Source organism: Pseudonaja textilis, chromosome Z (assembly GCF_049901715.1).
Source record: "Pseudonaja textilis isolate UNSWEBS1 chromosome Z, rPseTex1.2, whole genome shotgun sequence".
NCBI lineage: Eukaryota > Metazoa > Chordata > Lepidosauria > Squamata > Elapidae > Pseudonaja > Pseudonaja textilis.
In genome coordinates this window covers 62412865-62480214 of record NC_142008.1, presented here as the reverse complement: position 1 = coordinate 62480214, position 67350 = coordinate 62412865, and the positions used below count along the sequence as shown (strand labels likewise).

Below are 67350 nucleotides of genomic sequence, written 5' to 3'. Positions count from 1 at the left end.
ATTAGCAAATTTTCAATAAGAATTAGGAATTTTCATTGAAAATTTCTCTCACGAGAAAAGACAGATTTCATGGTCAAAGGATTAGCTGCTTTTCTTTTCCAAAGGCCATGATAAATACATAATAAACATAGGAACTAGTAAGGACACAAAATTGGTGAGACTGGAATTGGTAGGACTAGAATGTTTGCTTTTATTTTTAAACAATATTAATGAGTGTCTGCTCCTAAATTACATTCAGTCTTTTTAAAAGTTTACATGTACAATGTCCTGTATTCTAAGTCAAAATGGTGGGAAAGCTCCATGGCTTTTTGCATTAGTGGTCACAAGAAATTTTGGAGGAAACACAAATAAAATGTATTGTGCTATGGTATTTGTTCGTCTGTTCAAGAAACCCTAATTGTCTTTTCTACACTTCAAATGAGCTGTAAACATCCTGGACTAATTTTTCCTATTGTTTTGATTTCTAATATGGAAGACCAAGTATCTAATAGGTAATGCACGGTGGCACAATTATTAGAATGCAGTATTGCAGGCTAACTATTCACACTGCCAGGATTTTGATTCCTTTGGCCCTGACTGGCTCAAGGTTGACTCAGCCTTCCATCCTTCTGAGGTCAGTAAAATGAGGACCCAGTTTGTTGGGGACAATATGCTGACTCTGTAAACTGTTTAGACAGGGCTGTAAAGCACTATGAAGAAGTATATAAGTCTAAGTGCTATTGTTAAGTCCTATTGCTACTAGGAACATATGTCCTGTTACAAAGGACAATCCTTTATTTCAGAGAGCTGTCTTTAGATTAATTTTTTTTGGTTATTGTTATGTCCTGAGGACTCAAGGAGTTCTCACCTCAAGTCCTCTCCCCTCGGATGACAAGGTGGACACTTTTCCTAGCAGCCTACTCATACAAACTTATCCACCGCCCGGGCAAAACTCTTTCCCACGCTGACGCGCTCAGTCGCTGCCCCTTACCCGCTCCGGCTGAAGACCCAGCTCCTGTCAATGCCATTTTTGAAATCACCCAGTTGGACCTGCCCATCACCGCCCTTGACATCGCCGCCAAAACCAAGGCAGACCAAACGCTCGCCCAGGTGCTCAACTGGGTGAGGAGGGGGTGGCCGGGAGGCAATGTTGATAACAAATTCGCACCCTTTAAGACTCGCATGCAGGAGCTGTCCAGTTTGCAGGGTTGTCTTCTGTGGGGCACTCGAGTGGTCATTCCGACCTCGCTGCGTACCCGAGTCCTGGAAGCGTTGCACGAGGGACACCCCGGCATTGTGAGAATGAAGGCGTTGGCACGCAGCTACGTGTGGTGGCCGGGTCTAGACGAGGACATTGTCAATTGGGTAAGTTCCTGCAGCATTTGCCAGGAATCCCGTCCTGCTCCCCCCATCGCCACCCCTACCAGATGGGAGAGCACCAGCGCCCCTTGGTCTAGAATCCATATCGATCTGGCCGGCCCCGTGCATGGAAAGATGTTCCTAGTGGTCGTGGACGCTTATTCCAAATGGATAGACGTGGCGCAGCTATCCACGACCACCACACTAGCAATCACCAACGTGTTAAGGCGCCTGTTCGTCACACATGGACTACCCGACTCCTTGGTCTCCGATAATGGCCCACAGTTCGCATCAGTAGAATTCAGCCGTTTTGCAGCCAACCTAGGCATTCGCCACATTTTCACAGCCCCATTTCACCCTGCGAGTAATGGGTTGGCTGAAAGGGCCGTCAGGACCACCAAAGAGGCCCTCGCTAGGTTTGGCAGAGATGACTGGCACCACAAACTCTCACGGTTCCTGATGAGCCAGCACTCAACCCCCTGTACAGTCACCAATAAGTCCCCAGCGGAACTTCTGATGGGCCGACGCCTGAGGACTGTATTAGATAGGCTGCACCCACAATACTGCCCTGACTCTCCCCTCGCTTCCACTTCGGAGGTTAGACATTTTATGTTACAGGAGCCGATATTCGCAAGGAATTTCGCTGGGGACCCACTTTGGATTCCGGGCGAGGTCATCGCCGTCACCGGGCCGAGATCGTATAGAGTCAGGCTGGAGGATGGTCGCGTCTGGAGGAGACACATAGACCAACTCAGAAGGCGCCTCAGCAACTTCGCAAACAAGAATCCAGAGTCTCCAGTCGAAGGGGAACCGTCTCATCCGCCACCCAGCCACACCGCACCCAGTGACCAGTCTGCGCCAGCGGTCGTTCCGGTCAGCCCAAACTCGGACAACAGTGCCCAGAGAGTTGACCAACCGGATCCAACCCTCGAGAGTTTGACCCCAGAAACCAACCCGGTGGTTTCCGAGGATGCCCAGTCCAGAGAGAGTGTTGGCGACACTATGCCAGCTCAACCGTCACAGACTGATACCGAACAGTCAGACAATGTTCCCGAGTTGCGCCGCTCCGGGCGCCAACACAAACCCCCCATCTACCTCAAGGACTATGCGTGTTCGCATCTGGGGGGAAGGGGTGTTATGTCCTGAGGACTCAAGGAGTTCTCACTCAGGTCCACTCACGTTGTGTGGGCGTTATTCCCCCATTCCCATTGGTTGGTCCTCCCCAGCAGCCAGCTATAAAAGCAGGCTGCGGGGTCCAACTGGCTGCTGATTGCTGCGAGCCAGTTCCAGGCTTGGCAAGCACGGTCAGCCCTTTATTTGTAAATAAAGTACTGTTGCACTCATGCTCTGGTTCAGCCTCTCATTGCTCAAACTTAACAGTTATGTTCTTGAATTTTCCTTTGTAAAGCAAAGCTGTTAATTCTTTTAATCCTTATGAACATCTTTCTGATTTGCTCTTATGTCTTTTTTTTTTAAAGGTTGTTGTACATAGGTGAGAAAATAAAAGTATCAGGATCCATGGTGACACAGTGGCTAGAATGTGATACTGCAGGCTAACTCCCAGCTCACTCCAGAAGATAAATTCTGAGAGGTTCAAAGTTGATTCAGCCTTCCATCCTTCCAAGGTCAGTAACATGAGGTTGGGGGGCAATATATTGACTCTGTAAACCTCTTAGAGAGGGCTGTAAAGTACTGTGAAACAGTATATAAGTCTAAGTGCAATTGCTATTGCTATATTGCTGTAACATTACTTAGTCCATAGTTGGAACTTTGTGGCCACCATAATGGTTTTACTAGTTACTAGGTTTACTTTTAATACTTACATGCCAAACACCCCATAAAATGATTAAAAATACTACTGTATTTGATCCATTATTAGTCTAACAATGCAGTTTATTAATCAATTTTTGTTGCTTTCTATGTATTTGTGTTGCTTTCTATGTATTTAGAACAGAGCTATGATAAAATGGAATCCTGTAGTGTTGAAAGTTAAAAATTAGAAAATATTACTTTAGTTTGTTTATTTTTGTGAAAAATGTCAGACATGCTTATAGAATATCTAGCAATCAGTCCTGACAAACAATGTTCTTTTAAAAATTACCGTATTTATCGGCGTATAACACGCACTTTTCCCCCCTGAAAATAGGGGGCAAATGATGTATGCGTGTTATACGCCGATGTCAAGGAGCGGAATCCTCTTTAAGGGATCCCGTTCCCAATAGTGCCTTAGCGGCGGCAGCATCGTGACGTGATGTCAGCGCTGCGCCCGCCGCATATTTTTTTCCTGAAATTTCCCTCTTAAAGGGAATGCGTGTTATACGCCTGTGCGTGTTATACGCCGATAAATACGGTATGTAGTATAAGGAAAGGATATTAATAAATAATAATTTGATGTTGAAAAGTCATTTTTAAAACAGGACATTTACTTCAGATTTTATAGTAAATACTAACATTTTATAGTATTTTTATCAGCATTAATATTCATTTTGCAATGTATGGAGAAAATAATCCTACATTCATGAAATAAAATGGAGTAAAGATGTGAAGCATAATAAAAATAATAATTTTAAAGTGCCTTTAAATTCTAGATTATTAAAAAAGCACTAAGAATTTCAGAGATTTGTATGAGAATGATAGTGATAAGTTAAGAGGTGAAATTGGAGCAAATGCTGTAAATGTTAGTGTTCAAGAAAACAATTGATGAAAAGAAAGTCATTAGTATTTCAAGTACATTGAAAAATAATAAAGCTGTGGGTGCATACCAAATGTTAAAAAATGGATGCAATTTCCTAACAGAGTGGCTATGCAACTTATTTAAATGTGTAAAGATTGCATCTGTGCCTGACAGTTACAAGAATATTATAATCCCACTAGTGAAGTGAAAGGTAACAAAAGGAATTAGTTTGTTAAATGCATCTGGGAAGATAATTAACAAAAAAATTAAACTGAAAGGAGAAAAAATGGCCAATGAGCAAAATTTTGGAAATGGGTGTGACTTTCAGCTGTGATACAGTTTATGAGGGAATCAGAACATATGTGAGAATAAACACAGAGGTGGGATTCAGCCAGTTCAGATGAACTGGTTAAGATTTTGCACAGTTCAGAAGACCAGCTAATCATGCCACTGGCTGGCTTTGCCCTCCCCACCCACCTCACCCCTCCCAGTCACTCCTTATCTCATCTCGCCTACATTGGCCAGAGCGTAGAATCATGCCAGAGGCATAGCTGCTGCTGCTCTCTGGTTCCCTCATTTGTCTCAACCACGCAGCCCAGCTGATCTCTTCCTGGTGAATCTTCCTTCGCTTCTTGCCCAGCTGCCTATCACATGGTCCCTGTGGCCCATCCTATTTGCCTGCCTTCCCATGCAGTCTCCAAGGCCCACCTGCTTGCCTGCCTTCCCTGCTGCCTCTCACGCACTCCCTGTGGCCTAACATGTTTGCCTGCCTTTTTGCAGGGAAGGGAAGCAGCCAGGCTGCCATTGCCTTTCATTGAAGCATGTGGAGCATGATGAAGCTCCTCTTACTGTCTCTTCTCCTCCCTGTTGCCGGGCATGGCAGGGCTTCCTGCCCCACATTTAGCCACCTGCCCCTTCTTCAATACAATTTGGGAGCGTGGCAGGTTGGGAGGAGAGGGATAGGGCAGGAGAGAAAGGGTATTCCTAGCTGACTCCTGGGCCAACTGACTTCTTCCAGGCAGCTCTTGCTCTGTCTTTTGCTGTCAGCTGTCAAAGACAAGGCTTTCGTGGGCAGAAGAGTTTTTCCCACTCACCATCGCGAAGTTGGAATTGATTGAATGATTTTTATTTTTTTTAGTCCCACAAATTTTTGTTTCCCTGCACACAATCGTGAGAAATACAATGAAGCTGGAAATCTGGAAGGCAAAGAAATGCTTGGGGGAAGCAAGGGCATCTGGGCAGCTGTGGGTAAGGAAAGCTCCATGGCGTGGGTCTGCAATGGCAAAATGGGCAATGGAGTGGCTGGCACGAGGCAAGGAGGAGGCTACTTTCCCTTTCTTCTCCCTGCTCCTTTCCCTTGCCTCATGCTGGCTGCTCCATTTCCTGTTTCTACATTGCAGTTGGTGGCTCCATCAGCAACGGACAAAACAGCCCATTGCGCCATGCCTCCTCCTGCATGCCCAGGAGCATGCCCAGCCATGCATGACCTTTCATTCGCCCATGCCATTTCCTGCTGTTTCCCAGTTGCCTCTCTTCCCAGGAAGGCAGGCCACTTTCTCCCTCGCTCCACCTCCTCCTCACCTTCCACATTCTCAAATTGCATCAAAGAAGGGGGCGAATGGCTAAGTGAGGGGCAGGAAGCCCTGCTATGCCCGGCAATGTGGGAGGAGAAGAGACAGCAAGAGGAGCTCTGTCTTGCTCCATGCGCCCCAATGAAAGCAGCAGCCTGGCCACTTCCCTTCCCTGCAAAGAAGGCAGGTGTCCGATCCCTATTGTGATACTGCCATTTCTGTGGGGAGGGGAGAGGTGGGCCTGGATCATGTATTCACTTATTACCCTCTTTCTGTTTCCTACATAGCCTCTAATCCCTTAGTTTATAACCCTAACTCTGACACCTATCTGCCCTGTGCTTTGATTTGCCTTTGGAGAATGTGTAAGCGTGGAGGGCCATCTGTTTTGTCTCAGTTCTGAAGCCTCCAGAGAGCAGAGCCTGGGAACAGTCCCTTATCTCCTTCCCAGGAAAATCATTTTCACAACATCTTCACACCTGTGGATTGGCTCAATTCAACATTGGATTGGGGGGGTGTTAGAACTCCTTTATCCTAATGGAACTGCCTACGGGGAACTTAGAGCATAATTTGCTTTTGTCTTGCAATCACCTTCCTTTCAATAAAAGTTTCCTTTTGAAAAGCTGAAACTTCAAGAATTTGTGCTTTCTTGAATGGGGAGGAGAGACAGACTCTACAGCAGGCCAGCAGGCTGGGCTGCGGGGACCATGTGGAAAGGCAGCAGGAAAGGCAGGCAATCAGGCTGGGCTGCGGGGACCATGTGAGAAGTCAGGCAAACACGCTGGGCCATGGGGACTGCATGGGAGGCAGCTGGGTGAGAAGCAAAGAAAGACTCATCAGGCAGATCAGCTGGGCCACATGGTCAATGCAAGCAAGGGAACCAGAGATGAGCAGAAGCTATACCTCTGGTGTGACTCTAGGAACTGGCCAAGGTAGGTGAGGTGAGATAAGGAGTGACTGGGAGGGGCATGGTGGGTGGAGTGGGTGAGGTCAGCCGGTGGTTCAATTCTCTGAACTGCACAAAATCTTAATAACCAGTTCGTGTGAACCAGTTCGAACTGGCTGAATCCCGCCTCTGAATTTACACACTAATTAGAACCCAAGTGGTAGATCAGTGTCTCTCAGCTGAAAAATGTATAGACGTTAACTCCCAGAATTCCCCCGGCAGCCATCAAGGAGTTTCCACAGAAGATTGTGAAGAATAATAGAGCTAAGAATCTGTTAGAGTTCCAGATTCAGAAGGATAGGCAGGCATTAGATAATTAACCAGACACTGTAGTAGTAGACTAATTAATAGACAAAGACCAGAAGAGCTCAGGAAGCCAGGCAAGTGGGGTGAAGAGAGGTGCCCCTTGACATGAGTGATCTCTAGTTGGCCACGGCCACCCAGTCAGATGACCACTCAGCCATAGCCACCCAGCTGGTCATTAGGGCAGAGAACTTGTTGTTAAATTATTTGAATCCCACCACTGAATAAACACAATACTTAGAGAGTGACTCAAACTCAGTAGAGAGTAAGACAAGTATATGTGATGTTTCTTGGATGTTTAATGTATTTATAGATGAATATATAAGCAATGCTTATTGTTTACAAAAATACATATTTATTCAAATCATGGCTTTGGTATGCAGAATATGCCATAATAATGGCTGAGAAAACAAATGACATGCAACAAATGTTACTGCATTAAGCAGCGAGGAGTATGAATCTGAAAATTAATATATCAAATACGAAGATAGCTGTGTTTTACCAAGAAATTGAATAAAATTGCAAACCATACATAAATGACAAAAACTAAAGTAAATAATTGTATGTAGTTTAACAGAATGTTCATCCAAGATTGGAAAATAGAGAAATATTAAGACATTCAAAATTGTTTGACAACTAGTGTGTGGAATTAATGATTGCCAAAAGAACCAGAAAGGCTGTGTAGAAAAGCATGTGTCAATCTATGTTGTTTTATGGGAGTTGGGTATGCCAAGAGAAATTCTTTAAGGGAATTTTGTATGTGATAAAACAAGAAAGCAGTTAGAGCAGAAGATAATAAATCAAATGGAAATTGAGCAGCTAGTTTGAAAGAAAGGCACTCAAGTGCCTGTGTTTTCTCAACCGTAGCAATTTTTAGATGTATGGACCTCAACTCCTAGAATTCTTTAACATATCATGCAGAAAAATAACTCCATTTTGTGCAAATATTCACTATATGAACCATTACTTGTGAGTTTAAATTTGAAACCCCGATGTCCACGATTATCAAACTCGTGATGTCATGTTACCATCACATGATATTTTGTGACATTTTCCCCCTTCGTGGAGCTGGGGTAGGTGTGGCATGCATGTAATGCATCCAGTCCACAGCCTGCTAGTTTGACACCCCTGCTTTAGTTTATGGGATGAGCCTTTGATTGGGCAGCTAATTATTTTTATTATTTGGGAGAATTCTGGGAGTTGCAGTCCACACTTGATCACATAAAGAAAAAGAATGTAGGTCAACCTGCAACACATATATATATGGGGGTGGGGGAGAGTGAATGGCCAATATAAGGGGAAGAACAAAAAATGGCTGGCTAAAATAGATGAGATACTCCAAAAGAAAGATATATGAAATTTAAAGAATAAAAAGAATTGAACGAAGCAGTGTATCATCAATATTGTGGAAGCACAGATACTTAAAGATAGGAAGGTAAGGAAAAGTATAATGAATTGAAAAGCATGATATACATTCTTTTAAGCCTCTTCTTTTTTTATATATCAGGCACTGAATTTCTTTGGCTGAGTATTTCCTTTTTTTCCCTATCCTTGCCTGATGTTGCTTACCATTAAATGGAGTTATATGATAACCTTTTTTTTTTTTAAGCTATAAATATGCTTTTTCATTGCAGCAGCTGCTTTAAGAAATTTGAAGGTCATGGAAGGATCAAACAATGCCAGTTCTTATAGCATCTGAGGAGCCTTGGCATTTTGTTGATGCTTTTATGTTTTCAACATGATCTAAACATGCCAAGTTATTCGGAGAATCTGGCTCCAGTTTATCCAGAATGTAATGCATTTAGCCAAGAAATAAATCTATTTTGCTTTTTACCATCTCCTTAGTGTAATTGTGCTTGCCAGGGCTATTTTCCCATTTTACTCAAATAGCAGCATAAAATAACAATAGCAACAATAACAATAATAATATTTTGTAGGGTGAAAAATGCTGCCCTAAGAGACAGAAATATTAATTGTGTACTGATTTCCCCACAGAAATTAATTCCAAACAAATTTACATTCCACATTTAAAGAAAACATAAATTATTCATATTTCCTATGATCAGCATTCAGCCTGTCTTACACTGGGGTATCTAATTTTTTCAGTTTACCCATTTACATTTTTTTGTCTCATTAGCATGTGTTTTGTGCAACTATTCCACTGAGGTAATTTAATAGTCTCCAATAGAATTATGTTCAATTAAAATGTCTCAGCTTTTACAATTCCAGATTTTTCTAGCTTGTAATTTGTTTGCTCTAGGCCTCAGTTTTTCTTAAGTATTGTTAACATACGGTAAGGATCTGCCTCTCCACTCTGTTCAAAGAAAGTAAAGACTCTTAAAACTTCAGCATTTCAAAAGGAACTTTTTATTGAAAGAGAATGATTGCAGGACAAAGGAAAGCAGAATGTAAAGTCCCCCTTAGGCAATAGAGTTAGGATACCCTTCCCTCAGTCCGAGGTTGTATTAGCCAATCCACATGTGTGAAGATGCTGTTAGAATGGCCTGGCCTGAGAAAGAGATAAGAAGTAATTCCCAGGTTCATCTTACAGGAGGCTTCAGGACTGAGACAAAACACATGCCCCCCCCCTTATTACATTCCCCCCAAAGATAAATCAAGCTTAGGGCACATAGGCACCAGGCAGGATAAAGGCTATAAACTAGGGGGATACAGGATGTACGGGAAATTGGAAGAGGCAATAAGCTAAAAAAATGTGTCCAGGCCCTCTCCCCACAGGAATGCAGTATCACAATAGGGATCTGACACATATCTAGTTTACTAACTCCACTCACAACTCCATGGAAAAGTGAAAAGTATATCTTGAAGATCATTCATAATGTCATGGTACATATTTTTCCAGCCCAATTATACATTCTTACTCACCTAGGGCACTTTTGCCTAAAAAATAATGGAATAACTGTGGTTATCTTCAAAGCAATTATTGTTCTGTGTGCATTTAGTGTATCAGATACAGATACAGATTAACAGAGTTAGAAAGCACCTTGTAGGTCATCTAGTCCAGCCCCCTGCCCAAGCAGACTACACCATTTTTCAGAGATGGCAGTCCAGTCTCTTCTTGAAATCTTCTGGTGATTAAGCTCTCACAACTTCTGAAGGCAAACTGATTGATTGTTCTCACTGTCATTTCTTCCTATTTCCAGGTTGAATCTCTTCTATCTCTTCTCTTCTAAATTTGTTCAGTTTCCATTCATTATTCCTTATCTGTCCTTCAGGTGCTTTGGAAAATAGCTTGACTCACTCCTTTCTGTGGCAGGCCTCAAATATTGAAACACTGCTATCATATCTCCCCTAGTCCTTCTCTTCACTAGACTAGCCATGCCCAGTTCCTGTAACCATTCTTTATACGGTTTAGTCCCCTAATCATCTTGCTTGTTCTTCTCTGCACTCTTTCTAGAGTCTCAACATCTTTTCATCTAAATGCAGTATTTTAGGTGTGGTCTTACTAAGGCTCTATAGAAGTAGTTCCCAAAGTGGGCAGTACCTCCTCCTGAGGGGCGGTGGGATGCTTTGGGGGGGCGCTAAGAGGCAAGAGGGCTGGCAAAGGGGCAATAAGAGGCAGCGGGGGCGTTTGAGGCACCAGCCCTGCAGGCTCTCCCCATTGACTGTTGCACTGCTCTGTAGCCGGTGCCTCGAATGCGGCAGCAGTGGCACCTCGAACACCCCCCTGCCGCCTCTTAGCGCCCCTCTGCCAGCCCCCTTGGGGGCACTAAGAGGTGGCAGGGGAGTTTGAGGCGCTGGCGCTGCAGGCTCACTCCATTGACTGTTGCACGGGGCTCAATGGGGTGAGCCTGTGGAGCCAGCGTGTTGAACGCAGCAGCAGCAGCACATTGAGAAAGTAGCTCTACTTTCCCAAAGTACCACGGCTGTCGCATTCTGTCTGTCTGTCTGTCCGTCCATCCATCTATCCATCCATCCATCCATCCATCCATCCATCCATCCATCCATCCATCCATCCATCCAAAAGATCTGTCTGCCTTCCTGCCTGCCTGCCTGTCTGTCTGTCTTTCTGTCTACCTACCTACCCACCTACATACCTATCTATCCATCTACCAATATAGATCTATCTACCTATCGATACATCTATCCAAAAGGTCTGTCTGTTTGTCTGTCTGTCTTCCTGCTGCTTGCCTGCCTGCCTGCCTACTTACCTACCTATCTATCCATACATTCATCCAAAAGGTCTGCCTGCCTGCCTGCCTCCCTCCCTCCCTCCCTCTCTCTCTCTTTCCCTCTCTCTCTCTCCATCCATCCATCCATATTCGAAGCACCAGCCCTGCAGGCACATAGGGAAAGTAGAGCAAAGCCAGTCTGGGAGGGAGGGAGGGAGGGAGGGAGGGAGGGGGAGAGAGAGACAGAGAGATAGAGAGAGAGAGAGAGAGAGACCTGATGCATCAGATTGAAGACTGAGGCCCTTTTCCACATTGAAACATCTTTGCCAGCACATTGAAACATCTTTGGTTTCTATTAAAGGTTTTGTGGACACACATGGTCAAGACTATCAGGACGCTCTCACATTTTTTTGAGGCTTTAAACAGGATCCATTGGACCAGACCTCCACCCTAAAAATATTACTTTTCCCCAATGTATTACAGTGCCAATTCTGAAGAAGGAAAAACCAAAATGTACTGAAAACTTACAAGGAGAACACACAAACACACACACACACACTCCCTTCTAACCCTGCTGGAGCAGGTGATTGGACTAGAATAAATATCTCATCTTTCTTCTCCCTCCCTCCCTCTCTCCTTTATTTCTTTTTCTTTCTGTCCCTTCCTTCCATCCCCCCTTTCTTTGTCTGTCCCTTTTTGTTTCTTTCCCCTTTTTCTTTCTTTTCTTCCCTCTTTTTTTCTCTTTCTTTTCTTTCCCTCTCTTTTCCTCTCTCAGGTTCACCCCATTGATTTGGTGCACTGCTCTTCTCTGACTTGTTTGGGCAGATCCCTCTGGTGCAGCGGACTCATTGAGGTGGACCTGCGGGGCCGGCACCTAGAACATGGCAGTGGCAGCACATTTGAAAAGTAGAGAAAAGCCAGAGGTCAGTTACAGTGAGCTCTGGGGCTTAGATTGTTTGAGATGAGTACTTCTAGGTCCTTGACAATCTGAGGGTCATCTACGAGATCATTTCCACCCAACTTCTATTTGGTGTTCTGATTTTTTTTTGCCAATGTGCTGGACAGAACATTTATTAGTTGAGGTTTGGAGTTCCCAAATGTGTGAATATTCTGACACATAGTCAAGGTCACTTTGGAGCGCAGCAGCCTTGTCAGTGGTGTTAAATAATTTTACATCATTGGTGAAGAGAATGCAGCTGCTTTTAATATGATTCCATAGGTCATTGATGTAAAACAGAAAGAACGTGGGTCCTAAAATACTGTCTTGGGGGACACCACTGTTAACTGGTGCCAGATCTGAGGGCCTAATTATTTTGGTTAGGTTCTCAGCCACATACTTGGTTTTTGCTCCAGGGAGACAACATATCTCCCTACAACATTTTAAAACAGACTCAGCTAGAATGATGTTGGATGCCAGATCAGGGGAAAGTAGTTTTAAATTTTGTAATATTATAACAAGGTTGAGCCAATTATCTTTTGTTAAGAGAATATATAACATTCTGATCATTGTGATATGATCGTTCATATGAAATTATTGTGTCACTTCAATGGAAAATTTTTACATGCATAAAAGGACCCCATGTCTCTTTCATTGAAATCAATGTTTCTGATAATGAAAATTCTGTTCAGTCACAGGTTAGAAGTAATAACCTCTTCTCATCTTGTTAATTAACATTGAGAAATTCGAAGTATTGCTTGAGTTAAATAACTAGTACATGACTTTTTTCTTTGAAAAGCAATACTATCTAACCCAGTGCAATATCCCACAAAATGTTACATATCTAATATTCCTTCCTCCTTCTATTTTCCTAATGACAACCCAGTGAGATAAGTTTGGCTGAGGAGTGTGACTGGCTCAAGGTGATCTGTCGACTTTCATGCTAAGGTTTCTAACCTAGTGCTTTAGGTTCTCTGTAAGTACTTTTCCTGATAACTAGGTTTCGGCTTTGCAGCTTCTATCTTGGATAGCTGCCCTGGAGATCCAAAAGGGAGGCTGAAACTGGAAAAGAATCCTAAGGAGACCAAGTCAATAGCCAACTGATAGACGGACTTCTGTTTTGAGCTTCTTTGGCAACCGACCAAAATCCACAATCGTGCACGGTTTCAATCCATGCTCGCTGCCAGAGCCCCCTGAGCTGGCTGGATTCAGGGCAAAAGCCACCCTGTAGAGGTGGTGAAGAGAGGGGAGACTGCCCGCAGGGTCAATGAGAGTCGCATCTCTCTTCTTCAGCTGGCCATTACTCCTTTTCCCGAAGGCAGTTGCAGTGGTGGTCAGAAATGGCCACCTCAAAGAAGAACCCAACCAGAAAAGATTGTGCAGGAGGAAGATAAGAAGAGAAAGTTTTGACTGACTGGGTTGAACTGAAAAAGCAACAACATAAGGAGCCTGGAATTTGAACTATATAGAATAACTTGTTCCCAAAAAAGATTTTTGAAGCAGCAAAGGAGAGAGGGGAGGGGAAAGATTTGGTTTTTTTTATTTCCTTCCCCCCATATTGACAGCTAAGAGACTTCAGTAAGAAATTGATAAAAAAATTATTTTGACATTAATAGGCATTTAAGCTAAGAATAAAATGTCAAAGGGATAATAAAGATTTTTGGATATTTAAAAACTTTTAAAAGAAGGAAAGGAGAGAAAAGGAAAAAAAATAAAAGGATGGGATCTGGAAAAATGGAGAAGACCACCTGGAAGTAAAAGGAATTAACAATGAAACTTTAACAAGATTCCTAAAAGATGCATTCTAACTGAAACCCCAGGAAGAGAAAGTGGAAAAAAGAAGCAAGAAGAAACAGTTTTGGATTATTTGGATTATTTGGTGATTTTTGGATTTTTGGTTATTGGATTTAAATAACTAAAATCAATCAGGTGGTTGTTTAAAAGTTTTTAAAATGGCATCACTCTTGGAAGAGCTGAAAATGGAACTTAAAAAACAGAAAGAAGATGCACAAGAAGGAAGAGGTTTTTTTGGCTTCGTATTTCAATTCTTAGAAATGGAGATCTTGAACTATGAGAAACAACAAGAAATGCTTCCAGAACAAGAAGGGCAGGACAAAGAGGAAGCCACCTTTAATGAATAAGTAATTCTATGTGGGGGAAAAAGGAAAGGGGGAAAAGGGAGTGAAAAATTTAAGATCTTAAAAAACAACCCAAAAAAGAACAGTTTGAAAAGCAATTACAATATTAGGAAGAAACAGAAGAGAGGATTACAGAAGAGAGTATTAGAATTAGAGAGACAAGGGGTCAAAAGGGGAGAGAGAAGAAGAGGGGGAAGAAGGAAAGGAAAAGAAGTTATAAAGGACAGAAACAGGATATAGAGAAACAGGGAAAACATACAAGGATTAAAGGTATAAGCCTATTTAGAAGACATAGAGACAATGGGTGAAAATTTAATTGAAAGAGAGGATTTTGCAAGGGTACATAAGATAGCATTGTTATATTAGAAATAGAAATGAATATAGAAAATATGAAACAACTGTGATTAAAGTGATAGATAAAATACTTATTGTAATGGAATGGAATGTTTGTTAATAAATAAATGAAATAAAGAGAATGAGAGAATGAAATTAGGAAAGGATGGGAACATTTTAATTGTTATTAATTATTGATAAAAATTTAAGTGAAGAGAAATATGAAAGAAATATGAAAAAAATATGGAAATATTATAAGTGTTCCTAAGGAAGTATGATATTTAATTGAAAAGATATTAATTAATATTAATGGAAGATTGTAACTAACATTAATGGTTGAGCTGAATTGGAATAGAATAAGTATTTTATGTACGATTGTTATATATATATATTTTCTCTTTAAGAACTTAGTGTGTATTTTAAGAATGTACCAAGCAGAATTTGATTGGCAAAATTTATGTTTTATAAAATAGAGTTTAGATATTGAATGTTATAATTGTAAAGGTATAAATTGAAGTTTAAATAAGATTGGAATGGACAAAAACTAAAAGATACAAAGGTGTCATACTCCAATCAGTAACTAAAGGGGAAAATTTTGTTTAATGAGAAAAGAAAATATGAAATTGGAACAGGACAGACAAAAATATAAATATAATGATTTGAAAGATATCGAAACTTAGAAAAAGATATATAATTGAATTTAGAAAGGAATGAGATAATTAAAAACAAGGTTGAGAAAACTAAGGGAAGGGAAAAATCACTGAGAAAATGCTAAAATAGTAATAAGATATGCAATAGAACAGCGGTTGCCAACTGGTGGGCTGCAGCCTACTGGTGGGCCGTGAGAAAATTTTGGTGGGCCGCAGAGAAATCTTGTCCCCAGAGCACCCCCACAAAGCAATTAATCCAGACTGCACAGAAACACAATGCTGCGCTACCCACATGGCCCATGGGAACCCTCCCCGCCCACTCACTCCTTACCCAGTAAACTTGCCTGCTAAATTGCTATTTTTCCTTTTTCCAACCATCATCTGTTCTGCTGTGCCAGGAGATTTAGATTAGCTAGGAAGCAGGAAATGGTTGGATTTCTTGCTTTCTAGCTAGTCTTTTAGATCTTCGGCTCAGCACAGCCGAACCTCCCTTAGGACTGTTTGCTTGCAAGCAATTCAGTGCAGACTCACAGCAAGCAAATTTGAGAGACTGAGCTAGCCGATGGCAGATAGACAGATCACTGAATGTTTCCGTGAGCAACTCAATCTGCTTGCTTTGCCTGATTTTGGGTAAAAGTTGCTCTTTTTTATAAAAAAAAAATCAATATTTACATGCATGGTGTGTTGCGAGTTAATTTTGTGAGTTTGCTTGCTAGCAAATTTTATGTGACAGACTGAGCTAGCCAATGGCAGATAGATAGCTCTCTGAATGAATCTGTGATTTTGTGAGCAACTCAATCTGCCTGCCTGCCTTGCTTGATTTTGGGTAAAGTTGCTCTTTTTTAAATAAAAAATTCAATATTTACAGGCATGGTATGTTGTGAGTTAATTTTGTGAGTTTACTTGTTAGCAAATTTTATGAGTTTGCTTGCAAGCAAATTTTATGTGACAGACTGAGCTAGCCAATGGCAGATAGATAGCTCTCTGAATGAATCTGTGATTCTGTGAGCAACTCAATCTGCCTGCCTGCCTTGCTTGATTTTGGGTAAAGTTGCTCTTTTTTAAATAAAAAATTCAATATTTACAGGCATGGTATGTTGTGAGTTAATTTTGTGAGTTTACTTGTTAGCAAATTTTATGAGTTTGCTTGCAAGCAAATTTTATGTGACAGACTGAGCTAGCCAATGGCAGATAGATAGATCTCTGAATGAATCTGTGATTCTGTGAGCAACTCAATGTGCCTGCTTTGCCTAATTTTGGATAAAAGTTTCTCTTCTTTATAAAAAATTCAATATTTATATAAATATTTATAATATTTACATACAAGCCATGCCCAGCCAGTCACATGACCACCAAGCCACACCCACAAATTAGGCCATGCCCACAGAATCGGTTAGTAGTCCCTGGGATCTAATATTATGAGTTTAGTGGTCCCTGAAGTCCAAAAGGTTGGCGACCCTTGGAATAGAATACAAAGATAAATATGAAATTGAGTTTGTGTCTGTATGGAGAAGTGATAATCCAGGATTATGCTATTCTCACAAAAAGATATTTTATTTGTATTATGTTTTGTGAAAACCCAAATAAAAATTTTTACAAAAAAAATAGCCAACTGATAGACAAAGAGAGACTATAGAGCCTGAGACTACAGCTTACCAGGACCCAAGAGGGAGATCGAATTAAATATCCAATCATGCTAGCTGATACTGGAAGGAGACTGAGGAACACGATTTTGAGCCCCGAGAACCATACTGTGATCAGTGGAGAGTGAAGGAGACTCGAGAGGAGCTAATAACAGAGAGATCCGCGAGAGGCTGAGTTCAGCTGAGATCAGCAGAGAGCGAGGGAGTCTAGAAAGAAGTTGATAGCAGAGAGCTGAAATAACAGGGAAATAACAGGGACCCAAAATTTGAGAAAAATCAGTGAAGTCTGAGAGACTGAGAACAGCACGATTCTGAGCTGGAAGTGGGCCGAGAGCAGGCTGCAAACTCAATTCCAAACTGAAAGTGGATGAGGAGTGCGATTCTGAGCTAGAAGGGGGTTGTCTGAGTTTTAAAACTTTAAGAATAAGCCTTTCACTACTAATCTCTACCTCACCAAAAAACAATTGCTTTGAAGCCATTCAAACAAAAAGAAACCACGTGCCTTCAACTTCTACCTCATCAAAATTCCCTGGGCAGAGACTCCCTGAGCCGAGATTTCCTGCCAGCTGAAATCAGAGTCAGCTATACAAGTAGATCAGATAACAACAGCCAGCAAAGCAATAAATCTTTCTCACCAAGAGGATCACCAGCAAAGCAATAACCCTTTATTTGCTGACTTACTACCTCATTTCTTCAATACTTATAACACTGATCGCTTCATTACCTCAAAATGTATAACTTTATGATCTCAAGACATATATCAATGATTAGATAATGATGTCTTATAAAATAATGTCTCTATAATAATTTCAGTAAAATAATTGATCAATTGTTTGATTGATTAGTGTGATTAGAATGTCTAGTGCAAATAATGTGGATACCAATCAGTGTAATTTAACTGATTAGTAAAATTAATTATTAGTGAAATTAATTGACCTGTGTGATTAGTGATTAGAGTAATTAATTGATTAGGGTGATTGTTAATTAGTGAAATTACTTGACTAGCATTATTAGTGGAATTAGTTGATTGGAGCAATATTGTTATTGATCTTGTTTGATTGAACAATTTAACCAACAAACCATCTCAACAAACCCACCATGCCAGGAAAAAAAATCCAATGCCAAACCACAACCCCCCAAAAAAGAAATCCCCACCAATGAACCACAATATGCCATATATGTCAAGAACCTTTACAGGAGAATGAAAATTCCATCAAATGTTCTCTATGTGACAAATACGCTTACCACAACTGCTTGAGATTATCCAAGCAAATAGATCAATTCTTAGAATCATCCAACCATGGGTTGCCATATTTCTGTCCACCGTGCAGACCCAAACTGGACAAATATACTGCCCTGTTCGAAAGAGTTGATATCTTAGAAACACAAATAACATCCCTTGACACCATAGTAGAATCCCTGGACACTATTAAAACAAGATTAACTAACCTAGGGGGGAAAAAAGGCACAACACAAAAAAATGAACATCCAATAGCTGCAAACCACATCTTTACTCAACAACTGCAACCACAACCCATTTCACAAAAAAACACAAATCCAACAAATAATAATAATAACCCAATCCTCATCAAAGAAGCCATCGAGCGCGAACCGAAACGTCCCAATGCCATCTTATTTGGCCTTGAAGACAACAGTGACAATGATGACATCACAAATGTCCACAACATCATCAGTGGCTATCAAGCATCAAGCATCTCTCCTGATGAAATACTCAACATTTCCTGCATCGGCCCAGAATTCGAAAACAGTGACGACTCGTTGGCCCCACGCTTCTGCAGGGTTGTTTGCAAAAATGAATTAAGCAAATGAAAATACTTTTACACTATAAACTCACTTGCCAAGAGCAACATCAACCATAAGAATCTCCGTTCTCACCCTGACCTAACCTTACAGCAACGTTTACAGTCCTATGAATTATGCTCTGAACCCAAAAGACTATAAGATCAAGGAAATACTAACCTATACATTGACTACCACACAGAATGTATCAAAAGCAAGACCTTCAACTTAAATCCCAATAACCATCACCCCAACATCCAACAATAGGCATGCATGCCCCTTACTTCCTCCAGACCCACTACTACATATCTAAAATGCAAACTACTCAACACAAGAAGCCTCACAAACAAAATGCATGAATTCTTCATCTTACTGAGCCCAGCCACATTCAATATTATATTTGTCTGTGAGACATGGTTGAATGCATCTTTTCCAGACTCCATTACCACAATCAGAGAATATCACGTTTATCAGTCAGATCACGAAATCTGTAGAGAAGGTGGAGTTGCTATCTTCTATAAAAAATCCCTAAATCTAAGAAAGATTCAAATTACACAAAAGCTTGCTCTTCCAGAGACCATCGTTCATGAACTGTCCTTAAATACCATTATCTGCTTCTTATTATGCTACAGAGCCCCAGGTTATGACATAGTTAATGCAAACAAACTTCACTGCTGACAGGGGCTGCCTGTTGTTCACACCTTCTTATTTTCCTTGGTGACCTCAATCTATCTCTTATAGATTTGACCCTAAACAAATGTACATCCGAACCCATACATGCAACCCTGTACAATGTCGCTACTACACTGGGACTGGATCAATTAATAACTAACAACACTAGACTCAACAAATGCCTTGATTTCATCTTCTGCAACAGCTCAAACTCAATTTATGGCCTACAAATACAAGAACCCTTTTAAATAGTGACCACAGTATGATTGACTTTTGTCTCAATTTACGGCCTCACAAAGAAGATCATAATGATGGATTTCCAAATATAATTTCAGAAAAGCCAACTATGATCTCATAGATGCCGACCTATCATCTTTTGATTGGCATATTCTGTTCTCTAACTGTAATACTACAGAAGACCATTATAATGCATTCTTACTTGAACTTGAGATTAAACTATATGTACCATTAGTAACCCCTTAAAAAAAACATAACAATAAGAAAACTCTAATTAAAAAAAATCACTATGGCGTAAAAACAAAAGTAGCTATATAGCAAACTTTAACAACTGATACAACACCTTATGCCGACAGATAAAGGCAAAATGCACAAATTATTACTGCAAACAGGAGGAAAACCTCCTATGTACAAAATCTACCCGCACCTTCTACAATTTTGTAAATGCCAAACTTAAAGACTCAAGAATTATGCCACCTCTAAAGGGACCAAATGGGAAAGACTGCAGTGATGAAGCTGTTAAGGTCAACCTCTTCAACACATTCTTTAGCTCAGTCTTTGTTAACAGAAATGGCTCATGCCCCACATTTCCCAGTTGTACCACAACTATATGTAATAATCAACTATATATTGACTTTACAGAAGATAACATAGAAAAGGCATTACATAATCTAAAACCATCCCCATATATTGGCCCCGATGGACTATGTGCATACTTCTTAAAAAAGCTTCCCTCTGCCATAGCAGAACTCCTAAGCATTATATATGATATATCATTCAAAAACAGCTCCTTATCGAACCTATGGTCCTTAGCTACGGTCATCCCTATCTTCAAAAAAGGTGACCCCAGCCTGGTTGAAAACTACAGACCAATCTCACTGTGTTGTGTCATGTGCAAAGTCATGAAATCAATTATTAATCAATTCATCACCCTCCACTTAGAGTCAAACAACCTACTCTCCAAAAAACAATTTGGTTTCAGGAAAAAATTGTCCTGCAACCTACAACTCCTACACTGCAAAAACATATGGACTACTGTACTCGACCAAGATAAAGCAATAGATGTAATTTACATAGACTTTTGCAAAGCCTTTGATTCAGTGGTACATGACAAACTACTGTTAAAACTAAACTCTTACAGCAATCCACTCTTCATAAGTGGATTACTGCATTTCTGTCAAAGAGGCAACAAATAGTAAAAATAGGGAGTGCTATATCAAACCCTGCTCCAGTTAACAACAGTGTCCCCCAAGGCAGTGTTCTAGGACCCACACTCTTTATACTCTATATAAATGACCTTTGCGATCACCTTATAAGCAACTGCGTCCTCTTCGCAGATGATTTAAAACTATTCAACACCACCGACAATGCTACTGCTCTTCAAAGTGACCTTGATTATGTGTCTGAATTGTCAAATAATTGGCAACTCCAAAACTTGACCAACAAATGATCTGTCCCATATATTGGTAAAAAAAATCAGTACACCCAATACAAACTAGGCGGATATGACCGCATTGATGACCCTCACTCTGTCAAGGACCTAGGAGTACTCATATTTAATGACCGAAGTGCTAGAGCTCACTGTAACAGCATTGCCAAAAAGGCATTAAGAGTTGTAAATCTAATCTTATGAAATTTCTCCTCTGGAAATATTGAATTGCTAACTAGGACATACAAAACCTTTGCTAGACCAATCCTTGAATACAGATCATCTGTCTGGAATCTGCACTGTATATCGGATATTAATACAATTGAGCGAGTCCAGAAGTATTTCACTAGAAGTGTATTACACTCCTCTGCTCGCAACAGAATACCTTATATCACCAGACTTGAAATTTTGGGCTTGGATAATCTTGAACAACTCCGCCTATGGTTGGACTTAAGCATAGTACACAAAATTAACTGCTACAGTGTCCTACCAGTCAGTGACTACTTCAGCTTCAACCGTAACTATACAAGAGCACACAACAGATACAAACTCAATGTTAACCACTCCAAACTTGATTGCAGAAAGTATGTCTTCAGCAACAGAGTGGTCAATGCCTGGAATGCCCTACCTGACTCTGTAGTTACATCCTCAAACTCCCACTCCTTTAACCTCAAACTATCCACTATGGACCTCACCCCATTCCTAAGAGGTCTGTAAGGGGCGTGCATAAGTGCAACATCATGCCTCCCATTCCTGTCCTATTGTCCCCATTTAATTGTACCTATTTTCTGTATTCTTACTTATGTTTATACTTATGCCTATTATTTTGTAAACGATTGACAAATCAAATAAATAAATAAAAATAAAATAAAATGCCTAATAATGGGCACTGATAAATTCTTCAGGGTCACCCAATTTCCTTATTCATTTGCTTGATGAGAAACGGGCATGATATTGGCCCCTCCAAATAAAGGTCCATCTCATGGACTAAAGACCACACAGTTTCAAAGTAAACTCAAAACATGGTTCATATAGAGAATATTTGTGTTTGAACCAAATGGAGATTTATTTCTGCATGATATGATCAAAGTCAAATACATTTATATTTTAAAGTCTTCAGTGAAAAGGTTAAATATTCTTCTTTTGAAGTAAAACCTTGATTTTTCAGACTCAAGCAACAATTCCAGTGCCCTTTGTATAATGTCATTGGATAAATGATGCATCATTTGGATCAATGTATATAATTTGCATAAATTTTAATTGCACTCATAGCTGCCATTTTCACTCTTTAGCCACACTGTCAAAACTCCAGTTTTTATATAAGCATTTACATACAATTCCAAAGAATAGAAGTGTCCTACTTTAGCTGACCAAGTTTTGATTCAAGAAGACATTATGACTTCTGGCAGGCATGGTATAAGCAATGTTCACACAGAATATTTGTAGCTCAGGGTTGACATAAGGGGTCCTTGATGCTGTCTGAGCTTCTTGTTTTCTTGCACATATTTCATTACTCAAACTAGGACGAAAATGTGATGCGTTCCAACTGAGAGAAAGAATCAGATACAAGTTCTCTGTGGCTGCCACTGTCTCAGGTTACAGCTTGCCATCTGAAGTTCAGATGGCCCTCTTGTTCCTTGTCTTTAGAAAAGCAAGAAAGAACATATTATAACACATAAGTTATAAGGTTATAAATCATAAGTTTCAACTGCTATTGTTCTTTGACTTTGCCTTGATCGTTAATTTGTGTTGAGTCTTTTTGACTTGCTGTGTTGGAAATAAAATATTGAATAAATAAATTATTTATTCAATATTTTATTTCCAACACAGCAAGTGAGATGCAATAAGATGGATGGAATGATCAACACTGGGATGCTACAATTTAATTCAATTCAATCTGATTTAATTTAATTTAGTTTAAATATTACAAAAATCAATCTAAAATTTCCAAATTCTACTTCTTGAACTGACCAAATCCAGTCGCTTAGCTTCAGCTGTGAAATCATGTTGGGATGCAATAATTACTGTGAAACATTTTCCATATAAATAGCAGTGCTTTTCTATGAAAAAGGGAGAACAAATTAACAACAGCTTCATTAATAAATGGCCTCTCAAATCACTCTTCCTCTACAAATTGACAAATGATGAGTAACTAACCCTAATGCCAGTTATGTGTACGATACAGCGTTTTTGAATGTAGATTGAAATATTGCAACATTTGAGCAGCAGGGTAGAGAAGAGAACCAAAAATTCATAGAGCATTCCCAGAAATCCACAAAAGGTATGTCACATTGATTTTATTGTCTTGCTAGAGACCATTGGAGGCGCGGTTCTTTTCAATTTTGCTAAATGAAAGGGGAAAATCATATTTCTATAAAGCATGTGTGGGCTCAAGAATTATAAAATTAAAAGATGCATGTGGATTTAAATAGAATAGAATAGAATAAAAGAGTTGGGAGGGACCTTGGAGGTCTTCTAGTCCAACCCTCTGCCTAGGCAGGAAATCCTACACTACTTCAGACATATGGTTATCCACCATCTTTTTTAAAACTTCCAGTGTTGGCACATTCACAATTTCTGGAGGCAAGCTGTTCCACTGATTAATTGTTCTAACTGTCAGGAAATTTCTCCTTAGATCTAAGTTGCTTCTCTCCTTGATTAGTTTCCACCCATTCCTTCTTGTCCTGCCCTCAGGTGCTTTGGAGAATAGCTTAACTCCCTCTTCTTTGTGGTAGCCCTGAGATATTGGAACACTGCTATCATGTCTCCCCTAGTCCTTCTTTTCATTAGATTAGTCATACCCATTCCTGCAACCATTCTTCATATGTTTTAGCCTCCAGTCCCCTAATCCTCTTTGCTGCTCTTCTCTGCACTCTTTCTAGAGTTTCAACATCTTTTTACATCATGGTGACCAAAACTGAATGCAGTATTCCAAGTGTAGCCTTACCAAGCCATTATCAAGTGGTATTAACACTTCACATGATCTTGATTCTATCCCTCTGTTTATGCAGCCTAGAACTGTTGGCTTTTTTGGCAGTTGCTGCACACTGCTGGCTCATATTTAAATGATTGTCCACTAGGACTCCAAGATCCCTCTCACAGTTACTAAGCAACTTATTGAGCAAGGTACCACATATACTGTACCCGTGCATTTGATTTTTCTTGCCCAAATGTAGAACCGTACTTTTTCATCATTGAATTTCATTTTGTTAGATAGTGCCCAATGATCAAGTCTGTAAGATCCTTCTGTATCTTAAGCCTATCTTTGGAATGTTGGCTATTCCTGCCAGCTTGGTGTTGTCTGCAAATTTGATGAGTTCCCCATCTATCCCCTTGTCCAAGTCATTGATGAAGATGTTGAAGAGTACTGGGCCTAAAATAGAACCTTGGGGTACTCCACTGCTTACTTCCCTCAATGTAGAAGCAGTTCCATTGAGGACTACATGCTGAATGTGGTTGGTCAGCCAGTTACGAATCCATATGGTGGTGATGCTGTCTAACCCACATTTTTCTACTTTATCTAGTAGTAGGTTATGGTTTACTTTATCAAATGCCTTACTGAAGTCCAAGTAAACTATATTGACAGCATTTCTCTGGTCAACTAATTTTGTCACTTTGTCAAAGAATGCAATATGATTAGTCTGGCATGATCTGCTTTTAACAAACCCATGTTAGCTTTTGGTTATTACTTTGTTTGCTTCTAGATGTTCACTGATTCGTTGCTTGATTACCTTTTCCAGAATCTCCCATGGTATTGAGGTTAGACTGATTGGTCTGTAGTTTCTTGGATCTATTTTTTCCTTTTTTGAAGATGGGAACCACATCAGCTCTTTTCCAGTCCTCTGGCAGTTCCCCGGTGCTCCAGGATCTTTGAAAGATATAGTTCAGTGGCTCTGAGATGTCATCTGCCAATTCCTTCAGAACCTTGGGCTGTAATCCATCTGGTCTTGGTGATTTGAACTTGTCAGTTGTTCACTTACCATTTTCTTCCCTATTTTAACTTGTGTTCCTAATCTGTTTTTTGTGATGCCGTTTTTGATAGGTTGGGCTGTTTTTTCCCTTTGTGTAAAGACATATGCAAATCTTATGAAGCAGATTCATACATATGCATGCAATCTTTGTTGTCTCACACTCTTTGTTTACTGACTTTTAAATACAATATGGTCATACAACAATACCCACAGCTATGTGCTATGCCTTTAAGTAACACATGCCCCTCAGTGTTCTATGTGGAATGAACATTATTACTTACTTGCTTTATGTAACACCAGTCTTTCAAAGAGCAAAGTGATGCACATCAAGGCACCTCCATCCCAGTTTCAACTGCACTTTTAAAATATATATGTATATACATACATAAACACACAAATATACACATACACATACATTGAGTGTGTGTGTGTGTGTGTGTGTGTGTGTGTGTGTGTGTGTTTGCCTGGGTATATATATATATGCGTGCATGTGTATAGATATAGTGATAGAGATAGACACACAGAGAGAGATAGAAATAGATAGAGATACTGAGACAGGCACTGGCTTAGAAAAAGAGCCACTGAATAGTGATTGTTCTAGGTGTTTAAAATAATTATCGGCATAGAAGAAAACAAAAAATGGTTTTCTCCCTCACTTGGAACATTAGCACTGGAAATAATCAAATAGAATAGAATAATAGAGTTGGAACCCAACCCCCTGCCTAGGCAGGAAACCCTACACCACTTCAGACAAATGGTTATCCAACATCTTTTTAAAAACATCCAGCGTTGGAGCATTCACAACTTCTGGAGGCAAGTTGTTCCACTGATTAATTGTTATGTCAGGAAATTTCTGCTTACACCTAGGCTGCTTCTCTCCTTGATTAGTTTTCACCCATTGCTTCTTGTCCTGCCTTCAGGTGCTTTGGAGAAAAGTTTGACTCCCTCTTTTTTGTGGCAATGATATTGATTGATATCTGAGATATTGAAACATTGTTATCATGTCACCCCCAGCCCTTCTTTCCATCAAACTAGACATATCCAATTCCAGCAACTGTTCTTTATATGTTTTAGCCTCCAGTCCATCTTTGTTGCTCTTCTCTGCAGTCCTTCTAGAGTCTCAACATCTATTTTATATCATGGTGACAAACTTGGATGCAGTATTTCAAATATGGCCTTACTAAGGCATTATAAAGTGAAGTTCACATGTTCTTGATTCTATCCCTCTGTTTATGCAGCCTAGAACTGTGTTGGTTTTTTTGGCAGTTGCAGCACACTGCTGGCTCATATTTAAATGATTGTCGACTAGGACTCCAAGATCTCTCTCACAGTTACTACTATTGAGCAAGGTACCACATATAACGTACCTGAGCATTTTGTTTTTCTTACCTAAATGTAGAACCTTACTTTTTTCCCATTGAATTTCATTTTGTTAGATAGTGCCCAATGTTCAAGTCTGTTAAGATCCTTCTGTAGCTTAAGCCTATCTTCTAGAGTGTTGGCTAGTCCTGCTAGCTTAGTGTCATTTGCAAATTTTATGAGTTCTCCATCTATCCCGTCATCCAAACCATTCATGAAGATGTTGAAGAGTACTGAGCCTAAAACAGAGTCTTGGGGTTCTCCACTGCTTACTTCCCTCCATGTAGATGCAGTTCCATTGAGGACTACACCTTGAGAGTGTTATGATATGTACAGAATAACCCTTGAGTAACAAGGATATGCACATGGAAACGTTTATGATAATTGTCATGAATAATTAATTATTCAGCCACACTCAACTACACTGAATTGAGTTAAAATTTACTTTGAGAAATAGCACAGTCCAATAAATGGTCCAGGTCATATATGTTTTACAGTCTAAAGAATATCCAATTACAAAGTCTTCCTACCAGTTGCCTTTGTCTTTTACAGTAAACAAAGATATCAAAGTATAAGCACAGTTTTGATAGCAACAGAATGTCAGTGAGACAGCATGTCAGAGAGAGAGCGTGTCAGAGAGAGCAAGCCATGATCTCTAGTTCCCTCTTATGGCAATTCGCAATACAATCAATCAATCGGAATCAGTACAGTGATTTTGTCTTAAAGCTACAAACATACATTGTTGGTTTATATATTGCCAACCCAACTAATTGTTGGACAGATTCCTAACAGTTGATCAGCCAGTTATGAATCCATCTGGTGATGATGCTGTCTAACCCACATTTTTCTATCTCATCAAGTAGTAGGTTATGGTCTACTTTATCAAAAGCCTTACTGAAGTCCAAGTAAATTATGTTGACAGCATTCCTCTGGTCAACTGATTTTGTCACTTTGTCAAAGAATGCAGTAAGATTTGTCTGGCATGATCTGTTTTTGACAAACCCATGTTGGTTTTTGGTTATTATTTTGTTTGCTTCTAGATGTTCGTTGATTCATTGCATAATTATTTTTTCCAGAATCTTCCATGGTGTTGAGGTCAGACTGATCAACCTGTAGTTTCCTGGATCTATTTTTTTTTCTTTTTTGAAGATGGGAACTACATCAGCTCTTTTCCAGTCCTCTGGCAGTTCCCCAGTGCTCCAGGATCTTTGAAAGATATAGTTCAGTGGTTCTGAACTTGTCTGTCAGTTCCTTGAAAACCTTGGGGTGTAATCCATCTGGTCCTGGCAATTTGAATTCATCTAGAGTGGACAGGCGCTCATTTACCATTTTCTTCCCTATTTTGATTTGTGTTCCTAATCTGTTCTTTGTGGTGCTGTTTTTGATAGGTTTTCCCCCCCTTTGTGTAAAGACAGATGAAAAAAATGAATTAAATAGTTCAGCTTTCTCCCTGTTGCGTGCTACCTTCTTCCCATTTTCTCCCAGCAATGGACCAATTGTTTCCTTGACTTTTTTCTTGTTTTTTAAAATGTTGCAAGAAACTTTTTTTGTAATTTTTTTACTTTTGTCGCAAGCCTTTGTTCATTATTTTTTTCATTATTATTCATTTTTTACAGCTGTTTACATACCTCCTGATGAAAATATTATTTCCCGAATTTACTCAGTATGTGACATGTGCCACCAAGGGAAACATCACACTTGATCATGTGTATTCTAATGTAAAGCATGCATATAAAGCAGTGTCCCTTCCACATCTGGGACTTTCAGATCATTTTTCACTGTTCCTTATACCAGCATACACCCACCTCAGAAGGAAAACTAAGCCTGAAATCAAACTCATCAAGATCTGGCCAGAGGGAACACTTGATCAGCTGCACGATTGTTTCTCAAATACTAATTGGAATTTATTTGAACAGGAGGATTTGGAGGAATATACAAAAACTGTACTGTTTTACATCTTGACCTGTGTGGATACGTTTACCGTGAATAAATGCATCCAGCTTTTTCCAAACCAGAAGCCCTGGATGAACAAGGACATGCAATTACTTCTCAAGCACGTGATATGGCATTCAGGTCTGAGGACAGGGTTTGGTATAACAAGGCAAGAGTGGAACTGAGGTGGGGCACCAAGGAGGCAAAAAAGGACTATAAAAGGAAGATTGAGGACAACTTCACAAATAATGATCCATGACAGGCTTGGCAGGGAATTAAACACATCACTAATTACAGGGGTAGCAACCCCATATCAATCAATAAGGACACATCACTGGCAGAAGAATTGAACTGCTTCTTTGCCCAGTTTGAACTGAATAGGTCTTCGAACACACTACCTCTACAAACCACCGGTACTCAACTGTTCACAGTACAAGAGTATGATGTGAAGCAGGTGCTTAGAGCAGTGAATGTGAAAAGGGCTGCTGGTCCTGATGGGATATCTGGGAAGGTACTCAAAGCATGTGCTGACCAGCTTGCAGGTGTGTTTACAAATATTTTTAACCTTTCTCTTACACAAGCCATTGTTCCATCTTGTCTCAAAACTTCCATTATTATTCCAGTTCCCAAAAAGTCCTCTCCAGATACTTTAAATGACTATAGACCAGTAGCTGTCACACCCATAATTATGAAGTGTTTTGAAAGACTGGTCTTAAAATATATACAGGATTGCCTCCCATCAAACCTTGACCCATACCAGCTTGCCTATCGAAATAACAGATCCACAGAGGATGCTATTGCCATGGCTCTCCATGTTGCACTGAAACATCTGGAGCATAGTGGGAGCTATATGAGGATGCTTTTCATTGATTACAGCTCAGTTAATACCATCATTCCAGATATACTGATTAAGAAGTTGCTAGAAATAGGCCTCTCCTCTCACATCTGCTGTTGGATAAAGGACTTTCTTACTAACAGACCCCAGGCTGTTAGGACCTGCAGCTATTTTTCCTCCACTCTTGCCCTCAGCACTGGCTCTCCACAGGGTTGTGTGCTGAGCCCCCTTTTCTATTCACTCTACACCTACGACTGCACTCCCTCTTGTCCCACTAATTCTATAATAAAATTTGCAGATGACACCACATTGGTGGGACTCATAACAGGAGAAGACGAAACAGCCTATAGGTCAGAGTTCTCAGACTGGTCTTGTGGTGCAAGAATCATAACCTCGCCCTGAACATCAAAAAGACCAAAGAATTGATTATAGACTTCAGAAGATGCAAAGCAGAGCCTCTCCCACTATATATCAATGGAGACTGTGTGGAAAGAGTTCATAGTTTTAAATTTCTAGGAACTCATATTTCTGACAACCTTACTTGGTCAGTCCACACTATGGCCACTGCAAAGAAGGCCCAACAGCGCCTGCACTTTCTGAGGCTTCTGAAAAAGAGTGGTCTGGATGAGAAGTTGCTGGTTACTTTTTACCGTTCTACCATCGAGAGCATTTTGGCATACTGTGTAACGGAGTGGTATGTTGGATGCTCTGTAGTGGATAAGAAGACGCTCCAGAGAGTTATAAACACAGCACAAAAAATCATCGGTTGCTCTCTTTCTTCTTTGAAAGAGACTATGAAGACCAGACTCTTCTAGAGCACTAAAAATCTCCACAGACGATTCTCATCCTGGACATTCATATTTGGAACTACCATCAGGGAGGCGTTATAGGTGTCTTAAAATGAGGACTAATAGACTGAAAAAACAGTTTCTTTTCCAAGGCAATAATTGTCTTGATTCAAACAATGCATATGTGATTTAGCCCTATGTATATAGTGGCATTTTTAAACTATCTAACTTAATATATGTTTTAGATAGGTTTTAGACTAGGTTTTTAATTATAATTTTAATTATTTTAATTTTTAAATACTCTGTAGTGTGATTGTGATGTGGTATTTGGGGCACTGTGCTGGAGTAGCTTTCAAATTTCATTGTATTTGTAGAATGCAATGACAATAAAGGTATTCTATTCTATTCTATTCTATTCTATTCTATTCTATTCTATTCTATTCTATTCTATTCTATTCTATTCTATTCTATTCTGAGCCTTAGCTTTCCTCACTTCATTTTTGCAGAGTTCAGAGTTCAGTTCACAGTTTCCCACAATCAATCAATCAATCAAAAAAACAAACAAACATTTATTGTCAATGCACAATATGTGTACAATGTAATTGAAATGAGCCTCCTTGGTGCTGGCCCTGCAAGTGTATCATATTAAACTTAATTGTGGTGGTTTTGCTGTGTTAAGAAGTCTGACAGCCCACAGATAAAAACTATTTTTCAGCCTATTTGTTCGACTGGCTATGCTTCTATATCTCCTGCCAGATGGTAGGAGAGTAAAGAAGTGCTGACCAGGGTGTGAATCATCCCTGAGGATTTTCCTCACTCTGCTGAGGCAGTGGGTCCTGATGGTTTCATCCAGTGGTGTCAGGGAACAGCCCAATAATTTTTTGTGCTGTGCTCTTCACCCTCCGTAATGCCTTGTTGTTCACAATGTAAAGCCAGCATACCATACTGTAATACAATATGTAAGGATGCTTTCTATCATAGACAGGTAAAAGGAAGTCATCAGTCATTGATCCACCTGGTATTTCTGCAAGACCCTAAGGAAATGGAGTTTCTGTTGAACGGAACTTCCTGATCACCTGGATTGTGTTATTTTTCCAGGTGAGATCTTGGCTAAGGTGGACTGCCAGAAATTTGAAAGAGAAGACTCTTTCCACTCAGCCCCCTTGATGTAGAGTGGGGCAGGTTCCTCTCTCTGCTTCCGGATGTCTAACACCATCTCCTTTGTATTGCTGGTGTTTAGATGCAAGTTGTTTTCTGAGCACCATGTGGATAACTTCTGGACTTCTTCCCTATATGCTAATTCATCCCCTCCTGTAATAAGACCCAGTACGGTGGTATCATCTGCAAACTTTACTATCACATTAGATGGATTGGAAGATATGCAGTCATATCAGTGGTGGTATTCAACTGTTTTATACTGATTTGGGCGAACCGGTAGCAAGGATTTGGCATAGGTCACCAAACTGATAGTAACTTCTGGCTGGCCATGCCCCCAATCCGGTTGCCTGGGCACCACTCACTCACTTGCCCCACTTGCCTGATGTGTCCGCCCGATGCTTGCCACCCAGCCACTCATTATTTCTTTTTTTTTTAACCTTCCAACAATCAGCTGTTCCTACAAAATGCTGTGCTGGGATTCCCCTCACTTCTTACTGCTTCACCCAGGAGGCTTCCCTGAGGCCCAGGAAGACAAAAATGGAGGGAGGGAACACAGCCCCTCCTCCATTTTTTGCCTTCCAGGGCCCCAGGAAAGCTTCCAGGGAGCAAAAATGCCCCCCCTAGGCTCCTCTGAGGCCAGGAAGGCCCGAAAATGGAGTGTGGAGGAGTGCTGTGTGCCCCTCCTATGCTTCTATTTTTTCCTTCCTGAGCCCCAGGAGAGCCTTCTGGGAGCAAAAACACCCCCCCAGAGGCTCCCCTGAGGCCAGGAAGGCGCAAAAATGGGGTGCGGGATAGGGGTGGTGCTGCCAAAAAAAACCATGCCCACCCAAACACATGGCCACACCCACCTAGCCACAGCCACAGAACCAGTAGTAAAATTTTTGAATCCCACCACTGAGTGATATGTGTATGAGTATAGGTAGGGACCGAACACACAGCCCTGAGAAGAGCCAGTGCTGAGCTTCAGGGAAGAGAATGTGAAAGACCCAGCTCTCACTGTTTGTGGCTGGTCCATCAGAAAGTCTTTAATCCAATTGCAGGTGAGAGAAGGGAAATTCAAGTCAGTCAACTTTTCAATGAGGATGTCCGGCAAAATGGTGTTAAAAGCCGAACTGTAATCTATGAAAAGCATTCTGACATCGTTTCAGGTATCTCTAGATGACTCACTACAGAATGTAGGGCAGTACCAATGGCACCACCTGTTGACCTATTTCCTCTATAGATGAACTAATATTGGTTGAAGTTTGATGGAAGGCATGACCAATCTCTCAAAGCACTTCATCACTACAGATGTTAGTGCAATGGTCTTTAGTCATTCAGGCTGTTTATTGCTATTTTCTTCAGGACTGAAATGATAATGGCTGCTTGCAGACATGATGGAACAGGGAAATATTAAAAAACCTTGTTAGGATCTCTAATAGTTGGTCAGCACAGGTTTTAACCACTAGCCCCAGCACCCCATCTGGACCTGTAGCTTTATTGGAATTCATGGCCTTCAACACAGCTTTCACTTGGGGTTCATGCAAAGTGAGTGGCTGGGAGTTGGAGGGCCGGCAGGCTGGGGCTACAGGGTCAGGTCTCTTGACATTGTAGTGGGTGAAGAAGGTGTTCAACTCCTCTGCTAATGAAGCATCACAGTTGACTGTCTTCATCATATTGCCCTTATAGTTGGTTAGATGCTGCAATCCCTACCACACCTGCATCAGGTTGTTGTCTGCTAGATGGTTCTCCATCTTTTGTTTATATTTTTGTTTAGCTACCATGATGCCTTTCTGTAGATTTGTCCTGGTCTCATTGTATTTATCTCTATCACCTGCCTTAAAGGCAGAATTCTGGGCTTTCAGAAGTGTCTGTACCTCTGCTGACATCCAGGGTTTGCAATTCCCGTACCCTGATGCATTTGTTACATTATCCATGCACATTTTAATATATAGTGTCAGTGAATTCTTGCAGCTGCAAATGTTCAAATATACTCCATTCAGTAGTCTCAAAGCAGACTTGTAACTGGCGGAGTGCTCCCTCCAACCAGATTTTAACAGTTTTCCTGACTGGCCATATCCTTTTCCTGGGTGGGTGGGTGGGGGGATATACTTTGGGCACAAGAGGAGAGAGATGTGGCCAGATGGGAGAGGGGGATTGCTCTATATGCCTGACTTAAGTTTGAATATATGTGGTCTAAAGTATTCTTACCTCTGGTGATACATTGTACATACTGCAAAAAACTTAGGAAGAACAGATTGTAGACAAACTTGATTAAAATCCCCAGCCACGACAAAAGTGCCCTCAGGGTAAGTTTGCTTCTGCCTCTCGATGGCATCATATAACTTAGAGAACATTTGCATCAGGTGGAATATAGACAGTGGTGATAACTATAATGGAAATCTCTCTAGGTAAATAAAATTGCCGACAAATGACAGTTAAGAATTCTACATCTGGAGAGCAGTGTGTATAACTAACTCTACTCTACTTCACACTGCCATCTTGTGGGAGGGGAAAGCTACAGAAAGGTTTCCTATCATTCCAGCCCTCCATCCATGACCAGTCTGTCTTCAGCCAATTGGAGCTCACCAAAACATTTTGAGAATGTTTTGGGGTAATAACATTCTTTCCCAGGATGTTGTCCTTGGATTCCAGTGCATACTGGCTACAAGCTTCTCTGATCTTTATCACCTGTCATTTCCTCACCTTGTTTTCATCATGTACAAACACAGTTTTATTATCCATCTATCCTTCCTCCCCCACTAGCCTTTGATGGCAGGATGCCTGTGAGGTGCCAAGTCTGGCAGACTTGGCAATATGGGCCAATACCACTTGTTAGCCTTTCCCAAAGATAGAACTAGGGACTTGTAGACCAATTTATCCGCTAATTTATAGGCCACAGAATAGCACCAACAGTGCCATCTAACTGTGCCCTTAGAACAAGCTTCCTTGTTAGTTCTGCAACCTCTCCTGGTACTACAGGACCTATGCATTATTTCACATCAACAAAAGATGTTATCTGTGCTTTTGCTATCAGAAACCTTTTTGCCACTTCTTGTTGCTTATATTAGTTCTTTTCCACAATGTTTTAATCTCTTAATAAGCTATTTATTCAGCTGAGGAACAGAAGAAACAAATTCTTACATCTGTGGAAGAAGCAGACTGCCCAGAACCCTAATACCCTGAAGTGTATATTGATTAAAGTGACTATTTATGTTCACTTCCCATCAGCGCACATATGGCTGATGCCCTGTGGTTAAAAAAAGAAGTATGATGATAGAGGAAATTACCTTTGGCCAATCAGCTTTATCCAAATAGCCAGATGTGCAGCCAGATCAGAAGAATGCAATCAGCCACTGGAGTCAGCAAGGACCAAAGTCAACCATTTTCCACAGCAACTGGGTCTTAAGATTGTGAAAAGAAGAATGTGCTAGATGATTGGAAAGGCAGCTCATTTTCTCTGATATCGCTTTTCCACTCAGGTGTATCTTGTTATGCAGGAAAGTTAATTTCAGGTTGCATATCCTTTCCTCTGAGAACAGTTCAACTACAGCAGCAGCAACTGATAGAAGAGGTAGGGGCTGTTTTCTTTCTTGTTTTCTTAGCTTGCTTAGAGGGATTTTTTTTTTCTTCTGGCAGGGCCCCTGCGACACAGAATCAAATAGAAAAGAAAAAAGTTTGTTTATTAATCATGTTTATATAGCTGCCCATCTTAACAATCAAGTAACTCTAGGTAATGTACAACAGAATAAAGACCAATAGAGACAAACTGCCTCTCCTTCTTACTTAAGAAAATGAAAACTCTTGAAATGAAGGATTTCAAAAGGAAGCTTTTATTAAGCAGAAGTGAAAGCATGCCATTCAAAGCAATGTCTGATCTATCTTAGGCAAGAGAAGTAGAGTTAAGGCCACAGAGACCCCTCCCTTTAGCCAGATGTTGATTCAGCCAATCCACAGGTGTGAAAATGTTACTGTCCTGATCATTCTGGGAAGACAGATAAGCATACATTCCCATGGTCACTGGCTTAAGGGTTTAAGTTCCTCCCAGCACACATGTACTAATGGTCAAATTGAGAGAACTAACTCAGTGCTAGAATAATATTTAAGATGTTTTATTAATTATTAACAAGATAACTAGACTGGAGCTTCCGGTTGAATGGCTGGAAAATAGTGGGCTCTACTGAGCCCCTTGAAATCCAGCTGGTAACTACTGTTGGGAGACCCTTTGGGGTCATAGCTGCCTTGGAGGGGCAGTGAAGGAAAGAGAGATGCTTTGTTGGTCATGAGGAAAACCGCAATTTCCTTGTTAGGTTTGAAGCAAGCTCTCCCTGAATGACAATAGGGATAACAGCCATTTTTGGGCTGTCATGAAACAGGGACAATTGGGACCATAAGATTTGTGCTGGAGCAGTGAATGGACAGAGCATTTAAACTGGGTGAGAAATTTACCAACTTTTACCCTAAAGATTTGAAGTAACAAAAAATATTAAAATATAACTCCTAAGCTTAAAAAAGCAGCAGATAAAAAGAACATTGAAAACAAAGGGGTAAAAGAAGCCTAAGATAAGCTAATAAAACACAGAAAGCTGGGAAAAAGCCTAAACAATTTGAAAAACAATTTTCAGGAGAATTTATTTGGACTATTTGTATTTTTAAACCTTTTGGATGTGATTGAGAATTCAACTGTTTTTGACAGACTATTTAGCATTGAATTTGGGCTAATAGAACCATCTGTTGGAGGAAGAGAAGTACTACAGCACTTAGTCACAGTCTTTTAAAGAAAGTTATCTCAATACACACAAGGCTGAATACACAAAATAGAAGCAACAACATCTGGAGGATGGCCTGATCTTGTTGACGACTTAGACAATCTGGAAATATTTGCTGGGCTTTTCCCCCCCTTTCTTGCCCTTTGGAAGATTTATTAAAGGAACTAACCTGCAAATAACTAAACTCAATTAAATTTGGCTATTGGATTAATTGAATAGTTTAATTTGGACTTGGACTATTGGACTTAATTTGGACTTAATTTGGACTTGGACTTTTAATGTTATTTAATAAAACACCCTATGAGATAAAAGAAGAAAAGTGTTGGAAGAAAGGAGAAAAGAAGGGCAGATAAATAAGATTTTAAAATCTGGATAATTGGTAGATATATAACTGAGGAAATATAAATTGTAAATCATAAAATAAAGGGTTTTATAAAATGGATTTCCGGGAAACAATAGTTTCATGGAGAAATATTGATTATGTTAAACGATATGCATGAACTTTGGAAAAGCAATAAGGAGACAAAGGGATTGTTTAAAGATACAGAAATAAAGGTAGAAGCTACTCAACAATTGGAGGAAAAAGAAAAATATGACACTCAAGAAATTGGTGAGAAGTTAGAAATGATAGTGGAAGGGGAAAAGCAAAAGAGACACAAGAAGTTAAAAATAAAGAGGAGAAAGAATAAATAAATAGAAGACATAACCTCATACAAATTTATAAATAAATAGAAGAATAGAATTTATAAATAAATAGAAGAATAAATAAATAGAAGACATAACCTCACACAAATTTATAACAAAAGAAAAAGAAAAAATATCTTTAAGAAAAATCCAAAAGAAGCTTTGATGATGGGACTTCAAATACAATAGACGAAAGAGATATAAGGTACTCAGAAGGGGAAGGTTAGTAGATACAAAAACAAAAAGAGATATAAGATGCTAAGAGAGATAAAAGTTAATTAAAAAAATCAATAAACAGAATTTTAAGGACAGATGATGGATAATGAGAAAATATTTTAATAAAAGGGGAAAATATATGCAGGGAAAATAGTATATATTAAGAGAAAATATAATTTAATAACATAAGCCAAATAAGTCAAAACAGTATATGGGAATTTTGGACTAGGTAATTAAAAAGTAATATTATTGTTCTTGTGCCAAAACATATTATTAATTTAAAATAATTATGGATTAGAACTGTGTGGGAGTGTGAGATACACTCCTGGGATTGATTAAATATTGTTAATATTATTAAACATTGTTAGTATTATTATTAACCCTACATATTTGGAATATTGAAATGATGGTGGAACTATGAATAATTCTTAGAAAATATCAAATCATAATACTTAGGGACTATAAATACAAGGCACAAAGAAATGTTCTTAAGTTTAAAGGAATTAATGGGAAAATGAGAAATGGATTATGAAAAAAAAGATTAGCATTATCGAAGTTGTGGAAGTTGGAAGATTAGAATCGCATATATTTATAAGCATTATTAATGTTTTTGTTGTTTAAAAAAGAATTGACCTGGGTATTGCAATGTTCATAAAATATGTATGTTCATATTGAAAATAAAAAACATTAAAAAAAGATAACTAGACTGAACATTTGCCTTTTGCTCAAGTTGCATTCAATAACTCGGTACATTCAAGTACTGGTTTTACCCCTTTTATAGTAGTAACAGGCCAAGATTTCAGCCCTATGCCTGAACTACCCACAGAAGAACCTACCATTCCCTCACTTAAGGAGTGGATGAGGATCCCGAGGTTTTATCAGACTCATGAGAAAACTGTTTTCCTCTGAGTCTGCCTATATCACCCATGGCCATCTCTGGAGAAATGGAGGTACCAAGGACGGTAGAGCTGCCGCCACTCATGGGCGTCCAAAGGGTCATCAAGACTTTGTTCAATCAGAGGTGGACAATACTCCACTTCAACGGGACTCTTCAGGCAGTCCACCCCCCAGGATCTGTGGGGCCGCAACCTATTTCAGACTATGAAAGTTGAACAGATTGAGGATAAAAACTATCCTAAGGGGGTGAGGAGTTATGTATTGAATGTATATAGTTGTGTTAATTGTGCTAAAGTGAAACTAACCTTTAGATGACTCCCAACTGTTTTGGAGGGAAATTTAGAACATTTATATTTGGGTGGGGGTATTTCTAGTTCTGTAATTGGTTAAGGCACTTATGGACCTAGAATATAAATCAGAGGCATGTGCCTACAGTTCTTCAGTTCCAGTTTTGAGTCAATAAATGCTCTTGCAGCTATGCTGATCTATTTCTGGCCTACTGAAGCCTACTACACAATATGATAATCAAAAAGTAATTTATTGTGATACTTAGAAAAGGGGAGCAGGGCTTCTCACTCATAATTGCATCTGACCTTTTTTCTACACAAAAACACTCAAAGTTTTCTGAGATTACATTTCTGAACAATCTGGAGCTACACTGTGTTCCAAGAATGGAAACACAAGTAATGAATTGTCAGGGATGAGAATTAAGAACATTCTGTTTTCTATATTTTCAAAATACTGTGTATTCACTTGTGTATTGTTTAATATATTAAACTATATTTGATGTTTGAATTAAAATCTGTTATATTCTGAATTATTCTAACTAAATAATTTTCTATGTTTTCAATGATATGTTTGCCATTTTCTTATAGTTATCGTTTATCAAGCAGTGGATGATCTTTTAGCTCATCTGAAATTATCTCTTCCATGTAAATGCATGTTAATTTTGCTGTCATATTTTCCCAACTTATAAAAAGAGTTATACTTTGCCAGTATAATTGCAGAGTCAATACATTGTTTACAAACTTAAGTCTTAGCCTTCATATCTACTTAATATGGATAAAGAATTTAGTTTTCCATTACAGTCCAGCTGTATCATAGGAATCAAACTTGGAATTGCCTCTTTGAGATTTAAATCATTTTATTTGTGCTTTAACATTCTTTTGTTTTGTTTGAATCACATTTTTCAGGTCTGTGAAGTATAGCTGGCACAATAAAAGTTTGATCAATGCGTAACCAAAGTGGTGTATGTTTATATTCCTGAAATATAAACTCATGAAAAATGATAATCTAGGAAAATTATCTTTGTCAGCGACTTATTTTTGGAATTTAAATTGGTTTCTGGGTTGGTGAATATGATTTGGCCTGAGGTTTTCCAGGCCAGGTTTTACAACAGTTTTACCTTCTTGTATTTTTGACATATTGAAACAAGATTGCTTGATGTAGAGTTCAGTTATCAAAACATAACTTTTTGTGAGTCTTAGTATATACCTGTTCCTAAAAGATAATAGAAACATCAATGATATGAGTAGATAACCTTGAGCTCAGCTGATGTCACTTAGATCTTCCAAATTTCTATTCTAATACTCCCATTATCTATTCTTTTGAAAAAAAAGATCCTGTATTTGAGGCACAACTAAACTTCAGACAGTGATTGCAGAATTAGTAGGCTATTCTAAAAAGTAATTTATGAGATGGAATACCAAATCTTTTCCTTTTCCCACAACTTATTCAACTGAAAAGGTAAAGAAACATTCTTAAGCTGTTTAGAATAAATGTTATATGAAAATGGAAGTACAGCAAAGATATTCTCTTTCCATTAATTTTAACATAAACTTTTATAGAAAAAGATAAAGGGCTTCTAGAAGATATCAATTTACTGTTACTGTGCAACTCAAGCACAATACTACTGTGGGAAGCACACCCCAAAAGGACAGTGACAGGAACCACTAAGGCAGGGTCAAAAAACTAAAAGCAGCCCTTCCCCTTTAAGAAAATCAAAAACCCAAAGCGAAAGCACCAGCTGAAAAGAAAACTCAGAACAGCTGCTCAGGCTAATTGAAAGTCTGGGTGTGCTGCCAAAAAGCACTTTTTATAATACAGTATTTTTAATTTCTTTCTTTAAAGATTGTTTTGTTATTTCAGTGTTCTAAACTAGTTTTGATGAAAGAAGGATCTTCCAAAATCATGGAAGACATTTCCAACTTTTATATGAATGCAGTTGTGGTGTCTAATTGGCTTGACTTTTTGATAAATCTTTCATCTAGGTGTAAGATGAAAAGCTGTGAGTAAAGCAAATAATATGATTCAGTAAGTTTGATTTGAAAGACACACTTCTGACATTCATGATGCCATGATGTCAAAATTGCCAGATGCTAGCATTTGGAGTTGGTTGTACTATAATGAAGCCCTCCTTCATTATTTTAGAACTTGTACTGTATGTGATGCAATGCAGAACTGTGATCATCCTTGCTTAATCTTTACTGCTGATGAACTCCATCATTATCTTTGAGCTAAAGCAGGAGTGTCAAACTCACATCATAACAGTGGTGTCACGTGATATATTGGGACTTTTTCCCCCCTTTGCTAAACTGGGCATGGGCATGGACATGGACATGGGCATGGCCAGTACGTGACTCATCCTGCCCGCAGGCAAGGAGTTTGACCGCCCTGGGCTATCTAACTTCCTGCCCAGAGATAGCCCAGCTATCTATAATTAACCAGTATACATTGTAATATCACATTTCTATCCTTTTGAACTTGTATTGTGATACTGCATGCTAGTACAGTATATAAATGATGGACTCTGCATTATGGCATACTTTGAAAAGGTGAGGGGGCTTTTTACACACATCTGATATAAAATTAGATGAATGTTGATAAAGTTGGATGACGGAATGAACAGTTTAGTGGAAATGGAACTTGCAAATTCTGTTGCAGAAGTCAAATGTTTTCTAATTGTGACCAATGCATGTCACAAACTCTTGCTCAATAATATGTTGAAATTATAAAAGTAGCTATATGCAAATATCCAGGATAGGATTCTCTATCCACATCTGCATTAGAATGGTTGAGTTAAAAAATAAGGACTAGAAGCCCAAAATTTTGTATCTCAGTCATATAACATCTGATTTATTTGCAAGTGTATCTTGAGGTTGCGGGGGAGGGATAGCTCAGAATAATAGCTGCAATGGTTGCTTGAAGTCCTACCCTTTTAAAAGAATTTTGTTTGTGCAAGAAATCCCAAGTTCAAGTCCAGGTATCTCCCAATTCAACTGTAAAAATTACTGTTCTTGCTTGAACATGTTAATCAAACTGTCAGTATTTCTTTCTGAAACAATTTAGGTAAAAGGGAGCATACCTTCTAACTTGTGTATTTTGAACAGATTTATAAGAATAAAATAGAAACTTTTACAAATACATTAATGAAAGGAATTTTAATCAATTAAAAAACTTAACTAAGCAATACTTGTAATTTCATTTAATTTATCATTTTGAAGCTCATGCTTGAAAAAAAATCTAAACATTAATTAGTTTTGAATGAACAATTCAGGACCAGCAATTAGCATATTTTCTCCAAACAAATTACCAACTTTAAAGGTTTCTATTGTTTTCTTGCTAATAGTTAAAACACATTATCCAGTTATAAACATAACCCAGCCTTCTATAACTCAGTGCTCTATAGATGTATGTGACTATAATTAACTGTAATTTTTAATATATCAAATATGCAAAATTGGGTAATGAGGAATTACATTTCTTAAACTAAGAAGTGGACATTGAACTTGCACAAGTTTCCAACTTTGTATAACTCCTATTGTAGATAAATTATGAATAATTTTTACATTGCCCTAAGCTTTTAATTTTGGCAGTTGCATTGTTGGAGGATTCATATTGAAGATAAGCTTCCCTTTGTCTCTGATTGCAAGAAGATATGATTAAAATTACATTTTTGTTAGATGGCAAATCAAGATATGTTCTCAACCTTTTTTTGATAATATGTTGACAATAATTAAATGGAAATAATATTTTTGACAGTTTATGAGTGATGTCAGTAAGAATTTACTTGATATTGATCTTATTTTTGGAAATGGACAAAATAAAGGATACCATGTCTTTTTTCTTTGGAACCATGCAGATGAGAAGCAGACAGAGGAAAAGAGGAAAATATGTTTATTAACATTGTTTTTAAAAAATATCACTTTTGTACAGAGCATTTTTTTTTATACCACAATTCAGTTTGTGGGAGCTTTCAAGTTATTTTATTTTTTAATATTAGATTTACATTATATTTTATTGTCTTATTAAGTTGTTTTGAACACCATTGTGTTGAAAGGAAGAATATAAATTCAGGCAATTTATAAACATTCATATCTTAGAATTTCATTGCAAGTAAAAGAGCACAGAAAGCAAAGTGGATCCACTGAAAGAAACACCAATTTTATGCCAAACTCAAAGATCTACAAACAAATATTTTAATCATCAATTTTTCTAACAAAAGACACAATGAGCACACACACACACACACACACACACACGTACATGCACATGCATACTTACAGTCATGCTTATTCTATCTTCTTCGCCTCATCTGGCAACTGCTATCCAGTCCAGCAGTTACTAGCATCTAATGAGTCAAACTTTCCATTTTCAGACTAATCAGTCAGCTGCACTAATTGCAAATGCAAATATGCAAATTTATATTAATTAATTACTCTGCTAATTAGTTCTGCAGTCTTTTTTGGGTAATAAATCATTGTGCAACGAAAAGGAAAGAAGTCCTGTCCCATTTCACCCCATATAAAAAATTAATGCACTCATTGGAGAAAATATATTTTTAAAAGTCTATTTCAATCATTGTGCTCCAGCTGACGGAGCTCCTTAGGTAGGCACCATTGTGAAGAGACTTCTACAACTTTAGAAAATGCCAACACTAAGGTGCTGTTAGCTAATTATCACATTGTGGGCTTCAGAAATAAAATACTATTTTGCTATGCTGCAGGCTGTGAGTTCAAGCTTTCTTGCTTCTCACATTTTCCTGCAAGACTTCATAAAAAGTTGAATATTGTAGGCAGAAGAAAATATTGCAGTCTGTCAAGCTGGCTTTGCATATGTTGTGACCAGATACAAATCCAGTCCAATATAAACCTCCTTTCCTCATCCTGTTATGCAGGGCACATACCTTTGTTACTTTATTTCTGCTGCTTTTCAGATTTTCAGGTGTTACACCATATAAATTCAATAATTATAAAGATAAGATGGCAGTGAAGAGTGGTAAATGTTTGTTGCAACAGATTGATAAAATAGTCTAAATGTTCTGAATGCAGATGTGGAAGATCCAGATGGCAAACTACAGCCTACATTTTTTTTAAAAAAAGTATGGATTCTGGTTAATCAGTAATAAATGGAAAATAGAAATGGAAAATAGCAATAGATTTATACCGCTTTATAGTGCTTTACAGCCCTCTATTTCCAAACATTTGATGATATGTAAAATAATGTTACAACATTGCAAGAGTTCTACACATGGCCATGTTAGACTCATCCAAAGAATGCAATTGCGAGAAATATAACCTCCAAATATGTAACATAAGCCTCCACTTCTATTGCAAAATGGATATCTCTTCATCCTGATTAAACAGATAATTAAAAAAAGGGACTGGAATTGTGGGCAGTTGTTCCAGGCCTGACACATGGATGAACCTCTATCCATGTATGATCCAGTATTTAAAATGATCGGATACAGATTTTTGTTATTCTAGGCACACAATAATTTCAAGAGTTTGTAATTTGATCCCCACATTGTCTCCCAATTTTCCAGGTCTATATTGTGGCCAACATTTTTCATCCATACCACCATTGTCTCTTCCATTTTAAAATTAGTAAAAAGTCATATATTCTTGAAATCATTTTCTTTTCCATTTCTTGTAGAATTTTATCTATTTGATGCTTTTCCATGCAAAAACCAAATTGTTCTTTGTCCTTTTGGTATCTCACCTGAATTTGCATGTATGGCCACCAATCTTTACTACATCACTCTCTTTTATCCCAACTACTATTAACTATTTTAGTTATTGATCACAGATCAATAATTTAAATAGAAAAAATAAAGCGGGAGGTGAAATAACTGCTTAATAAAAACAGAATGGGATTGGTCCTTAAATGTTTCCAGGCTTCTTCAAAGAAACCTTTTAAAAGGATTGCACATGATCAAAAAATAGAAAAATATACAAAATGTTACTGGTGAATCAGCCACCTGGAAACAAACAAATAAATTGTATAGCAAAGACATGAGTACATAAAAAAGCAAAAGTAACAACTATCAGCCAATGAGATCTAGGATGACAAACTTAGTCATTCCAATGATAACTGCAAAGAGATAATCTTTATGCTAATTCTTCTAAACAATAATTCCTCCTTTTCATGATGGCAAATTCTAATTCTTCACAGAGTTCCATTGAACTCTTATTATCACTTGGGTAAAAATCATATTTAAAATTGGTTTATATGGGGGGAAATGTACTATTAACACAAAATTAGTACTTCATGCTATTATACTGGTCTTAGGGATTTCAAATTTCCAAGATGTTCATTTAAACGTAATTGTCATCAGCTAAAAATGCCCAGTCCCTTTAGAATCCCCATTTAGATCCTTTCAATCTGCTCAGGTTTTAAAATGGTGGTAGTGGTTTTTACTTCTCTTGTGACTTAACATGAGCAGTATTTATACCACTATGTAAAAGTTTGGCTTTATTAGTTATGTTAGATGGGTATTTTAGTCTGATATAACTAGGATAAAGGGTAAAGAAGCCTGCTTTAATAAGATGGTTGCATTGTTTTAATTGTTAGCTGATTATTTAATAGTCACAACTTTTCTTAAAGAAATGTTTGCAAATAAATAACTAATGAATAATACAAGAAAGAAGAATAGAATAGAATATAACTTTATTACAGTCTTAGACCAGCAATAGACATCACTATTTACAATATACAGTATATAAAAAAATACTGACACATTGTAATACATTAATAGTGGATAAAAACATTTGTTAAGAAAATACATGTTCTCAAACAGTTAGGGGTTTGTATGAGTGGTTTGTATGAATGGAGAGCCAATAAATATGTGTGTAAATATCATTTTCCAAAGTTTGTTCTATCTCCAAAAATTGTCACAAATTGACGGCTATAATTCTGTAACTAATTTTTTTTCTAGTAGACATTGCAGCAGCACAGAATTTTGCCACTGCACACGTAATAGCTAGGTTTGAATCCTGGAGGAGAAAGTCTGCATAAAAATTCTCTGCCTCCCTGGCAATCTCTCTAGTAAGGGGAGAATATACAATGACCTATAAACTCTGTATAACTCACAGTACAATAAAACATGCGAGATATCGGGACTTCTGGTTTGAAGGGCTTCAGTGACAGACAGGAATCCGCGATCGTGTGTGGTTTCTGCCTGGGCTCGCCACTGGAGCGCCCTGAGCTGGCTGGTTTCGGGGCTAAGCCACCCGTAGAGGTGTTGAAGAAGGGGGAGACTGCCAGCAGGGTCGAGGAGAGCCACATCTCTCCTCCTCAGCTAGTCAAACTCCCTTTCCCAAAGGTGGTAGGAGCGGTGGTCAGAAATGGCCACCTCAAAGAAGTACTCAACCAGAAAAGAACGTGCAGGAGGAAGATAAGAAGTGAAAGTTTTGGCTGACCGGGCTAAGTTGAAAAAACAATAACTAAGGTACCCTGGAATTTAAATTTTACAAGAAATAACATTGCTCCCAAAGAAGAGTCGAAAGCAGCGAAAGAAGGTGAAAAGGGAAAGGTTTGGCGTTTTTTTCCTTCTCTCTCCTTCCTTATATTGACAATTAAGAATAAGAAATTGGAAAAATCCGCTTTGGCATCAATAGGCAATTAAGCTGAAAATATAACTAAATGCCAAAGGGACAATAAAGATTTCTGGACATTAAAAACTTTTTCTTCTATAAGCAGGAAGGGAGATAAAAAGAATAAGGGCAGGATCTGGAAGAGGGAGGAGACTGCCTGGACTTTAAAAGAATTTAAAGTAAAATTTCAATAAGACTTCTAAAAGATACATTTTAACTGAAACTTTGCAACTAAATAGTAACCCCAGGAAGAGAAAGTGGAGAAAAAAAAAAGAGCAAAAAGAAACAGTTTGTGTGTATTTGGATTACTTTTGGATTTCTGGCTATTATATTTGAATGACTAAAATCAATCGGGTGGTTGTTTAAACATTTCTACAATGGCATTACTTTTGGATGAATTGAAACTGGAACTTAAAAAGTACAAAGAAGATGCACAAGAAGGGAAGGGTTCCTTTGGCTTCATTTTTCAATTCTTAGAAATGGAGATTTGGAACTATGAGAAACAACAAGAAAAGACTGCAAAACAAGAAGACTGGGACAAAGAAGAGGCCATCTTTAATGAACAAGTAACCCTATGTGGGGAAGAAAAAGGAAAGGGGGGAAAGAGGATGGAGAATTTAAGACTTAAAAAAACAACCAAAGAAAAGAAAAATAATTTGAAAAATAAGTATAATACTGGAAAGCAACAGAAAAGGGGAATACAGAAGAGGGAAGTAGAGGTAGAGAGACAAAGGGGTAAAAAGGGGAGGGAGAAGAAGAGAGGGAAGAAGGAAAGGAAAAGAAGTTACAAAGGTCCAGAGCAAGATATAAAGAAACAGGACCTATTTAGAGATAATGGGTGAAAATTTAACTGAAAGGTATATGAGATTGTGTTGTTATATTTGAAATAGAAACAACTTTAGAAAATTGGATGATTAGAATGAGGGATAGAATGGTTAGTGTAACTTAGTGAAATGTTTGTGAATAAAGTAAATGAAATAAAATAAATGAGAAAATTGAATTAGGAAGTAATGGGAACACTTTAATTAGTCAATGTTTTATAAAATATAAGTGAAGAGAGGGGAATTGATTATGGAAAGTTTATAATTGTTCCCATAGCAGTATGATATTTAATTGAAAAGTAACGTGAAAAATCTTCTTTAATGAATATTAATATTAATGATAGAATTGAATTGGAATGGAAAGTTTTTTTAATTATATACATTTATAATTTTTTCTTTTTTTCTTTTTCTTTTTTTAAGAATACTGTGTGTAGTTTAAGAATGTACCAAACAGAATCCGAATGGAAGCTATGTATTATATTGAGTGTTATAACTTTAGGGGAAAGATATAAAGGCGTCATACTCCAATCAGTAACTACAGGAGAAATTTTGTTTAATGTGAAAAGATAATAGACAATTGAAACAGGACAGACAAAAAATATAAATATAATGATTTGAATTGAGATGAAATAAATACAATAAAATTGAGGAAATTAGAAGAGGGGAGAAGCTATGTAGAAGATGTAAAATTGTAAAAAGATATGGAATACAATATAAAAATGAGCATGAACCTGAAATTGTGTCTGCACGAAGAAATGTAACCTGGGATTATGCTGCTTTCAAAAAAGATGTTTTAATTGTGTTTCTTTTCTTTTTGTGAAAACTCAAATAAAATTTACAAAAAAAACAACATGTGAGATATCTTTAACTTCTCCTTTACATACTCATTCTGCTATTGGTGTTTTCTTATACCTGCCCTGAAGGAGTGCTGATGGGAGAATATTAAATCTGGCTCTGAAGAATGCTAATCTTTGTTTTGGGAAGATCAGATCATTTAGATATCTTGCTGATTCCCACACTCCCTGTTTAATTCTGTCCCTGTTGTGGTGAGCCAACCTATTTAGTTCTTCTTGGAGCTCCATGTCCTTCATTCTATTGATTACCACTTGCTTTGCTTGGTCAAAGCCTAGGGACATTAAGAATACTGGTGAGAGCACATAAGAGCCCATCTTGTGGTTTATTTCCTGTTTCCAGGGGGAGAGGTAGTTATCAGTCAGTACTAGAGGGGTCAGTCCCTATGGGAAGAAATGCATTTTTAGCCAATGAATGATCATCATCTTCCAGGCTCTTATCTGAATTTGAAGCATGCCTGTCTCAATTCTTACCTGGGCATTTGGAGTTCCTTTGGGTGCAGCTAAGATGGCTCTCAGGAATTTGGTTTGTATAGGTTCTAGCAAGTCTTTTTTTTGCAAGGATTCCTGTTTGTGCCCCAAATAGAATTTGTGCCAATGTTTTGGCCTCAAAAAGTGTTTAAGGCCACAGGTACTAATTGCTCTCCAACGGTGTAAAAAAAGTGTTTAATTGTATTTGAGGACCAATAAGCTGCTTGCAATGTATGATCCTTCCATGTCCCTTGTGAGTAGAAAACCACGCCAAGTTATCTGAATGTCCTAACCTGTTCTAAACTATACCCTTCTGTTTTCCAGGAGTATTGTCTAGGTCCTTTAGCAAAAACTAAAACTTTTTTTTTTATCAAAGTCAAGGACCAGCTTATTCTGTTTACAAAATTCAAGTGTTGCCATAATTGCTCTCTTCAGTCCTATTGAAGTTTGTGAAATTGTAGCAGCATTGTCAGCATATAGGAGAATCGGGATTTTACGTTGTGCTAAATTAGGAGGATGTAAATCAGGGTTCTGTAAGAGGTTGATCAGAGGGTTAATGTAGAAGCTAAAAAGGGAGGGGGATAGGATGCAACCCTGCCATACCCCTTTTTGTACCCTTACTGGGCCAGTTAAAGTGCCTTGAGGATTACACCTCACTTTCAAGGTGGAATTAGCATACAATTTTTATATGAGGAAAAGGAGGCATTTATCGATGGTAATGCATTTTAATTTTTCCCAGGGAGTGTTCTTGGATATTGAATCGAAGGCCTCCTTAAAATCAAGGAAGGCCACGAAAAGAGAGGATTTTTTTTTTATTCATGTATTTTTGAACCAGATGGTGAAGTACCAAGATATGATCCACCGTAGATCTTCCTTCTCTAAAACCAGCTTGCTCATCTTTGATTATCCCCCTGGAAATTAGCCAGTCCTGATGTTTATAGTTTAAGTGTTTGGCATACAATTTACTAATAGCACTCAGAAGGCTCATAGGTCTATAATTACCTGGGTCATTTCTATTACCTTTTTTATAAATTGGTATGATAATTGCTAATCCCCAATCTCTGGGCATACAGCCCATTTTATCTATAAATGTAAATAGAGATGCTGAAAGTGGATCCCACCAACTGGCATTCTTTTTGATTATTTCTGGCAGGACATTATCAGCACCTGGTGCCTTATTAGCCTTGAAGGTTCCGATCGACCAGGATATCTCTCCTGGTGTAATCGGGGGCCAGTAAGGAGTTTGGTCCAAACTAATTTGGCTCTCCATAGTTACATAGTCAGGGTCTGTATATAGCTCTCTAAAATATTCTTCCCAGGCATGAATTGGTACCTGATTAGTTGGGGGTAGTGGGGATTTCCCCAATCCTCTAGTGATGCACCAGAAAAGGGATGTATTTTTTGTCTTGACTGCTACAATTAATCTATGCCAAGACTCCTTCAGAGCTGCACTTTTCTTTTAGCAGGGTCTTATATTATGCTTCAACTGCTTTAAATAGTGAGTGTGATCCTCAAAAGGGGCATTTTTACTGTTCCTATACTCTTTGTTATATGTCCTTTTCAGTTGCACGCAATCTCTATCAAACCAACTTTTATTCCTTAAAATCAGCTTTTTGGATTGAGCTAGTATTCCATTAGCGAGAACCGATTTCAAATTTGAAATTAAAGTTTCAAACTCCTCTAAGTATGATCCTCCAAACTTATTTTTTAGTAGAGATGTATGAAGTTTTATTGTTTCTGGCACTAACATCTATTTAGTAACTTTCTTTGCATTTTTCTCAGTCCATTTAATTTTTACCTGGGTACTTTGGCTCTCTAGCCTGGGTAGGTAGATTGAACCAATCCTTAGAGATTTCTGTTGTGATGTGAGAGTAAGGTTTACTGCATTGTGATCACTTTCCAGTCATGAGTCTACCTCCATCTTTTGCAAGAACTTCTGGAGGTCGTATGATATTATCTAATAATCAACTGTGAATTTTCTTCCTGCTCCCCGATAAGTCTATTCTGCTGGGTAGTCACCTTTTGTGGAACCATTAAGGATACAAAGGTCCAAACATAAAGTCATCTGTCTTACACATAAACCTGCCCAATTCGCTTTAGGGTCTTTAAATTGTCTGGAATGCAGGGGTTCTTCTGGTACATTCTCATCATAATGGATCTTAAATTGATTAAATAATGCTTGATTGTTTGGACCCATCCTAGCATTTAAGTCCCCTCCAATAATCATTGCTGCTGTGAAGTATTTGTCTGAACAGCCAAGGATAAAATCTTCTATGCCACCCCAAATCTTGTTGATCAGATCCTTCTTATTGAGTGGAGGAATGTAGATATTAAAAAGCAAAATCTCCACCTTTTTATATAAAAGTAAGGTAGTCACAACCCATGGCTGAAAAGGTGGCAGTGATACACATTTAAATTGAAGGGCTGTATTAACTAGTGTCACAATACCCCCTTTAGCTCTCCCACTCACCTTACTTGGGGCAGCCAGGATAGAGTTGGTCCAATAACCATCTAACCGTATCTCTGCGGGTTCCAGGTTTCCTGTAAGAAGAGGATGTCAAATTGTGATATGTAGTCAAAAAAAGAGTTGGTCTTTTGATGGGACAGTCCAGCCCGCTGTATTCCAGGTTATAATGGAGAAGTGGATTGTCAGCCTTCAAGATCTTTTCTACTGCTTTGCATCTTTTGGCTTCCATAAGTAATGGGGGGAGGGGATATGTCTGGGAAGAGAGCTGGAGGTGTTACATTCTTAGTGTTGTGTAAATGGGGAGTGGGGAGGGAGTATAAATTCCTGCTCTTAAGTTTCTATTCCTCGCTTAGCTTTCTTTTCTCTGCGCAACTGCAAATCTTTATCAAAATATGTCAAGGTCAATGGGCAGAGGCCATTGACCACCTGAAGATACCCACATGATCATATCCCGAATTTTTAATTGGAAGAATCTTTTGAACTTTGGGGGGTGGGAACAATTCCACCACTTTCTATATGTGATCTGTGCGCCTAATTTCTTAGATTCAGAATTTTACCTGAATTTTACACTTCAATTTTCAGTAAAAGATTTCTTTCCTCTAATCTATGGAGTCTAAGTATTTCTTTCTTTGATTTTGAATGGAGCACAGACTGACAGGGATCATTTGCCGCTCATCAGGAAATTTTATTTATACAAAGGGAAGTTGTAGGGTTGTTGCAATGGACTGAGGTGTCATCGCACACAAAATTGGTTTTATTTAAAAGGAGGGGAGACCGATCTGAATGCTGTGTAGACTCCTGAGAAAATTGTTCAGAATAAGGGGTTTTAGCACCAGCTAGCAGAGCTTGCCATTCCTGTGTTTCTTCTCTAGGTATAGGGCAAGGAGTTATTAGGTCATGTTTCATTTGACTTTGAGATGATGGTACTGTCGTGGGATCTCTCTCAATCTTTTGTTGTGGTGTTGAAGGTGTCATAGGATGTTCACATAAGGATGATAGTATCTCCATCTCTACTGGAGCCTCTAGTGGTCCCTGTGCATCTTGGCTTCTGTTTTCCATCTCATATTCGTGCAGTCCCTTGCTCTCTGGGGGAGAAGTAAGAAGTTCAATTATTGGGGAGACCAGATCTATAAGCAATTCAGCAGTGTCCATTGTGACCAACAAGGATTTCTTTAAATTTTCTAGCTTGAATAATATGTTATCTTGTCCTTTTCTTGGGAGAGCTCCAAAAGTATTAATGAGGCCCATTTCTGTGCTGTTAAGTAGATCTTCACTGAGCCAGGCTGCTTTTTTTTTTTTTAGAAAAAACTTTATTAATTTTACTTTTAAAAAACAACAACACAGCTACAAATTATGTACAACAAAAAGACAAACAGGTCTTGGCATAGGCCAAGAGGGAAAGAGAGGGAGGCTTGAGAGAGGAAAGAGGGCAAGGTAAGGGAAGGGGGGGAAAGAGTAGGGAAAACAATTATAATAAAACCATATTTTTTGTGACTGTCTGTAAGGTCCTTTCTTCTTCAAAACTATCGTCGGCGGTGCTTTTCTTTATCTCTGCTTCAGAGGCCCTCGGCCTTAATTTTCCTAGAGGTGATCTATCTTTGGTTTAGCCAAATATACAAAGGATTCCAATTGCTATAATAGGTTGAGGATTCTTTATTTTTTAACGCTTGGGTTAGTTTGTCCATTTCAGTGGGGATAGAGGGTAGTTTCCAGCACTGGGCAAATGCCAGTCTGGACGCGGTTAAGATATGGATTGTAATATACTTCTATTTTTTGGATATTTGTTTATCAAAAATTCCTAGAAGGAAGGACTCTGGTTTGTACTCAATTTGTTCCTTGGTTATTTCCTCTAGCCAGTGCCTAATTTTTTGCCTGTACTTCTGGGTTTCCTTGCATGACCACCACATGTGGAAGAAGGTACCTTCTATATTTTGACATTTCCAACATTTGGGGCTCGTGTTGGGGTGCATCTTCGCCAATCTCGAAGGGGGCAGGTGCCATTTATAAAACATTTTATATGAGTTTTCTTTATAAACTGCTGATTTCATGATCTTAATGTTCCTGTTCCAGATCTTTTCCCATTCGGCTAGGGTAATGCTCTGACCCACGTTTCTGCTCCATGCAATCATATTTCCTTTGACAATTTCTTGTTCTAGTTCTGTTTCTAATAAATGTTTGTAAAATTTAGATATATTTTTTTTACTCGGTCCTAATAGAATTTAGTCTAAAGTCTGTAATTTATTGTAGATTCCAAATTCCTTAATGTCTTGTTTGTATCTACTATGAATTTGAAGGTACACCCACTGATCAATTATAAATCCTTGCTCTTGTAATTCTTGTCGTGTTTTCAGCTTTCCTTGTGGGTCTAATAAATTTTCGTGCTTAATCATTTTGGTTATGTCCAAATTATTAGGGTGTACTATTGCTTCCATTGGAGATAGCCAAATCGGTATTTTTAGGTAAAGTTTTTTATGTACTTTTTTCCAATTAGTTAATAAAGAGTCCCTGATAAGATGCCTATGGAAATATGATTGCCTGGGTTTCCCAGTTTCCCACAGAAAGGCATGCCATCCTTTCTGCATATCGTGGCCTTCTAATACTAGTGTTCTTTTGTTGGTTAGATTCACCCGATCCTTTATCCATAGTAGGGTGGCTGCCGTATGATATATTTCCCAGTTTGGCAGGGCTAACCCTCCTCTGCTTTTCGAATCTTGTAGGGCTTTTACGTTAATCCTAGCTTTTTTCCCCTGCCAAATAAATTTCAACGTTATCTTGTTTAGTTCCATAAAAAAATTTTTTTATTTAATTTGATTGGAATTGTCTGGAATAAATATAGAAATTTTGGCAGAATATTCATCTTAATCAAAGCAATCCTGCCCAATAAGGAAAGTTGTAATTTACTCCAGGAATCTAAGTCTTTCTTGGATTGTTGGAGAAGTTTGTCATAGTTGTTTTCTTTTAACGATTTGCTTTGTGGAGTTAGCCAAATTCCTAAGTATTTAATTTTTTTTGTCACCTGTATTCCCATTGTTGTCTCTAGCTCTTTATTCTGGTCTCCTGTTAAATTTTTAGTCATTAATTTCGTTTTTCCCCTGTTTATTTTAAATCCTGCGACTTCTCCAAATCGTTCTAGTTCTTCTAATAAGTTGTGTCCTTTTTCTATGGGCTCCTCCAGAAAAAAAACCAAATCATCAATGAAAGCTTGTACTTTATACTCTTCTGATTTGATCCCCAGTCCTCTAATTCTCAAATTTTGCCTAATGTACGTCAGAAGAGATTCTAGGGCGAATATGAAAAGCAGAGGGGAGAGAGGGCAACCCTGTCTTACCCATTTTTCTATTTTTATTGGGCCAGTTTGTTCCCCATTTATTAGAATATTTGCCTGTTGAGTGTGGTAAATTGTAGTGACGACATTTTTGAATCTGGTGCCGAGGTTCATATTATATATTTTTTGAATTAAGAAATGCCAATTTAAATTGTCGAATGCTTTTTCAGCATCCAAAAACATAAATGCAAATTGTTTTTCCGGATGGGCTTATAGTATTCTGAAATGTCTATCACTGTTCTTAAATTATTCTTAATTTGTCGAAATGAGAGAAATCCATTTTGATCTTCATGGATATAAGTGTTTAAAACCTGTTTTAATCTATTGGCTATTATAGAAGAGAATAGTTTGTAATTTGCATTCAGGAGCGAAATTGGTCTATAATTATTAATAAGTCTGTGGTCTAGGTCCTCCTCCGGGATCAGCGAAATTAAGGCTCCCCTCCACGAGTCCGGCATCTTGGCTGCTAAGAGTACCTCATTAAATACATCCAGCATCAGTGGTCCAATTTGTTCTATGATTGTTTTGTAAAGTTCTACCGGTATCCCGTCCGGTCCTGGTGCTTTATTGTTACTTTGCTTCTCTATTGCTGACTTCAGTTCGGACCATGTTATATTTTGGTTTAATAATTCTATCTCTTCCTCTCCAATTGCTTTATCATTCGCTTCCTCCAGGTATTTCATTATTTTATCCTCACAGACTTCTTCTTTTTTGTATAATTTCCCAAAGTATTTAAAAGTGATCTCTTTTTTTCTTATCTATCTCCTCTTGCATATTGCCCCCTCGTCCATTAATTGGTGTATCAATCTTTTTCTTTCGTTTTCTTAAGTTTGTGGGCTAACCATCTCCCTGGCTTGTTTGCATGCTCAAAGTAGATTTGTTTAGTCATTTTCAGACTAATCTCCAATTTTTCTTGTTCCAGTAAATTTAGTTTGTGTTTAGTTGTTGTTAACTGATTCTGTATTCTTTGGTTTTTGGGGTTCTTTTGTAGTTGGGTTTCTAAATCCTTAATTTCTTGTTGTAGGTTACTTTGTTGGGCATACTTTCTTTTATTTCTCATAGCATTGTAAGAGATTGTTATTCCTCTTATAAATGCCGTTAGTGTGTCCCATATATTTTGTTTCGAAGTTAGATCATTATTATTTTCCTTTAAGAAGAAGTTCAGTTCTTCTTTCAGTTTGTTAGTATATTCTTCTTCTTTTATTAAATGAGTGTTAAGAGTCCATCTTTTCTTTGGTTTTCTTCTACCTCTCCAGGTTATTTGAATTGGGTTGTGGTCAGCCCAGTCATTTGGTAAGATTTCGCTATCTTTGATTTCATTAATTAATTCACCGTTTATCCAAGCCATATCTATTCTTGTCCAAATTTTGTGTGGGTTAGAATAATAAGTAAACTGTTCTTTTTGGGGTTTAATTTTCTCCAGATATCTACCAGATTCATTTCATTCATCATATACTTACATGGCTTAGAGAATTCTCTTTTTCCTTTTTGTTCTTACTCCTGTTACTATGATCCTTCCGGTAGTCAGCAATAGAGTTAAAATCGCCAATCAGGAAAATATTGCCATTTTCAAGATCTATTATCTTTTGGTGGAGATGTTTAAAAAATTTACCTTGATCATCATTTGGGGCATAGATTACTACCAGTAAAAATGTAATGCCATTAATCGAGATTTGTACCACCAGAGTTCTTCCTTCAGGGTCTGCCCAGATTGACTCCGCTTTTAAGTCATCTCTCACATAGATTGCAATACCTTTCTTTTTGTGTTTATCTGCTGGTGCTGTAAATAATTTTCCCAGTTTCAGACAATCTAGGAATTTCTCCTCACTTTTCCTAATGTGTGTTTCTTGTATGCAAATTATATCAACATTTTGTTTTATTAGTTTGGTTAGAATCCTTTTCCTTTTAGCTCTTGAATTTAGGCCGTTTATATTGATGGAAAGAATTTTCCTTCCTTCGTCCATTTACTTAAGTCTGCCTCTCTTTTTGTCTTGTAACTATACGGCTCTCTTCTTGTGGATGATATGGGGTTGTTTCTTCTCTTTCTTGTTGTAAGTTGTCTTTCCTTTGAGTTTGGACAGATCTTTCTTCTTTGTTCCTATGGCGGTTACGATCTTCCTGCATGTTCCTTTGGGTTTCCTCCCTAGTATGTTGATCCTCCGTGGTTGTTAGCTGTTCTAGGAAGTCTTGTGCTTGTTCTATTGAATCTATTTTAATTTTTCTTCCCTTCCACGATATTAGCATCCCTTCTGGGATTAGCCATTTGAATGAGATTTCGTTTTTATTTAAGTAATTGGCTAAAAATTTATATTCTTGCCTTATGGCCCTCACTTTTCTTGGAATCTGCTTAAGAACTATGATCTCTTTGCCCTTATATAATATTCTCTCATCTCTGGCCTTTCTAAGTATTAGGTCTCTCACACATCTTCTTGAAAAGCGGATATGGATCTCCCTTGGGCAATTGTGACGCCTTGCGTAACTGGTGTTCACCCTATAGATTTCATCGAATTCTTTGAGTAAGTCATCTTTCTCTTTTTCAACTAGTTCAGCCAACAAACCTGCCATTAATTGTTCTAGTTCTTCATTTTTGGATTCCTCCACGTTTTGGAACCTTAGGTATGCAGCTGCTCTGTCCATCTCAAGTTGGACCAAGGAATCTTCCATTTCTCTATTAACATTTTTAAAGGCTTCCTCAGTCCTTTCTAGGTTCCTCTCCGCTTGTTCTGTCCTCCTCTCTATTTCTTTTATTTTTAATTCAGTTCTTTCCATGGCCAATTGCATTGTCCCAACCTTATCTTCAACTCTCTGTATATCTGCTCTCATCTCCTCTTTTAATTTACCCATTTCTTCCTTCAGTTCGCTAATATCGGCTCTGGTCTCATTGTGATTCCTAATCATAATCTCCTGCATTCTAGACATTGATTCTTGCAGGGATAATAATGTCGCTTGTAGATTGGCATTAGTGACAGTCGGTTGTTTTTCTCCTGTCAAGGTCTCTTCTATAGTTTTCTGCGTTGTTGGGGAGGCAGTTGCCAGAGTTGTCATCAAGGTCTGGGTGTTCTTCCTTCCCGTTTTCAGGGCCGTGGTTGTTGTGGAAGTCATCTCTGATAAGATTTGTTTTTGCAATTGGACAATGTTAAGAATATTATCCCAAATCACCATTCGATGTAATAGCCCTTTAAGTGTGATTACAAGTCTATTTGCTAAGCTTACACACCAAGTTATTTTAGATCTCTTTCTTCGGCCCAATCTGTCATTCAGGCAAGTTAAATTCCAATTCAATAGAGTGTTATCAGATACTATACAATACTATACAATAGATGTTATACAATAGAATGTAATCGAATATTATGTATTATGTATTATTCTCTATATTAAGTTCATATACCAGAGTTAATTGTATTTTACCCCTAATAAATCATTACCATATCAAATCAAACTTGTTTAAAGCAAACAACCAACTCTAGAATTTCTCACTCTATATATACCTTTGTCCTATAATGTATATTAATATTTAAGGTTCCAATTCATCTGAGACAACCCTATTTAACAGACCTTAAAATTTTTGTATATCCAAGAGAGTCTAATCAATAAACCCTAATAACTATAACAAGCAGTTTGCCTTTATACTTGTATTTATAACTATTATAGAAAGAAAGGAAAGACCAAGAGAGAAAGGGAGAGAGAGAAAGAGTGCAGGAGGAAAAGGGTCTTTTTAATTTTGGGGAATCACTAGGCACGTATCTGTGGGATTAGTTCCATGGAAAAACAAGTCTGAGTTGGGGCTGGCATTTTAGTCTTATACTTTTCCCTCCTGGGTGCACCAAGGGAGCAGGGGGAGGAAGTGCTGACTAATTGCTGTCAGCGCTCAGCGATCAGTCTTTGCCAGGCTTCCATCTGTCTCTTCCTTCTTCTTCTTCCCTCTTCTTCTTCCCTTCTGCCAGCACTTGTCAGTCCACAGTCACTTTGGGCATCCGCCTCAGATCGATCACTTTAGAAATCAGTTTTGTAGGCAATGATGCTAAAAGGAAAGGACCTTGCATATAAAAGTCAGTGCGTCGCTATCTGGCTCTCTACCGCTCGCTCTGCCCTCCTTCGCAGCTATAATCCTCTCCTAGTCTTCTAGTCTTCTCAGGCGCTGATCCCAGATAGCAATCCACTCCCGAGCTTCTTAAATTTCCCACCGCCTTTTTCTCTCCTCAACAATCTTCTTCCAAACGCTCCAATCCACACTTCACTTTAAGTGTCGAGCCATTCTATCTGCATTTATCCCCCTTTCACTTTTCAAACTGCTTTTCTAGCCGCTTGTCTCCAGCTTCCCCCACTGTTACTCACAATGAAACAGGGAGAGTCAGACCGATCTCTCTCTCACGGCTTTTGTAGTCCTTCTGCCCTTTTCTGCTCAGATCCTTCAGGCTGTCACTTTTTGCTTCATCAGTTCAGTGACAGACCGGACTTTGGAGCCGCCATTAGCTGGCAGCTGGCTCAATTGCGCTGGTCTCAGAGGCTCTTCCTTCGTTGCTGGGGAGTTGCCTTCCCCCAAACAGTAACCCGGGGGTCCTCTATTCTGACACGAAGCTCTACGGGTTTCGTGTATCCACTGGGGATCCCTCCAAACGCGAGAAGAGGTGTTCGAAAGCCACAGCTGGGCTTCTCCACCTCTGGACATCCCTGTCCTGCCACCGGAAGCCAGGAATCTCATTGCTATCATTTCAAATCCAGTAAAAATACTTTTCTCTATTTTAATGGAGTCTAAGGTTTCTTTCTTGGATTTTGAATGGAGGCACAGCTGACAGGTATAGCCAAAGTGTTTTGGTTTTTTTTGCCATGCTACCATCATTCCTTTCACCTATTCCATTTTAAAACTTAGCAGATAACTATATATTTTCTTTATTAATTTTTCATCCATCCCTAAAAATATCTGATCCAGTGCTATTGGCTCATATCTCAATTGTATTTGCAAGTTTGGCCATCATGCTAAGTCTGCCCCTTGATTGTGCAATTCCTGTGTCATTTTGAGTTCCGCATCTTCATTTAAAATACGTTACAATTCTTTTCAAGTTAATAACATTTGGATGTATCAGGGCTTTCATTGTAAACAGCCAGACTCATATTTTCCTATAGTTTTTTGTTTTAACTTTTTCCCATAGCAGAAGTAATGCATTTCTTACATAATGTATTTGAAAATATCTATGACGTCCCTGTCCTTCCACCGGAAGTCCCAGCCAGGCTGCTTTTTAACAAGACTCCCACTTTCTTTTTTTCAAGGTTGAGAATGCAGAAGAGACAGCAGCTGTGGGAGCTCACATGTTAACAATTAAAGGTTTAACCTTTTCCTCACAGAAAACTCTGATGGGAAAAATTTGGAAGGAAGCTAGAGGTGCCTTCATCTTAAACAGCATCAGTGGTATGGTGGGCTGCTTGAAAGGCAGAAGTATCTGCTTCCAACTTGGAAACTCAGGAAGCTACTCCACAGCATAAAAATCAATCTGCCCCTGATGGCAGTGAAGAAGCTGACTTAGGGAATTTAGTATAGCACTCTTAGTAATCCAGCGTCCGTAATTAAGTCTGTTCATATGGATTCTCAAAGCAATCTATTGTGTTTGCAATGAGCAATGTGATTGTAGGGGAGATGCTTTCCTGGTTTCCAGTGAAACTTCTCTATCGATACCTCCTCCTCTTGTTGCCTTGTCTGGAGAAGGGCTGTTTTTCTGAGAGGGCTGCCACTTTTTAACAAGTTGTTTTTAACTGTTTCCTGGGTCTTTGCTCTTTTTCTTCTTCCATATCCTGAGTATGGGATTTACCCAGGTCTGCTGTAAGCACGTTGGTGGTGGGGTCTGTAGCCCGATGCTGTGCTTGCAGAAAGACAGCAATATCTTTTCTTAGTGTCTCTACATCGTGTTGGATGTTCTGCATCGTGTTAATTGTTCAAATATTGAGACAACCATTTGTGCTGTGAGAAAGCATTGTTTTGCCATAAACTCTGTTGTATTCTCCCAGGGTAAGCTCTCCTCACTTTGAATTAGATTATTGTTAATCTTTTTAGTCTTTATCACAGTCTCATATCAGTTGTAACTGGCTTAGTTGTTTGTGAAAAAATCTGGCAGTCATTTTGCTCCTCCCCCACTAGATCGGGAAAGTCTAATATCTGCTGTTTTGACAGATCTCTTTGCAGGTCCCATTCTAACTTCTCAAGATTGTTGGGAATGGAGGGGGGGTTAGTTTTACTTATAGATCTCTTGCCAGCAAAGTGCTCCTGAATTCTTGGTTGTTTTGCAGTCTTCACTGGTGGGAGAGATCCTGGGCTAGTACCATGGCGCTTCTTTCTTTTCCCCATGTCTTGTTAGTCCTCAGCAAAACAAAAACTTTTGTCTGTGTTGTGGTCTATGCTGTTATCTTCTCCAGAAAATATTATTTAAATAAAAAGAATCTAATGGGAGTACTAAAAATTGGTAAAATAAAATAAACCAAGAGGAGCCGCTGCAGCACACTCTGGTAGCCGGCTTCCTCCAGTTCTCCAAGGAAGAGATTTAATTGTATACATTTCTTCACAGAAGCCTCAACATATAAATCAGCATTTATGGAAATGCTTATCACTGAAAGAACCTTTCAGCATTGTAATGCTTCCATTTTTCGGTCTGTTTTTCTGCTTGTGAATTGTCCTACAGAATTATACCTTGAAACTCATAGAGGAGCTCACATACCTAAATATCAATACATATATTTTACACATACATACAAAATACTAAAACTAACCTCTTGTATGACACAAGCCATCTCAGCAGATGCTGAACAGATGCTACTTGAAGAAGAGCTGCAAATGCCTCTTCTCCGTTCTTGAGTAGCCAATTGTCTGAGTTTTTTTAAAGTTTATCCTTCATCAAGATCCATCATCTGGCAGATACTTTTTTTTTCTCTATACTTTTTTGCCCATTTTGCTTCTCTCTCTCCTCCCATAGAACTACCAAACCTAAATGTAAAACTTGGGAAGACTTCTAAACATCAACAAAGCATTTGGCATTTTCTGTGTTGGCCATTAGTTGCACTCAGGATTTTACAGTCCTACCTCTCAAGGGATGGAATTTACAAATCAAAATACATGGAGTCATAAGACTTCCTTTTCTAAAAGGTCTACATGGTGTAGAGGGAAGTGTGATAGGCAAAATAAACAGTTGAATTTGAATGATATGCTTGAGCCTTCTTTCGCTTGGCAACTGTCATACAAATGTAAAAAGTTTGAACTGAAGTCCTGCCCTGCCCTTTTATTAATTCATCTGACATTTATTCCCATACATAAAAAGTGGTTGCAAAGTTGTGTTTGCCATCTTGGTTTTTGAAACCCCACTCCCAGAATCAGAATATTAATGCAGCCATGATCTCCAATTAAACAAATGAATGAATGAATTGATTCTTTATTGGCCAAGTGTATTAGACACATAAGGAATTTGTCTTGGTGCATATGCTATCAGTGTACATAAAATGAAAAGATTTATCAAGAATCATAAGGTACGACACTTAATTATAGTCATAGGATGCAAATAAGCAATCAAATCATACTAGGAAATAGTCAAAATAAATTGTAAGGATACAAGCAACAAAGTTACAGCCATACAGTCATAAATGTGAGGGAATGGGTGATAGGAACTATGAGAAGATTAATAGTAATGCAGTCTTAGTAAATAGTTGGACAGTGTTGAGGGAATTATTTGTTTAGCAGAGTGATGGCATTTAAGAAAAAGCTGTTCTTATGTCTAGTTGTTCTGGTGTGCAGTACTCTTGTTCTGACCAAGGCTTCTTGAGACAGTAACAATCACATGCTGTTTCCCAAACCCGTTTTTTTATTTCAACTGCTGTGAATTATATGAATTCACAGTTCAAAATGAGTCCCGAACAGTTTATGAACAGTCCAACAGAAATCTGCCACAGTCTTTTGGAATACGGATGATAAGCACCCACCTTTATCTCCCTTGAAATGTTGTCAACAACTAAATTGCCAATTAGCTGTACAAGGCCAAACGGAGCACAAAAGTCAACACGGAGCTTCAGATTTTAAACTGACCAGAACGAACAAAGTTGTTTCCTGCAAAGGCTCATGTCCCTTTGCTCCTCCTTTATGTCTTATGGGAGAGGCCAATCTTCTCCAAGCCTTACTCCTGAGTTGCCCCTTTTGTCTTAACTGTTCTTGCCTTCTGGCAGCTCTGTGCAAGCGCGCACTGGGAACAGGCTTCCCCTGTTCCTCTGCATTGCTGATGTCAGATTCTGGAGGATCCAGAGTCAGCACATAACTCTCAGATGGCCCTGGCCCCATCTCTCTGTAGGATGCAGATTCCTTGTCTGAGCCCTCCCCACTGTCCAGCTCTGCTGCCAGCTCCGCAGGCCGCTGATGGACCATAGCCTCATTTTGAGAGTAGGAGTTGAAACTTTATGTCCAAGATGTGAGGGGTCTGTAAATATTTTCACAGCCCTCTTTTTGACTCATGCAGTATGCCTGTCCTCAATGGAAGGCAGGTTGGTAATAATTGTTTTTGCTGCAGTCCTAATTATCCTCTGAAGTCTGTGTCTTCAGAGGATAAACAAATCATATATCTTTTATGTAGAGAGCCAAGAAGGTGGGTAGATAATGATAAACTAGTAATTCCTAAAGTAGGCTCCTGTTTTTTGACTGGACTCACTACTTCTGACTCAACACTACAGCCTAAAAATGCCACTCAAAGGAAACAAAAGAACCTGGAGCCAATACATTCATCATAGCAGAGAAACAGATGAGAATGAATTCTTCCCTCTCCACCACAAAGGCAACACAAAATATGAGTAAAAGATGTACAGATTCACCCCCAAAGAATGAAACAACACAGAAACTAGTAACAAGACAGACATTTTTCCTGACTCTCCTATCTTTAGACCAAGTCTCTCTCTAGAGCAGGAAGGTAGTAGCGATAATCTCCTGAAAAAATCCTCCTTCTCTCTATACAACTACACTCAACTTTTCCATGAGGTCTGTCTTTCTTCTACTCTGGTCTTTATATTACAGCAATAATGATATTGCAGTCAAGGTGGACAGCTTCCAACATCTTGATCTGCAAACCTCTCATGGCAATCAGGGACTTAAAACTGCAGGCAAATCTAGCCACTTTTGTATTTTAGCAGCCTTTCTTTCAACATTCACATGGCGTCTAGAAGCAGTTGGGGCATCCAACCAACTTCTATATACCACAGAAAAAGAACTCCTCCAAGAAATCCATAAAAATGTCCATAGATAGGTAAGATTATTTCAATATATAATTATTGTAGCAACTATTACATTGAGGGGCAAATAATATGGGTTTTGTTATTTATTAACTAACATAGTTACCTTGTATTGTAACTTGATTTATTTTATCTTTTAAAATGATGTTCAGATTTATTAGCTTTTAACATTCCTAAACTAGTAAACAAACTGGAGACTAACTCCAGGTAAGAAAATCTATCTAACACAGGACAAATTGTTTTCTTTTTTTCTTCAACTTTTAGCTGTGGAAACAATCCAGAAAATGATGGATACATTTTCATGTAGCTTCCCAAATTTGTAGGACCTTATTCTGAATTTGGAAAGTATTAAATGTTTTTGCTTAATATTTTAAATATTAAGTAACGGTGGGTCCCAGTCTTGCCTTTGGCTTTATATGGCTGCATATATTCCTGTTCTGTCTCCCCTTCCCTTTCCCCCAAAAGGTAAGGGATTATACACACACACAAACACCAACAGGCAAGCTGGCTCGAACTTCGCAGAGCAAATCCTCTGTAACTGATAACATTCTTGGCATCCCACTACGTCCTGCCTGCCAAGTCTGAGCTGGCAGCAATTGTAAATCAAAGTCTTACTCACACAGAGGGAAATGTATCTTTTACTTCACAAAGCACAAGGCAATCCACAAAACAATCGTTCTTCCAACATAGTCACAAATAAAGTCTAAAGTAAGTTAAACTTTGTCCCGTACAAAGTTTAAGGAGAAAGCACACCCACTTTTATCCCCTGTGGGGTGTGGCTCAGTGACTCAGCTCACTCTCTTACCCTCCCACACTTCCTACGTTGCTGCTCACATTTCTCCCTACGATGCTGCTTGGGGTTGAGCCAAGACTCCTCCTCTTCACTCCCTGCCAGGGGCTGCTCCGACATGCCTTCCTCCTGATTCATCTCAGGCTGTTCCTCTCGGTTGTCTGATGGAACCTGAGGCATTACCAGGGAGGAAGACTTGGCAGGGAGGAAGGTCCTGGGGAGGAAGGCATTCCCTGTTCCTCCCCCTCATCTTCAAGGTCCTCTTCCTCTGACAGCATAGGCTCGGGAGTCAGGGCCACAACATATTCCTATCACAGTATGGAAGCATGCTGATATGCTGATCTCTCCTGATTTCTTTTTCTAAGAAAAGAAGAAAAGTCTGCCTTGCAGCTTTCTTTTACACTGTATGATTATATGCAGGGATAGTATTCAGGGAATACAGACTGGTTTGGGCAAACCTCTAGGGAAAATTTTAAGTGATTTGTGCAACGGGCAAATACCACCTTTGGCTGACCCTGCCCCTGCCCACCCAATCCCCCAGTCGCTGTTCACCCCTGCCTGCCTGCTTGCCACTCGACCCACCTGCCTGTTTGCCTCACCCCACCCTGCCACTACTTATCTCACCTCCCCAGCATAGCAGCACAGAGTGTGGCTCCTCGCTATTACACAGTCTCTGTGGCTTGCTGCCATGCCTGCCTGCTTCCCTCCCTCCTGTGGCCCAACTGATCTGCCTGCCAGGTAAGCCTGTGAGTCGTGCTATCCCTCCCCATCCCCAGAGCTTGCTGTGCCCCACCCACCCAGGAACTTGCCCAGCTGCTTTTGCCACCGGCAAGGCTCCATCCCAGGCGGCAGTGCTAGCTGCAACCTAGCTAGCTGCCTCCCCCCCACACACACCATCCTCAGAGCTTACCTGGTTGCCTTCACCACTGGTGCCACTCCATCCCAGGTGGTACCCCAAGATGCTGGGCTGGGGCCAAGACTGCTGCTGCAATGCACATGTGCACTCTGGGACATCTGCCTCCCTCCTGAAGTGCCACTGCTTCCCAGCCTTCCCCACTGTCCCAGAGGCCCAGCTGGCTTCCCTGGCTTCCCCGTGGCTTTTCCCACTGTTTAAGGTACTTTTCTTACCTTACTGTCCCATCCGTAAAGTGCTGCAGCAGAGAGTAGCAGCTGCTGACCTGCGGTGAACTGTTTTCCCTTCCTTCCTTCTTTCCTTCCTTTCTTCTTTCCTTCCTTCCTTTTCAACCTGTTTTTTGGTGATTTCCTGGGCTATTTTGGGGGGCATTTCCAGGCATTTTCTAGGCTGTTTTTGGCCATTTTCAGGCCATTTTTGGACCGTTTTCACCCAAAAAATGGCCAAAGAGGCCTGGAAAAGTTTTGGGGCTGTTTTTTGCCTGAAAAAGGATGAGAAAAATGGCCTGGAAAATGGGCAGGGACAAGGCCAGCTGGTGGAGGGGTTAGCTGATTCACTGAACTGTGCAGAATTTTAACACCAGTTTACCCAAACTGGTCTGAACCAGCTGAATCCCACCTCTGACCCTATTCCAATTATTTTGTTCTGCAAAACACATCATGAAATCACCACCTTTCTGGTTCCAACTGTAAATCAGTGGTGGGATTCAAATTTTTTTACTACCAGTTCTGTGGATGTGTCTTGTTTGGTGGGCATGACTTTGTAGTCATGTGATTGGGTGGGCATGGCCAACTCAATGTCATTCATGTCATGCCTTGCCTGGCCCCTCCCCTCCCAGCAATTCCTGTCACACCCAGCTTCAACGTATCTACAGTTCTGTAAAAATGTTCACCTTTTTCTGACTTTATTATCTACGTACTATAGATGTACTTTCATGGACCACTGAAAGGAGGAAATGGCTCACATGCTTTGCCCAAGAGCGTGATAGGCAACAGGCTTTTAAAGGGCTGCCACAACAAAGGGGGGGAGGGCAATGTATTTTCCAAAGAAGCAGAATGCAAACAAAAAGCAATGGATGGAAACTGAACAAAGAGAGAAGCAACTAAAACTAAGGAGAAACTTCCTGACAGTGAGAAAAATTAACCCATGGACCTGCTTGTCTTCAGAAGTTCTGGGTGCTCAATCACTGGAAGTTTTTTAGAAAAGGCTGGACAGCCATTTCTCTGAAATGGTATAGGCCCCTCGAGGTCCCTCTAAGTATTATTCTGTTATTCTGACACTTTCTGAGAACCATCACTCAAATTTATTTCATAATTTCACATATAAAATAGCCATTCATGTAATACAACCTGCATATTGTTCAAAACAGTAATTATTATGGCTGACAGCAAGCCTAAAGTCAAAGATCACAAGACTGCTTCTTTCTCTGTACATAAACAAAACATCACATACCAGGAATAGCAGATTAAACTGGATTTATGCAACCTGATGTATAAAATAAACATATGCATATTTATGCTCTGGACTAGACATTGAATGCATGTAAATCCCTGAAAAATAGGTGGTAGTCCTGGGCAAAAGGAAGGCAGTAAAATCACTCTCGGTGTAGGGACAGTGTAAAATACTAACACTTGATAAATAATGAAACAATTAAAAATAATAGCACAGAGTTTTCTCTCTCTTTCTCTCTTCTATTTTTCTTTGTTTTTCTTTCTCTTTCTTTCTTTTTTCCTTTTTCTTTCTTTCTTCTCTCTCTCTCTCTCTCTCTCACACACACACATACACACAAAACATTCTCTTCCCATTTCTTTTTTTTCTTTTGTTTCTTTCTCCCTCTTTCTTTCTGTCTCTTTCTCTTTCTCTCCCTCCCTCCCCCCCCCTCTCTCTCACACACACACACACACCCTTGTCTGGGACAAAATGAATGATCTGGTGAGCTCCAGTCAGCAGTGGGCAGCAGGAAAAGGAAGAAAATGGGTGGCGCACCCTCCCAAAGACCCCCCCACACACACACACTCCAGCCTTCCCAAAGCAGCTCTGAGGACGGCAGCAGTGTCAGGAGCATCCACCCACCCTTCCAAAGACCTCTGGCAGCTGCTTGCTTCCTTGAGGACAGAGGTGGCGTGGGGCCATGGAGCACACACCCCCACTCCAGCCCCCCCAAAGCAGCTCTGCGGATGGCGGCACTGGTAGGAGCATCTGCCCACCCTTCTAAAGACCTCCAGGGGCCGCTTGCTTTCTTGTGGGCAGCAGTGGGAGGGTACGATGGGTGAATGTCCCAGCCAGGGATGCACACGTGGTGCATAATTTTCAGCAGACATGGCTGGGACATCCACCCACCCTCACTGCGTCATGGCTCCATGTGGTAGGAAAAGCTGGGAAAGTGCCATGTGGGATGGAGTTGTGCTGGTTTAGCCAGCCAGCTGAGCCCAGGGACAGTAGGGAAGGCCCAGAAAAATCCAGGGATATTAGGGAAGGCCCGGAAAAATCTGGGAATGGTGGAGAAGGGGCTAACATGACTTGCAGGCTTATCTGTGAGCAGGAAGATCAGGGCTGCTCAGTTGGGGGGCAGGCACCATGTGGGAAGGCCAGAATGGGAAGCCACAAGGACACAGTAGGGGAGGAGTGACAGGGCGGGGCGAGTGGCAGGCAGGCAGGTGGGCACGGTAGGCAGGATGAGCAAGCATCAAGTGGGAGGGACAAGTGAGCAAGTGAAGACCAGGTGACTGGGTTGGGGGCGTGGCCAGTCAGATGTTGCTACCGGTTCACCTGATCTGGTGCAAACTGGCTGAATACCACCTCTGCTGTGAACCTATATCCCTTTGAACCTGAATCATAATCAACACACTTAAGCTTCCTTTTCTGCCAAAGAGACAAATCAAAGATAATATGAGAATAATTCTGGCTACTTTGGAGTACTGTGAGGCACACCCTGAAAGACAGATGTCTTTGATGTTTTTAGACGCACAGAAAGCCTTTGATAATGTGAGTTGGCGATTTATGTTATTACAATTGGAACAAATAGGTCAGGTACATATAAGACATTGTCTAATGTTTCTCCTATCTCAGGTACATAGACCTTACTTTCCCCTTGAACAGCAGATCATTGTCCATTAGCCATACTAACAAATGTTTGCTTAGCTGGCCTCAAGCCAGAAAATGTTTGTGGATTAATGGCAATATTGTCAGATCCCTAAAAGTGATAC

General features: G+C 39.2%; 1 long non-coding RNA gene across 2 annotated transcripts; it reads right to left on the bottom strand.

Annotated features, from left to right (window-relative positions):
- Positions 1-22069: 22069 nt before the first annotated feature.
- LOC148124042 (uncharacterized) lies at positions 22070-42032 on the bottom strand. Of its 2 annotated transcripts, none has more exons than XR_015739960.1 (3): positions 41950-42032; positions 34111-34464; positions 22070-22439 (listed from the first exon to the last, which is right to left on the bottom strand). It is a non-coding gene; the product is annotated as an uncharacterized LOC148124042 (long non-coding RNA). The 2 variants fall into 2 exon arrangements; XR_015739959.1 differs by lacking the exon at positions 22070-22439 and adding an exon at positions 26717-27527.
- Positions 42033-67350: the final 25318 nt, after the last annotated feature.